Genomic DNA, 58,550 nt, shown 5'->3' on the forward strand with positions numbered 1-58,550 from the left:
TCCTCTGAAAAACAACACTCAAGTTTATAAAAAACATTTCAGAAAACAAACTGATCCAGTCCAAATTCTACCGATTATTAAATTAGATAAACATCTAATTTTCTTCATTTCTAACCATAAAAACACTCTGCTGGTGTCTCTGGTTAGAACTATACAGTTGGAACAAACAGGAAGTTGTGCAGTTTTGACTAGTACTAGGTAAAATTGAAGTCAGATGACAGCACCTCAAACAGAAGATCATGTTGTSCTAGCTCCGGTAAAACGACTGGAGGAAGATTTTATTTGATTATTATAGAAATGTTGCCATTAGTGGTACAATTAGGCATTGGGAGCCAATCAGTTCGGTTCAGTCTGGTTAGATTCAGACATGTGATCAAATTAATACCTCAAGGGACAACTCTGTTTTAATGCCCAGCTGAAATAACGCCCCCTTGCTTTCCCTCTCTCTTCAGCTCTTCTTCTTTCCATTCAGCTGGTGCAAAGCCTCCCCTCCTCCACTCCGCAGCCTCCCAACCAGGGCATCCACCTCAGCTGCTAAGGCCAGCGGATAAAAGTGCAGCTGTCCGGACTATCATGATGGTAAAGCTCGGTACTTACGCTGGCCACAAATACAGCCGCGTGAAAAGGTCAGCCCAGGCAGTCCCCATCATCACCAGAGTACTGTTAATCATTAATGCCACAGCAACCAATTGGACTGGAATTACTCCGGGTCATCCAAGATCCAGTGTCAGCCCTTTGGAAGAACTTCACTGCGCTCCATGTGGAGGTGGTCGAAATGGATCCCGGCAACCAGCTCCGAAGAACGTGCAGCGTCATAATGAGCGTCTCAGAGGGGCAGTTAGAGCCGGTGAAGACGGATACAATCATTTGGGGTTTCCACTGTGGGAGTAGGAAGGCAACTGTCCCCGTCTTGACATTACGTGAGCCGATGGTGTTTCATATCCAYCTTCCATGAACGCGGTTTAAAAGAGACTGCAGTTACCAGGTGGTTTAGATGAGCATGAAAACAGCAGGGGAGAAATCTGTGTCGTTTTACAAACCGAAAGAAGGACAGAAGGAACATGACAAAGGCTCGTTGTAACGGAAAAGTTCAACGTTAATGAATTAGACTGTTGTTGAAAAGTAAATTCCATCCATTACTCTAAGCCTGTTACAGGGTGGCCAATTAAAAAATTGGTTACTTCAACAATCCAACTAAAAAAAAAATCAAAATTTTCATAAATTAATAACACAAAGTCATATATTACAAGTGTATTTCTGTTGTCTTTGTTCGTTTTGGCTCACAGCTAATGAAGTGAAACTTCCCAGAAAATTTGCATGTTATACAAGACYAATGTAAAAATTATTATGAACAGAGAAATACTCTTTTACGGTTCATGTAACCATAGGGAAGACTGCYGATGTGACAGTTGTCCAGCTGTCCAGCAGACAGCTGCCGGACGCCCTGCATGAGGAAGGGAAAACACACGAGGTCCTTGCTAAAGAAGCCGCCTGTTTACAGACAGCTGTGTCTTAGACAGTGTATTAATAGAAAGTTTATTGGAAGGAAGAAGTGTGGAAAAAGAAAAGTAGCAGAGATAACCACAACTTGTAAAAGTGTCACCGCGCGATTGGTCCCTGAAGCACGATTCCTATCTTTAGTTCATTTKCACACTTCCGTATCACTGCTCTAGAAAGTGCAGCATATTTATTTGTGATGTTATTTAAAATAATACTCATAATAATTCCCTTAATGAATAACAATTGTGATAATTTAGTTTCGTCCTCCATTGGACCCGTCACAGACAAGTTAAGACATTTATTTTCATAATAGTCTCACCATTTATAAGATTAACTAAAAGTGTTATCAAAATGTACAAGACTATATCCCATGTGTTCATGGGAAACACCAATTCATCACAGCATCTTTGTGCACAATTTATTATTCTACACAGACRCATAAATTTACTTGACTAACTTTTTTTCAGAAAATAGCAGCCAAAGCAGTCTAGCAAAGTGCATTTAGACCCTTGTKATCTCTATTTTTTTGTCTCTTTTGTCATAGGCTGTTGTTGCAATTATAATAAGATACAAAAAGAACAAACAGAGGGAGCGTTTTAAAAAAACCCTCTGAAGTATTTMTTTTATCACATGCCCAAATAATCTCACAGTACAGATAGTGCTTCCAGGACAGATTATGCAGTGATAATAAAGAGTGGGAAGAAACCCCTTCCATGGACTTTGACTAGGCCATTCTTACACTTGAATGTTTTCGGTTTTCAAGTCTTTTGAGGCCTTCGACAAGTTTTCTCCCTGGATTGTTGCGTATTTTACTCCATGCATCTTTAAAACACATCTTACCTGTCCCACTTGTAGAAAARCTTCACCACAGCACGATGCTGCCACCACCGATGTGTTCAGTGTTACTAAAAATGTTCGTCCTAAATTATGGCGCAGAAACAGTCTTGGAGTGTATCTTTCCTCTTCAAAATAAGTGCAGACACCAATCTCATCAGCTCCTTTCATTTAATTAAAGGGAAAGATTTATGTGCATTGTTATTTGTTGTACCCAAATAAACATCATATTACAACATGTGACTTTTTTATGAATCCGGTCAGTAAACCAAAATAAAAGGAAAGAATGTAATCTTGGGAAATCATTGGGATCTTGGGATTCATTTTCTCAAATGAATCACATTTGAGAAAACAAATCATTTGAGGAACGCTCATGTGGCCAGTGCAAAAATAACTCTCACGTGAAAAAGAATCTTATCCTTGTATGGCAGACTGAAAAGATAAACAAGTAATTACTTTATGAATTATGAACACAGCTCCTGCCGCAGTTTCAGATTCTTTGATCAACACAATGCACACATAACTTCTCAAGCTGGAGCATCCATCCACTYGGCACCTATTTCAGCTCTGGTGGKTTCTTTTCCACCTAATTGTGAATTTATGAGCATGATTAAAAGGCTCCTTAACTCATTGTCGCTCTTTTTGCACTTGGTGCCACTGTGGTGGTGTGGGTCTAAATATGACACAACAAATCCTYCGTCATTTAGCTTGGTGTTGTGTTCCTTGGCGACCAAATCCCCTGCGGAGACTAGGGAGGGGGGTATTTCGACCCCAGCTTTGACCTGACACTTTATTTAGATACTGAAATCTCTCTTTTGTCTGATGTTCTTCCTGGCCCRTGTTAATTTTCACACAAAATACCTCATGCTGTCACACCTGCCTCAAAAGCTCAGCTTCTTTCTTTWATCCCAAAGAAGAAGTTTATTGTGCAACATKAAATAATTTTTTTTTTWAAAGCAAGTGTTTAAAGATTTTGTTTACCAAATTTGAAACAAATTCTGTCCTTCACAATTTGATTTGGATTTTCTTTCCCAAACATCAGAACAGGGTTGCAGTTACCACAAACTTTTGCAACCTCTTTTTCAGCACATCCTTAAAGGGCCATCCGGTGTAGTTTTACAGTGTGAATGAAATTCTTTCCCGTTCTTATTTAATTTAGGGTTGTACTTGCACAGGATTCTAAAATTATTGTACATTTTTGTTTTATATTGTAACATTTTGTTTTCCATGTTACCTTAGATCATCTTAACCATAAAAAATATATTTTTTAACATGACAGTAAAACTTAAATGAGGTTAGATTACTGTCAAGGTGTCTTTGCATGTCTCTGGTCAGTCAGTCATCCATAAAGCCGCCAACACCAGAAAAATGGATCATGTCAAACCAAACTTCAGTCCCAGTTTTCTGACTGAGAAACAGATATTTCTGTGTTTCGACTGCAAATGGAGCGTCTCAATATTTTCCCAGTCTCTAAAACACACTTACAGAAATCTATGATTTGGGACTACTATATTAAAAATAGTGTATTTATGTTTTGGGGTTGTTAAGTTAAGATTTAGGGATGCATCCTTGATATTAACCTAAATCTTGTTTTCACATTTCAAGTATTTGAACAAACTAGTTTGTGTCACACAGTTTGTTTACATGTGAACACAGCAATCGCAGTAGGATGGGGACCAAAACAAGCGTACCGCGACCATTTGGAGGAGGTGGTCTTCATTTCATCTTGAATCAAACGCCTTCCAGTAGCCAGGTATTAAACAAGCTAAAAAACTTTGAAAGTAACATAAAGCCTCGTGCAACTTCAAGACTTCTTCTGACAATGTCTTCGATATTCATTCGCAGATGATTTCACCTCAAATAGTACCTAGAAACTAATAATAGGATGAAATTCTATGTTTTCTTTATTTTATTACCTTGTGCATGAATGATGCCAAACAAAAACATGTGCCTTAGTAATAATTACTCTATAACGTTGAGTACTGAACATRTCTGTWAGAGCCTGCTGGTTTCTCTGGTGTTTCCATTCACAAACAGGTGATTAAAAGCTTCAGTGCTGCTCGTTGAATGACAACTGGCCCCCCTGGACGAATTTATCTCACTAAATATGTCTGCCGCAAAAAAAATAAAAATAAAAATGGACAGCTGATATGGTGACTAATCTGACAGCTAATACAAAGCCTGCGCTTTGCTGGACACAGATCTAAAAGATCTGGTGAGGAGAGGGAAGGCCGAGTCTGWTGGTATGGTGGCAGATAAAGGCCAAATGTACCCAACAATCCAATTTTGTCAAAGTAATAGCATTGGAATGCTTTGTCAGAAAAGWAATTAGAAYKATTTTACTTTAGTTTTTATTTGCAGTCAGTTTGTTAATGTATTTTTAAATGGAGGGTATTATGTATTTCCCAAGCACATAGTGCCATTTTATAGTACAATAAAGTAACTGTTACCTTCAGCTGTATATATATCAAACACAACTTAACAGAAATTTAACTTTGCAATTTGACACTTTGAAATTGGCCTCTGTCTTTCCAATACTCTTCTTCCTTCAGCATGTCATCGTAACAATGCCTTTCCATTGTGTTGTTTACGTCCGTTTTAAGGAACTGTGGACCGAGAATTAGCTCCTGTTATGGGTTCAGCAGACTCACGATCCCATCAGGTGTTTGTTAATTGCTGCTGCCACTAGTCTGGAGGAACTGAACGAGGAAGGTGCGGGGGAGGGGTGCTGTGTGAGGCAAAAGCTCGGCTGGAGACAGCAACTCTGAGGACGAGCTTTGAGGAAGGAAACAGGCGCTTTGTGACAGCAAGCRTTTAGGCAGCCTGGGGAGATTCAAGGATTTCTCAAACATGCAAAAACCAATCAAAGCAACACTCCAAGTTTATTCGTGTATTTTTAAAGAGGAACATTACTCATTAGGCAATCGATAAGAGAATTACATTTTTACACGATGTGAAACAAGAAAAGAGACAATTTTACATTGTAGCCCTTTTGTTCTTTCTTTCTTAATTTCTTTCTTTCTTCAGACGTAGCTCAGCTTCCACTGACATACCACCTATGCTTTAGAGCAGAGGTTTTCAATGCCAGAGCCGATGTCCTGCAACTTTTAGATGTGACTTTGATTCAACACCTCTAAGTCAAATAATAATGTCATTAGCTGGACTTTGGAGAACTTGACTGCACACTGAGGAGGTAATTCAGTCATTTGATGTTGCATGTTGATATTATTTAAAGCACACCCTCACCAGCAGCAACAGAAGTCTAGCCCTCTGTTGCAGCATGTATGACCAGCCTCAATTGCCTCAGTAGAAAACACAGCCTCCTATTTATTTAGCTTTTTACACTTTACCTTCTTTCTGCAGTAGCAACTTCCTCCACACAGAAGAGTGTTTTTTGACAGCTTCAAACCAGCCAGTCACTTCTCAAGGCCCTTCAGACTGAAATCCGACTTATTTCATTCATCTTCCCCTTTCTTTGTGCATTTGTACTTTTCAGACATGTGGCAACAGCAGTTCATTCCAAATAAATATTCATTTTAACTGTTTCAGTTAAATGAATTTGCTAAAATAAGTGTGTGGCATGCAAAATTTAAAATCAATGGTGGTTGCTAGAAAAAGAAACACAGTAGATGGTCTGTTCTTGTAATAAAGTTCAGTTATTTACTACATTCTGAATAATTTTAGGCACGTCCTGGTATTTTTTTTAATTATCTGTTGAAGTTCTAAAACAGAGTGAACCCAGATGAAATCATGTGAATGTACCCAGTGTGCTTGTCATGAGTTTGAAAGAATCTCTTTCACAAGTGGAAGAACAGGACTTTCACAGTGCAGATAGTTTATTTGGTACTTTGACTTTTCTCCAAACTAACTCCAAACAAGGTTCTGCTAAAGAGCCATTTTTTATTGCATTACTTTATTTTTAAAGCAATAATTTGCAAATAAATATTTCAATTAATAAATATGCATAACTGCTTTTCTGACATTTTCTCTCAAAATTCAATTAAATTTTCCAAATTTCATTATAATATTCTCTGTAGTTCTTTACTGATGTTTTCAACAAACTAGGCCTAAATCCAGACTGCAGTCATAGCGTTTGGATTAGTTTTAATTTTCCAAGAATTTGGCTCAGCGATGGGACAAGCTTTAGACTTGCAATAAATCTTTGCAGAAAGTGATTCATCCCAATGTCAGTGAATATTGGCTTTTTAAAGGACTGTTTCAATGTAACTTCTCGGTCGCCTAAAGTTCACACTTTGCAAGCAGATCTAATATTCAGTTTGTTAAATGTGAAACAGTAAATACTCACACCAGAGAGAGAATACAAGCCTCAAGATGTTAGAGCTCACAGTGTTACAATCACACATGAGAGAGGAATAAGGAAAAATGTGAATTTTATTTTTTCATGGAGATTGTTTTTTTTTTTAACTCCGGTTTTCACAAAGGAGATGCCACCTCTAGATATTACTAGGTGAACTATTTTGGTTTTGGTCCTTGAAGATGTTTCTTTATTCAGACAAGAGGGTCTTTCAGACCAAACTGTGACGTTTAACCTCCTGCTAGTGACCTGACAAAATACGCAGAAGTCTCCACTGTACATCTCGAGACTAAAATGAAACTGGAAACCTGAACCAGAAGTCCTAACTCTCTAAAATGTGAAATGTCACCTTTGTTAGTGCTGATTAGTAAATTTTGTCCCCCTGCACGGGCTGCACAGTGGCGCAGTTGGTAGAGCTGTTGCCTTGCAGCAAGAAGGCTCTGGGTTCGATTCCCAGCCCCGGTCTTTCTGCATGGAGTTTGCATGTTCTCCCTGTGCATGTGTGCGTTTTCTCCTGGTACTCCGGTTTCCTCCCACAGTCCAAAAACATGACTGTCAGGTTAATTGGCCTCTCCAAATTGCCACTAGGTATGAGTGTGTGTGTGCATGGTTGTGTGTCTCTGTGTTGCCCTACGACAGACTGGCGATCTGTCCAGGGTGTACCCAGCCTCTCGCCCGAAACGTTAGCTGGAGATGGGCACCAGCAACCCTCCCGACCCCATTAAGGGACAAGGGTGCAAGAAAATGGATGGATAGTTTTTAACACCTAAATAAGACCCTTGACCGACTGAAGGGGAACTTTGAAATTTGCCTTGGAAAATGAACCAACAGCAATTTAGAGATGCGTCTCTGACTTGAGCGGTTAACACCTTCACCCTTTTGACCGCATCTTGACCTTTTGTTTGGACATCACCCCTCATTCAATGTGTTTTGGAAATAACCTGATTGTTTTTGGAATCTGCTGACGCAGCTGTCTGACAATAAGGACATTTCCCCTTTTTCACACCTGTGTATGTGCAAGTACTATAAATTTGGGATGCAACTGTATTATGATCAGAATTCACTTTGATTTGTTATCAAGTGTGTTTCTCTGTCTGCAGACGAAATAAAGACTTGTTTTTGTTTCTCAGTAGCCTGGTGATTTTTAAAAATTTTCTCTGAAAGAAAACTTTTCACATCTCCACACCACTATCAAAGGTTTATTAGTTTACTCTGACAAAGCTGTCCACTGTAAAAGTGAAACTAATGGATTAAACTGTACAAAAATCCTTTTGCATCCCTTTTTTAGTGATTAAGTTATTGTTTTCTTTAGATAGATAACTGATAACTAAAATCCTTTTTTTGGCTGATAAAACAGCCTCAAAGCATTTTGTAAATTAAGTTCCCTCAAAGAGTTTTCTGTACTTTTCCTTCACTGCACTTGTGACTGGAAACTTTTGCTAATTGTGATTCCTCGAAAAGATGTTTCTCGTACTGGCAGTTCCAGAAATGCAGATAGTCGTGTATTAGCTTGTTTATCCTAAAAAGCACCATACATTGGGAAGAATTGCAACCTTGAAGTAAGTACACAAACTTATCCTCCAAGGTTACCGGGGGAGCAACAAGCACATTTTTGTTTGATACGTTTACGTTTAGCTTGAAAGATGGAAACAATAAGCTGATCATAATGATTGTTCAGAGGAAAGCAGATGAATAAAGCCGCTTTGAAAATGATCATTTAGAAATACTCCCAGTGCTCTTGTTGCTTCCTTACACTCCAGTTTTCCTGTTTGGTTCCTTGTTTATCAGTGGAACTTTCGCCCCCCCCCCCCAATTTATGTTTACCAAACGTTAATTTTAATTCTCATTGTTCTTTCTCACTTTTAACTCATTAAATCCTAATATTTCTATTTCAAATTTTATCACGAACTGACTCTAATGCCAAGTTGTGGGTCATGTTAATTCAAATTTATGCGTTTTTAATCTTCTCACTATACACTTATATCTAAATTACTTAAACCAGAGATAAAGCTCTGGCATTTTTTTTTCGGTTCTAAAGGTTATGTGATCAATTTATCTAAAAAATAATAACTAATATTTATTTCTCTTTTATTTTGTTCATACTTTTATAATGTGATCATTCTCAATATATAATACACTGCTCAAACACTTAAACAACACAATATAACTCCAAGTAAATCAAACTTCTGTGAAATCAAACTGTCCACTTAGGAAGCAACACTGATTGACAATCAATTTCACCTGCTGTTGTGCAAATGGAATAGACAACAGATGGAAATTATTGGCAATTATATTTCATTCATTCAGATCTAGGATGTGTTATTTGAGTAATATATACATTTAATATATTTATAATATAGTTTAAACTGATTTTGATAAGTCGCCTACATCTTATCTATGTGAATCGCATACGCACCTTTTCGCCATACACGTAATCTACATTTCATGAGATCCACATTTCACAGTGGGAGGGAGCAGAAGCCAGAGGATAGCAAACATAGCACAGGAGCCGCTGGTTCACCACATACATCATCGCCTCTAGTCAGGTGGACTTAAGGACAGGCGCCTTTCTGCCAAAATAAACATCCAACCTCATCAGTGCTGCAACTATAACTTTGCTACGGGCCTCTGAGCGAACCGTCTCTCAGCGGGACCATGTTGTGCAGCTGGTGAGAGCGTGAGGGGGCTGTGGATCCAAAATGGAAGACATAGCGGCGGACAGAGTGTTGACGTTTTCCTCGGGCTGGTTGAATTAGTCGAGCTTACTTTACGGCTCAAGAGGAGGAGGCTACGAATGGCGAGCCATTCCGCTAACCGCTCATTTTCAGCGCCGCGTTGCAGACGCTACCTATGGCCTTGCGCTGTCCTGCGTAACAAAGTTTCCGTTAAATTCAATTAAACTCAAGTCACGAACCTGAACGATGCGAACTCTTGAGTGGGTTCGCCACGCCACTCAGCTCTTTCCAATCACAGGTCAGCTGCCTGAAAGCAAGTTTCAGGGGGAAACGTGCGTCTCTCTTCAGCTCCACAAGCATGTGCATCTGGTTACTTTGCTGAGCTGATTCTGGTAAAACTTTAAAGTTAAAAGAAGGAGTGTAAAATCACACGCAGCTCGGACATTTATCCCACCTCCTGGCACCATGGTAACAACCTGGTGAAGTCCGGTAGGGTGATGGGCAATGAGACCTGTCTGCTGGGATGCTCTGCCCTCTTGTGATAGAAAATCTCAGGAAGCATGTGACACCATTATGCTGTGTTTTTTTTTGTGTTTGTTTTGTTTTTTTCTCTCACAGTGATGCTAGGCAAGACAAGTGTATTTATATTTCAGTATTCATACACAAGACAAGCTAAAGAGTTTACAGGACATTAAGAAGCTGAAGAACTTGTTTGAAAAAGAGACTTTTTTTAAGGGTTGCATGAGATATTTTAAAATTGACAAAATATAAACTGAAATGGGTTCTTTAAATTTAAATCTCATCTTTAATAGAGTGTTTCAAACAGGAAAACAGTTTATAAGTTCAATTGTTCTATCAACAGCTGCTGTAAATAGTGTTTCAAAGACCTGATTTAAAAGAGCCAGCAGTTTCTCCACAGCTCAGGTTTTCAGGGAGTTTTATCCCAGAGCTGAGGAGCATAGAGACTAAATTCTGCAGCAAGTTCTTTAGAGCATGCCGTCTACATGCTTTACTCAGAAATGCACAGCAGTAAACAAGCAGTTCCCTCCAACCCCTCAAGTGATCAGAGATGCAATGAAAAAAAAAAATCTAAACTTTGATTTCCAACACAAGTGGAAAATGTAAAATTAACAACATAAAAATATGGGGGAACTTCTCAGTAACTGCCATGAACTGGTCAATGATAAAAATAAATAGTGACTAAATAGAGCCGTGGAAAAACAAGCAAGACATACAAGCGCTGTCAATTAAAAATAGAAAGAGTTCCTTTGAATCAAGGATCAAAACCTGCCTCTTTAGAGTTACTTTTGACCGATAATAATTGGAACAATGATCCACACATTTGATGATGTGGTGATGGCGTTTGACAAAATGAAATATTTGTTACTGGTTTCACAGTTGTTGACTGTACAATGTCTTTGTGATGTTCTTATGTTTTTATGATGTAAAGCATGTTGACCTGCCTTGTTGCTGAAATGTGCAATACAAATAAACTTTGATTTGACTTTGATTCGACACAGTAGAAAATATGACAGGCTTTAGAGTGGGCACACTAATTTAATATCTCTAAAAAAAATAATCAGAACTATTATCTATATGAACTGTAAGCTCAATATGTCTTTAAGGCAACAAATACTGTTATTATTAGTAAAAAAAATTATATATATTAGCCCTTGCTTTTCCCATCATGTGTTATACTGTGTGTAGCAGTCATATATGTTTGGAGTAACATGAGTTTTAATAGTTTGCTGGAACATAAAGGTGTGGATTAAACCAATGTCTACAAAATATATATTTTTTATTTCTATTTTCTTTTTTATTTCAGTCACTCTTCAGCTATTTTTAAATATATTTATTATAAGTTGCACAATTCCACCGTTCACTCTACCATGAATGCAACCCTAGGCTTTAAGAAAACACTTTCAACTGGAGAAGTCATTTTGTTCTAGCTTTGTCCTGCTAACTTGCATTATCTAAATGCAAGTGGTGTTGTATTTACAACCCTGTTGCTTTGGTTAGACCAGTGCTGTTACCACATTGTGTGAAGGTTGTCAAAAAGGCCTAAAAATAAAACCACAACCGGAAATAACGGTCCAATTTTAATGCATGAGTAACTACGTAAATGACGCGAGTCATTGTGGTTAAGGTTGTTTATTTTCCTGTGACCAATCGAAATATTTCTAAACTTGGTGGCCTATGATGCTTAATATGGTCTTTCTGTGAATTGTCACCATCAGTGAGCAATAAAGGGTTTGATGGGTGAGCTAAAAAAAAAAGGAGGCAAAGACAGTATCACCCATTTCTCACTGCCATCGCCAAGGGGCGACATATTCATCCACAATCTGTCCCTTCTCCTCCGGCGTTGTCCTGTACTAGTCCCGGCGTCAGCGACGTCACCAAGCGGACCCGCGATAAAGCTGCAGGAAAACTTCAACGCCAAATCGGAAATTAAAAGTTTGTTCTTTCAAAGTAAGCTCGACACCCCAAATTGACTGCAAAGTTAAAAACAACAAAGGAGAAAGTAGAAACAAGAAAGGAAGGTCGGTAGTAAAATGATGAAAAGAAAATTAAATAATTTACATTGCGAATAGTCATAAAGTTTTGTGTAAAGGTTCACGTTGAGCAACTGACCACAAAAGTATTTTAAGTCCGCACCACTTTCAATTAAGTTAAATCTGATTGTAAATTAAGTCAGATCTGGATGATTTTTTTAAGTAGACATGTTTGAATATACAAATGCCCTAAATGTAACTTTTTGATCTGAAACACTCAGACCAGGTACTTAAATTTCCTTTCTCCCCATTATGATTTGAACTTGAAGCAAGTTGCTCTCACCACATGCCTACATGCACTGAGTTTCAATTGTCTGATTCAGTTTAATGTTAAGTAACAGAAGTACCTAAAAAAGTGGCCAATTACTGTTCATTGCTGATTTGGCATAACATTATGACTATCGTCCTGTTAATGTGCTGGTTCCCATTTTGATGAAAAAACAGTGCTATCTTCTCAACACATGGACCTTACCTAACCCTCAAAGGTGTATGATGAGGTTTGTGCCAATGTGTTACCAACAGATAAAGTCCTGTTGCGGATCGGACTTGTCTGCCGAATACATGTAACAGACCCTCAACTTGGACTGAAATAGAGAATAAGCTGAAGACCGACATCACCCACAAGGGATGATCTGACAAAATCATCATGCTTTCATAATTTGCCTTCGTCAAACTAGCTCAAATCTTTGCCCATTTTTCTGCTTTAACAGCACCTACAGACAAATAATATTCTACCTGTTAACATATGTGATAATGAAGACATAATCAGCTTTATTCAATTTACTTATCAGTCAAATGATCTGGACTTGAGCAGAAATTTGGAGAAATTGACTCCATACTGAGGAAGTAATTCAGCCAACTGAGAAAGATGTTTTGAACAAAGGGACACATTTAAAAGTTTACCAGACACCGGCCCTTGGGGACTGGAATTGAAGACCACTGTTACACTTAGGTGTTGAAGCAGAAACACGTCTACAAGTTGCAAGAAATTGGCCATCTTTTTGTAGTTCATTTATTAATTTAAACGGATGGCCAGTAAACACAACTTTCCTGTTTTGTTTTATTGTGAAACGTCTGACCGGAAGTGCGTAGTTCGCCCTAGCTAGCTTGAAAGAAGTGCTCGAGGTGGAGGCAGTGAGCCTGCGAAGGAAAAACAAGCGAGGACAGGTCGGGCGCTACATGCCCAGCCCGTGTTTTAAAAGAAGGAAAATTAGTCAAAGTGGAGGATATGTGGATGTGAGTGAGGTTTTCGTCACTTTCACGCGGGCTCAGTTACTTATTGTTTGGCTCTCGGGCTGTGGCTGTGGCGTGTCGCTGTTTGCCCATTCTCACTGGAGTGAACACTAAGGTAAGAGCCTGCAAACCTTACAAATGAACTGTGTTAAGTTGGTGGGGCTGAACCGGTTACTTTAAACGCTTTTGTATCTTTATGGTGTAGTTTGATCTGTCTTTGAGGAGACTGGAAACTGTAGTAAAAGTTGGGACAAAGACGGCGGCTTACTGGTGTCACTTTCACGCTTTGACGCCTGCTCTTTGTCCACTCAGATGTGGTTTAACCGCACATCGAGCTCAAACCTCAATTCGCCCCTGATTTATCTCTTTTCTGCCTCATGTCTACTTTTCTTTCATGTTTAAAGCAAAATCAGAAGGCTTACGTTCATCCACATCATAATTTTCCCCATCTTTTTGTTCGGGGCCACTTAATAAAGGCCTGCGAGCGAGGGCTACAATCCACAAACAGGTCTTGAGAAATGTCTATGTAGTGAGACATCTGCTTTTTATTTGTAATGTTCATCGCATTTATTGTCCGTAATAAATCCAGACGGACGTTTTCCCATTCATTCAATCATAATGCGCCCTGTTGTGTGGTGGATCTCCTGTTGAAGCCGCAACAGCTTACACAATGACCCGCACTTGCCAAAACACTGGAGATAACGCTGGAGATTGGCGACTGGTGCCACATGCCTCGCTTAGTCAATGGTTCTAGTGGCTTTCATTGGGAACTGCACCATCCATCCCTCTAATTACATGCGTTTCCAATGATTTTAGGAGTTGTACTTCTTTAAACAAACGAGATTATCTGGACTGGCATTGAAGTAACTATCAGTCGATGCCAAGATCAGGTGTGCAGGTTTAAAATAGGCGTCTGAAAGAAAGTGGTAAGAAATGGCAAAAATAAATGCCTAATTTAAAGATAACCTGCGTCTTTTTAAATGTAAGTTAATTGACTTTATTTAGCCAGTTGATCACGTTACTTTTGTTGGGTGTATTATTACCCATCTTGGTAGAAATAGGACAGCAATTAAGAATGTGCTTACACTTTAAATCGGTTGATCTTGAGAATAAAATAATACAATTACACCCTCAGAGGAACATTATATTTGGTATCCCATAATTTCCTGCATCACATCTAAAATGTAAGGTATTATCGGGTCATTGGTTCTCATGATGGAGAGTGCATCGTTAAACCTGTGGGACGCATGCACTTGCTGTAAATGATTGTTGAATTTAGTGCCTTTTTTTAACCTAGGCATGATTTGTGAGGCTTTAATGTGTCAAGTTTTATTCATTAATTACAGAAAACAGAGATCCATTTAAAAACGCCTGTTTGTTTGTATATTTTACAGTTAATTTCTAGCCATGTGATTTCAATGCCAGGCATGTTGCTGTGAGCTAACATTAGCAATGACAGTCTTGGTGCAGAGTCAAAATAAGTAAATCTATATCTGTGACCATTTGAGTTGATCTTTTTTCTTTTTATTTGATGCAGTTGTCAATCTTTATTTCTTAAAATGGAAGAAGCGTGTTGTATATTGCTACTTGATTTGAAAAAAACAAGCTAATCAATATTATTTGTCGATACCATTTTTTTTCATCAAAACAAATCCCTCTATTTTCCGACTTAACAATTTAAATCACTTAACCTAGGTGTGACTTCAGTTCCAGCTCAGATTTCCGAGACACATTGAACACATCTTAAGCCCTATGTTGCTAATAGTAAAAAGAAATGGATAACCATTGATATTCTGGGCCTGTTCACTGTATCAGTGGGGCTTTTAATAAACCCCAAATAGGTCATAAACATTTTTAAGGGGTCGGTCAAGCAAGTGACGCCATCACCAATCAAACAGTTGGAGCCAAAATGGCATCCAAAGGCTTGTTGATGTCTATATGCCTAGTTTCTGTGGATTGTAAGATGCATTGTAGTAATTATCATTGATTCATCAGCATTTTTCCAAAGAGGCCCAAAGTTATACTACAGGTTTGCAGTCTTAATGAAGGGGTTACAGGTGCAAGATGGCATCTATTCCTATATTCAGTTACACACCCATTCTGCTGACACACCCTCTGAGTTCAGTACGTTATTATTTTGAGACTAAGATAAGGTTCACTCAGCTATTTTACGTAGGTGGAACTTGACAACAGCACTCTAGACTCCTAGACCTGAATCAGTAACTGCTATTACAACATGTCAAGCAGAGACACTTTGAGCTTTGAATGCCTAACATTTTTATCTTCTCAGAAAGCTGAGTAAAGGTGAGGTGCAACGGCTGACTGGGTATTTCAGATATAACAGGAAGAGCAAGTTGTATATTTACTGTACTTGGCTCTGATTTCAATTTCTCAGAATAAAATTTCTCTGAATAATCCTTTTTTTTAAAAAAAAAATCTTTTTTAAGACAAGAGCTTCAGATTTTGAATTGGTAAAAAAAAAAAAGATATACTAATTTGTGTAAAAAAAGTATTTTTTCCCATCAGGAACAATCATTTATATCAAGAACAAATGTGAAGCAACACTATGTTTGACAGGAGTGACTGTTTAAAAAAAAAAAAAAGTCAAAATTCTTGTTTACTTTAGCATTACTGATTAGTTTGGTTAGCATTTGTAATTACGTTTTAAACATCTCACTGACTGGATAGTTTTTTAGCGTTAGCTGCGGCGCGGTGTGTTCTCTGAGCGTAAATTGATTTGGTTTTTGAATTTGACTTGCCGATCACCAGTCACATTCATTAACTGACCAACAGCCAGTTCCCGGGTGTATCCCAAGAAGACACTGGCTTGTCATAACCTTGAAAATCTGAACCATCTCTATTGTTTGTTTTATAGACATTTGATCAGCAACAGAGTGCTTTGATGATACTTTCTGTTCACCATTGTTTCCTGTTGGTCTTTTTAGAGTTCACTTCCTTTCTGGTTTTTGTATTTTTAGAATAGAGCTCACATCGCAAACATTTTCTTTATTGTGTGAAACATAAAGAGCTAGATTTCATTGTAATTTGGATTAAAACTTTTTTTTTTTGTACCGTAATTCTGTTTGAGAATTCACTTCCTTTTTTTTCTCTCTTTTATTAGCTGGAAGTTTTGAGCTTCAGCTAATAACACGTTAGGCCATTTTAAAAACGATGCGTATTCAAAAAATTAACCTGAGTGTTATATGTAAAATAATTGTTGGTACAGCATAAATTGAACCTTTATATCATATTCAGTTGCTTTACTAGTTATCACAAATGAACAAAGTCGCATGTTATGAAATGGAAACCATTGGGTACTTGGTGATTTTTGGGCCAGTGCTGGTTATAATATTGGGGATATAAAACATAGTAAACTTAGTTAATGATTAGTAAATTGATAAATTTTGTTTTCCAGAACATGAAGACATAACGGCAACTGGTTAATGACATAATGAGGTTCATTTTGAAAACGTGTTTTTGTTCCTCAGCACTTTGARCTACAGTTTGATGCAAGGTGTGTGAACTGCAAGGACTCTGAGCTTTTAGGTTCGGTCGTAATGCTGGTTAGTGCTTCAGTATTGGACATAAAGTATCTCAATGCGAGCTCCTGGGTTTGTTCTCCTTTGTTGTTCAAAAATGTATCTTCTTTTAAGTCTTTGCATTGGATCTCTGTTCAGATGCAGTGATCCAGTGAGAAATGTTTTGACAGATGAAGTCTTTAGTAAACGCAGTCATGATGACATCAGACTAATTTCCTCCTCTTCCTCTCCTGCTTAATGCGTTTGAAATGTCCTGAGTCACTGCTGGTGGTTTAAAGGCCTGCACACCTTCGTCTGATAGATTAGAGGTTTGAAGCCTTTATCTGTGTTTGTGGTGACTTTTTCAAAATATGTCAAAATAAATAAATAAAATGGAGCAGGAACATTGCTGTGGATCTTGTGTCCTATGTCTTATGTCTTTCCTATTGGGAAGTAACCAGAATATTTTTTGTGTGTTGTTAGGTTTATAGTTTGGGATCAGAAAAATTTTGCTATAATTGATTCTCTGTCCCTTATGGGGTGTTTATTTTCTTCTTTTGTTTGTTTGCTTGGCAAAATACAATAACTTGTAGCCGTAATCTTTAGGATCCAGAGATGGGAAAGCATATTTAGGAAGTGGCCATGTTTTTTCACATATGGTATTTTTGTCCTGAGGAGAGCATCATGTTTGTTTCCCTTTGGGAAAATTTAAGCTCTGTAGTAGAGAGAGGGAGAGAGAGAGAGAGAGGAATTAATAAGCGTAGGAACAGATGGGCAGTCAGGAGACAGAAAATTACTCATGAAGATCATCATGTTGATAGCAAAATAAAGGCCTTTGTCTTATTGGGCATCTGTAACCTGGTGAATGGGATTGTTGTTAGACTGGGAGGACCAGCAGCCATAACAGCTCAACCTGTTCCTGTGACCCAGTGATCTAGAGACATGGTAGCTATAATCGCACTGTGTTTACATCTGTGGTGATGTTAGTGAAACACATTAAGGGCTTGGGATTTAGATTTAGAATTGTATTATAATTGTATAATCTCACACGCCTCAGTGCTTTTAAGAGTCACTTCAGGTCACAGTTCAGAAAATCTTCTGTATTTTAAGCATGCATATAATAGGTTGCTCTAGGACTTGATTGTGTTTGAAACTGGGGAACCTTTTGGCACAAATTTTTACCTTTTAAACATTAATTACATGGCTTAATTGGTTTAAGAGCTAATGATTTTGTAGTCATCCCCTTTTTCTTAACGCTGAATATCATGCTGGCTCATTAATTCAGTTCTGACTGAATATCAACTAGATTATTTAAAGCACAATTTATTAATTGTTTAGTGTTAAACGTTGAATTTTGAGAGTGCTCTGTAGCTCCTGGTGGGCGGCGCGCAAATGGTTCTTTTAAGGATTTTGATAACTTGTCGCTAAAATGTCTAAAACACTTTGGAGATTAAATCTGAATATAGTATCATAACAATTGGGATTCTACTGCTATTTCAGGGACTTTGGACCAACTTATAAGACGGTGCTTAAAAACTGCTACTTGAAAATGTGTTGGGTTTTTTTCTCATACCCTCAGTGCAGGTTATTGTTGCTGTCTCTAACTCCAGTCCTTGAGAGCCCATTGCCCTTCAGCTTGCGTCCAACATGCCTGAATCAGATAAATGGCCTTGAACTTTGATTCAGATGTTTTTGAGCAGGAAACAAAAAAAATTGCTGGTAAGTGGCTCCTGAGTACTGGACTTTGAGACCTACGGTTTATTGTTTCAGTTTGTAAGCTTGATTCATGATTAAACCCGTAGTATCCAGACATAGTAAAGAAATGGAAAATCTTTTTTTATTATTATTATTATTTTTTTTAAACTTTTTTATGAAAAAAAAAGCAGAGTTTTTGAAAATGAAATGCTTTATTGTATGATTGGACATATAGATGTAAAAAAACAAACCTTTTCTGTATATTTGTTTTCAAATAACCATGTGCAGTGCAACATTTGTGTCCTTTTGTATCCCAAATATGTAAAATTTACTTTTGGTTGCTAATGACAAATTCATTAGCAACCATTTGAATGAATCCAGAAAATTCATTCAAATTTTCTGGATTTTGGAGTTTCCCTGCAGTAGGTGCTCCCACATGGTGCCTATATTCATGAAAGAAGCATCATTAAATTGCAGTTTTATTGCAAATCTGTTATTTCAACATTACTATTGCAATAATTTCCAGATGAGCATCCTGAAATTAAGATGTATTAAATGTGAATATCGTGGAAATTAACACAGACTGCAGAATCTGTTGTAGTGGATGAGGTACGAGGTGACGGTATACTTTGTATACTAAAATGTAGATGAATGCCATATTGTTTATTTTGGGACTTTGAACACAGCTAAAACCTTTCCGACGGTAAACAACATATTGACTCAGGTTAACTGTGTGAACTGTTGTTGTGCTTAGTGAACTTGCGCAACACTGAGCACCAGATGATAATTCATATTGAAGCTGCGTGTAGTGAAACAGCTGAATCAATTATGATATTAACAGATAATAGGCTAATTAAACATATTAGTATTCCAAAAATTATTATTAAAGCAAGCCAAAGCTATGCTGGGATCATCTGATGACAGGATGTTTGATCTACATCCATTTGTGAAATTATGTTTTTTGTTTTGACTATCTAAAGTACATTTTATGTATGCTAAAACCATTGATTTGTTTTTTTCTTAAAAAGGCATTTTGTTGAACTCGTTTAAATTTGGATCTCATTCAGACATGCTTCTTTCATCTGTACTTACTACTCTTTTTTTCTCTTGTTTTTAACATTCATCTCAGTCATTATCTGCTTTCGCCAACACTCAGACTTGAATTCCCAATTAATGCCAGACAACTGGTTTCAGTCTGTCGCCCTCACTGTCCCTGTTCACCAGTGGGCAACCTGCCTAATCCTTGGCATTGGTTGGGATGGCAAGAAAGGGCAGGAAACTGGGAGGAGTGGTAAGTTTGTTAGTAAATATGATAGAAGCCCAGTTTTCCACAGAAACCAAAATGCTGTTTAGTGGTGTATGATAAGACCCAAGATGGCATCGAAGGGGATCACTAAAGTAGCAGAAACTGGCGAAAGACTAAAACAACTAATTTTTCCATTGACTGGTTTGAAGGCCAACGTTCCTGTGTGTTTGCTGGAGAATAGGGAAAGTCTGCAGGCTTTGTTGCTCCCGGCGGTAATTCGGTAGAAAAAAAAGAAGTAGATGCCCCTAATGCAAAGCAATCATCAGGGAGAGGAAAAACATCTGCTGTGTAGATCCACTGGATGGAAAAGGAGAACGTTCTCTTCCTGGAATTACTTTCATCTTCGGGGATCCGTGGGATATAATATGTGGGAATATACGCGGCTGTCATGTGAGGGTTTTCTCAGACCAGCAACAACTGTGAGTCACATCACGCTATTCTCCAAGGCTGCTTCGTCTTCCTGTTTTAAATCAATACTTTTTTGACTTGAAGAACCACTTGAAGCAGTCATTTGAGTTGATGAGTTTCACCCTTTCTCTGGCCATAACCACGTCTCACCAAATGCGAATCAGAACGGGAACGATGAAACCAGCCAGCGACGAATTAATGTGCAGCAGTTTTCCAGAGTGCTGTGAAATTAAACTCCTATTTTGAGGAAAATTCTCATTTTTCTTCTTTACTTGTTGGAATGCGTCTCTAGACGAGGGAGGCCGTGAACCGTTCGAGGCTTTCTGGAAGATCGTCTTGCATATCGTAACTTCATCTTCTCTGTACTCGAGAGAAAGTGAGCATAAATTCATAAACATGCGGAGAGCTGCTCGTTAAATTGTAACAGTCCCCCCACTCTTTCCTTTAATGTGTATGGGGATTGTCTTGCATGGAAGAAAATTACCACTTGAGCCATTAGGAGGGACGTGATGAGAGTGAAATCTAGCAGGTCGCAAAAGGGAATTTTAAAATTGGGACAAAAGCTCACTACTTTAACTCGTTACTAAAACTGACCAACAAGGAAAGAGAGCAAAAAAATGTGAACAATGTTGGTGAATGGATGAATTTTTTTAAAGCAGAGTATAATGTTAGTTCTTTATGTGAACCAGACCGTTTTTTCATTTGTTGGTAGATGGATGGTTGTGATCGCATCAGTCTGGGTTTGCATTGTCTAAAAAGGTTCAGAGGAAAATGTTGCAGCTTGTCTGACTCATAAAGGGAGTTCAGCTTTTGTTTCAGAGTTCGTTCGATTCTGTTGTTCTCGGCAGAGGCTTTGACGGGCCCTTCACGCTCTAATTGATTTAATTAAGTGGACGTCCGCCCCCCAACCCCTCTTTGGCTGTACTAATGCACAAGCTGACAGCACGCAGACACGCATCATGTTATCTCAAACTCCACAACATGAGCTTTGCTTATCTGTAGTTCGCAGAACGATCCAAGTTTCCCTCCAGAGCATCCCAGCCCACGTAGCATMAATCCATCTGTGGTTCAGCCTCRTTGATGAACTTGGGTCATTCTTGTGGATGCCGCAGAAGGCATCGACAACACTAATAAATGTGGAAAAATACATTAAGAAAACATGAAAATAATCACAAAAAACTTCATTAAGTTCATTGTTTTGTCTAGTCAGATGATTTATTCTTTACCGATGAGGTAGAGCTGCATAATAGTGATCATAATCATGATTTTATATACTTTCTGTAATATTGTTATAGATATTTTGCTTAACTGAACCTAGATTTCACATTCTTTTTTTGTTCATTAAAAGCTGCAACAAAAGCATTGTTAGATGGTCAGGACTTTAAAGCAATGTTTAAGGTGCAACAGCTTTATTGACCTGCGCAATGCAACCACTTCAGTTTAAAAATGCTTACAATGTATTAGGGAAGTCTGAGTTTGCAAAATATACTAAGGTATTGTTAATATTTTAAGGTGCTGCTCATTTTCTGTCATTGGTTGAGAATGATGGATGAAAAGACTGGGATGCTATCCGCTAATGAAATTACCAATCATAAGAGGAAGTCTTGTTTATGATTGGTAAAAGTTACTTCCTTCCATGTAGTTGTGACTCGTAAAATCTCTGTTCTTTGCAACATTTTATTTTTCCTCTGGTGCTTTTATTCTAGCCCAAGAACAAGAGGTATAAGGACTTTCATCCTTCTTGTGCTTATGTTTGCAAATGGGGGAACAAGTACAAGAGGAAGGCATTAAATTGAGATTCATCAGCCACATTCATTTTGATATCTCCTCTGTTGGTAACCGGTAAAACAATAATCCAGTTTCTCTCTGAGTGGATGTGCCTGCTCCAGCTGCAGGGGAAGCTCCATCTGATTAAGGCCGCATCCGCAACAGGTGGGCCTGTTCGCAGTTGTGTGTTTTTTGTAATTGACAAAAAAATGAGAATTTTAGCTAACGACCAGTTAATTAAAAAATGCAGCTCGCTATATATGATTGGATTTCTAAGCTTTACTTCAGGTATTGCTATGATATGATGATGAAGTAGCCAAGATAATAACTTCTGGCACAGCATCGCCAGGAATTGGGTGAGTTCACAGAAGTCGCAGTGTAGATGTGTTAATCTTCATTTTAGAGAGTTTTCTGGAATAAAAACATCAACATTTTTCCAAAGGGCTTGGCTGATTTTTAAGGTTTTGTCTGACAGTCTAGTTATTTAGTACAGCCGGTTTCAGAGACTCGGGCTACAGATAAAGTTTAACAAACTTCCAACCAGAAATCTGCTTCGGTTGTGATTTTTGTCTTTAATATATCTTGACTCCTTTATACATTGTGCTCCTAGATTACATTTAACTCGGCTCAACAATAAAGTGTTGCCTTAAAAGATTATGGACAAATCCTTGCATTTATGGGAAGTGTCCAGACTATACACAGAAAAAAAAAAAAAATGAAAGCAGGTATATACAAATAGCCAGTGCCTGTGCTGAGGCATGAATTAAGTGAGGGAGTGTGAATGGAATTTGACTCCAGTGTAAACCTGCCACCAACCCCACCGCTTCCACTGCAAGGCCAAACAAAGCTGCAGGAATTGCAAAATAGATGAGACAAGACACAACAGCAACCAGCAAACTGATAGTTGCTCCTTTGTCAGCAAAGAACTCTGACCTACCAGGTTGTTCGTTTCTTGCGATCGTGAATTCTCGTTTTACACCTTATTCATCCCATTATGGAAATTCTGCATGTCGTAAAATCTTGAAGGGCTCTTTGCTGTGCGGTCTGTAAATCTAAAAAGCACACACTGCAGCAAAACTGCTACGTTATTTACCCATAATTTCAGTTCTTTCAGTATTCACTGGATTGGTAATTGCATAATAAGTTTCAAAATGACCATTTCATGCCTATCAAAATTGTCTTGAAGAGGTGTTAAAGGTGTTAAGAAACTGCTAAGAGTAAGGACAGACTGGCAGAATGGTCAACATGATGCACTTCAGAACATAAAAGTAGTTCATAAAAGGTTGGTGCTGTCAACTCCTAAGCTATATTGGGCTGTAAATATTGGTAAATTAGTCTCAAGAATCCTTACATAACAAGGTTTCTGCAGCAAACCCTCAGTAATTATGAGCAGAACATATAGTTTCACAAAACCATTTCATAATTTAGCAGTTTAGCACTCAGTAACATCAACTTCTCCATGTTCTAGATTAAATAAATTGAATTGATTAAAATAAATTAAATAGTCCTCCCTGGTTTTTAAAATGTTCAATTTGTCTGCCAACATTTAAAAAGAAATATTTAGTTCAGTGATGAGGGTTGACTAAATATACCATCAGTGTGTGTGTGTGTGTGTATATATATATATATATATATATATATATATATATATATATATATATGGTAGTTGAACTACTAGCAATGTGTCCAGTCTATGTATTTAATTTGACATTTTAACACATAAATCTCTAACTTTTATTTAAGTGATGGTTTAAATGTCTAGACAAAATCCAATAGAAAAAGAAGGATATTAGTGTTGGCTTTGCTACGGATATTTGATCAGTTTGGCTCCGTCGCTACAATAAGCCATGAAACTCTGTTTGGGAAGTTAACCAAGTCTGAATTGTAAATGTTTTGTGGTGATTAGCTTAGTTTAGCGTTCTGTGTTTAGACGGTGTTCCAGAGAGAATGGAAGTACCTGTAAATGCACATAATTTAACCCATTGTCACATAGAGTTCTGGGAACCATCTAGACCGTTTTCATCATTTTAGACATTTCTCCTCTAGATTTATTCAAGCTATACTACTAGATATTACCGTGTGACATGGTGCTGCTGCTGCGTGCTTGGAAGTTGATTCAATTGCTGGAGAGAGCAACGTGATAGGCCTTGTCTAATCCATTTGTGCATTCTTATATTTCCCTCAACAGGCGTACACTCAGACACGCATCCACATGGCTGCAGGTGAAGTGAGTCCTGCTTTATTTATAAGGTGTACAGCTCAGAATGCCACACGATTCTCCTGAGGATTCACGTTTGCATGCTCTGTGTTTGGCTTGTAAGCGTCCGCTCCTTGCTCTCTCTCACTCTTATATGCACTTGCTACAAAGCATCTGTTTACCCTTTTCATGCAGGTTTAGCTTGGCAGAACTACATCTGTTTGAACGTGACCTTGGCAGTTTACAGCGAGCTGCCGGCAGACATTTGCTGACTCTGGCGCTTCGCGGTTTTATGTTGAAGGAGTGATATCATCTGCATGTCACGGAAGCAGGAATGCCTTTGTGTGTTCAGGCCAGAGCAGCTCACTGTAGCCAGCAGTGGGAAATGTCAAGCAATGGAACCCAGCAGTGCAGAAACCATCTTGGGAGCAGGATGGCTTAAATGGATTGAATCATCAGTCAGAGGGGTGGACAGAGAGGAGACAGCATTAATGGGGATGGCAGGACAATTGATGATATAAATAAAGGCTGTAGGAAAAATCAATATTTATGAAAATCACGGCGGTTTCAAGATCTTGTTTTTACTTGAGGTACAGTCTTAATTTGGAAATAGAAAATGTTCAAAAGGTCTCTGGAATATTAATTTTATATAAGCAATACTGTCTCAGTTATTGTCACATTGGTTACATTTCTTTGTAAGTTTCATGGTGTTAGGAAATAATGATGAGATTATTCATCCTGCATTTGACTTGGTGAGTTTTCTTTTAATTTGACTGTAATTGTGGTTAGAAATGTACGGATGAGGCTTTTCACGGCCAATACAGATTTCCACTTCAACGTCTGACCTGCTGATTTCAGCCTATAACATTTTATAATCTATTTTACTGAATGTAGTTAAAAAAAAAGCTAATCTCTGATCAGTTTGTTGCTTTGATTGCAGATATAATTTGCTACTAAAATGCTATCACTTTTGGCTGATAAACACCCTAAAAAGGAAACTTCCTTTAGGTATAAAAATCATTAGCTGGTAGTCTGATTTTTGTAATTTTTGCAGTGAAGCAAGTTCTCCCTTGTTTTTACTCTTATCTGAAAACTTCCTGATTACGTTAAGCATTTTAAGGCATTGTGGGTAAGTAAATACACACCATCTATGCATTTACTTAAACAGAATGTAGGCTTTACGTGCTGCTATGTTTCCGCCATAGTTTTGAGAGCATCTCATGTGCCTCGCGGATCAAAATTAGGTTGTGCATCAAAGGCAAATAAACACGAGGAGCAAAAACTCCCTGCTCAAATTCCCTCAGAGAAGGTTCCCATGTGTATCAGAAAACTTGGTTAAATATAGATTGTTTTTCTCTCCAGTCAGTCATGGAACATTTCATTCATGAAAAATTAAGTTCAGATGAAAAAATAATTTTCAAAAACTCTTTGAAAATGAGTTGAATTCACTTTTTTTTTTCTATAATTGTCATTACCAAAGATAATTCTGGAGACACAGTGTTTTCATTGACTGCTGCTTTGTCTTCCACCCCTCATATTGCCAGTAATTTGCTCATTTTGAGTTTGTAATTGCTGTGTGTACATGATCTAAATCTTTCAGTCAAATCTCCTTCAGCTGCTCAATAAATCTATTGACAAGTCTTAATGAATTACACTGTCAACTTATTTAAAAACCACTTGGTTATTTATGCGCATGGTGGTGCTTACTGTGAGGTTTAACGTCATTTTAATGAAACGCACAAGGCTAACTCTAACTTTATTGCCCCGCTGAGACCAGGAAATTACCAGATTAAAGTCTAAGGTTTAAATTCTCCAAAGGCTGAAAACTCAAGACCCAGTCACTGTCTTCATGCAAAAAACTGACGAGATTCATCCCAGTCGTTTTGTTTTTATTGTCCCACGGTTCGCTTTCCAGGAGCGCTAATGGGATTAATGCAAATGCTGTTAACGCTGAGACCACTTTGCTTTAAATCTCGGTCCCAGCAGAGGTGCAACACAAGTGTCTAACCTTAAAAGGCGGATAATTATTGCGTATTAGTGTTGTCGGATACAAAAATATTCACACGGCAGTTTGTGTAATCTCTATATTTGTGCCCAACAGGTCTGCATCACATCACACTGCGCCTCATGCATTTTTATTAAAACGTTGGGTTGTTCTCTCCTGGGAGCCTGAAGGTAAAATCTGATCAAAGGGAATAATTCAGGTTTATAGCTGAGGGAGGAGAAGGGAGAGAGTCACTGGAGCAGAGGGTGCAAGAGAAGGTAAATCTCAAGCCACATTTTTAGTCAGTTGTGGTTTGTGTTACCCAAAAAAAGGAGATAAGAAATTTAAAGGAGAATTTCTGGATTGTTTTCTTGCTTCATAGTTGGTTAACTTAAATTTTTGCATCAGTCTGTTGAGAATAGGTAGCACTTAACTAAATCTATTCACCCGTTAGGTTTATAAAATTACGTTATTTTCAGCAGTTGTGATCCTTCTTATTGATCTCTTTAGCTACAAGTAAGGAATTCGTACTGATTATGCATTCTTCCAAAATGGCTGACCTGGTTCATCTCCCATGTTACCTCATTAACAGAAAAAATTGGTTGCTTGTAGGAAATCTGACGGATGTATGTAAATGCGCGTTATTGCCTTGCCTTCATTTCACCATGAGGTTACGTCTTCGTAAGGACGCTTTCTTTGCTTTTCCTTTCTCCAAATTTTCCCCAGATTGTTCCGCTAATGTGGTTAGATTAGGTGCAACTGGGTCACTGCTTCTCATATTGCCTTTGTCATTGAACTTTTTCTGGTTTTATTTTTCACCAGCGATCAGCACAAAGATTCTGTTTTTCTTTTTAATTTTTGCTTCTGACAAAGAAATGGAGAGACGTTTTGTTTGCAAGTAAGCAAGTAAATCAGCAGTTTGTTGAAACTATGCAGTTGCGCTTTTCTACTTTTGTCCTACAAGATGCACCACATTACTGCTTAAAATAAATTTTAAAAAGACACAAAAAACCTTTTGTTCACCATGTCTGCAAGATAGAAAAAGGTTGTGTACAGAGAATTAGGCTATTTCATTTCCTGAGAACATGCTGCTCTGTAGAAGTGTCACATTATGTATTTAGAGTGCAGGGAGTTGTGCAGCTGGAACAAACACTGTGATACTGAGGAAGGAGCCAAACCTAATATTAACGGTAGAGAAAGCATCCCAAGTTTTTAACTTGTATTTAGGCCTATAAACAAGAACAAAAACTGGGAATTATTGAGGTCTCTGAGCTCTAAGGCTTTTTATCAACTTTTAATATAATCAGAGTAGTGGAAAATTGAATCAAATTTGCATGCAGCGTCATTCTATTTGTAAATTAAGATGTTAATCAAAACAGAATCTTGCATAATTTGAATCCAATCATACTGGAGAGTAAAGTGTTGTGCATTGCTGGAAGGAATTATTAAAAATTGGGACACTATACACTTATGTAGTTCTGTACTAATGAGTGAAATAAGAGATTAAAGCTGCAGTATGTAACTTTTTGGAAAATATTTTTTTCATATTTTTTAAAATCTTGGTAAGTTCTGACAGTAGAATATGAGAGATAGTCTGAACAAAATCAAGCTCCCCTGACTTCTCCCTATGGTCCTACTGCCACTTGCAATAATACATTGCTCTTGTTCAGAAAAAAACAATCAGAACCAGGGGGAGGGTTATAGTGCTGTCAATCAAGCTCACGGATGCGCTGCTCACACCCTTCTCCTGAACAGCGCTCAGTAGTCTTTCAGGCTGAAGATACTGGGGTGCTGCAGATGGGCTAATGGCAGAGAAGTGATAAAGTTATTGCATAACTGCTAATTTTTTAACTTGTACCTGCAAAAAAAAAAAAAAAAAAAGACAGGTAAACAAAATAAGATGCAGGATGACGGGCAAACCTAAAAGGCAAGAATTAGGCAGAGCCCAAAATAAAACAAGGATAAACATCACAGCAGCTTTTTAGATGAAGCTACATTTGCTAAAAGGATTAAAAAACGATGCAGTTGGCCACATTTCTTCTTGGTAAGTAAGTATCTCTGCTTGATTTTTTTATTTTTAACATAACTATGCTATAATGACTACAGTATTACTGGTGATGGAGCAAATCTAGTTTTACTCTGTAGGTTTTTCTGTTGTTTTTTTTGCCATCATTGGTAGATGACATTTACTAACCTAGTAAGCATCAGCCTACTATTAGTTTCTAAAACATATTCCAAAATGTTATACAATTGAAATCCATGCTATTTGAAATGTTTTTATCCATATTCTGTGATTATATATTTATAGTCTGTACTAATGCATCATAGTTGTTCTAATTGGTATATTTAAGTGTATTTACAGTAAAACGGAAATACATGGTTTAAATAGAGCTGCACTATATCAGATTGCACTGTTCATCACAATATTAGTGCTGAAAAAGGCCAAGAACTGCCTGATTTAAATATTTGGCTTAATATCTTATTTCAAGTGTTGTGAATTCACCCTCTGCATGCTAAGAATATACTTGTATTTCAAATCAAACTATTAGGGAGGATGTAATTGTGCATTCACACTGTGTCTGCTGATACATTTTTGACCAGATGGATAGACCTTAGCTGCCTTTGGGCGTAGTAGTATATGTATATATTTTGTGTCTTGGATCCTAAAGCTACTGAAGAAATTGGTAATGTTGGGAAAAATAGTCATTTGAAATTTGGGTTATTTTTTAATCAATATCATAATTTGCAATATTAAGTAAAAGTTTTCCAGTTGAGTTTTTTTCAGATATACTGCAGCCCAAGTTTTGGAGGTTCTGAAAAATAATATATAAAAAAAAACTTAAGGCAAACACTAGTGGGGCGCAACCCTGTGGGTACAACTTTGAATCTTATAAAAGGCTTCATAAAAATTTTGAGCATAGACACCCAGAGGGAATGATCTGATTTAAATGTAATTTGGACTGCATGAAGACCGGTGATGGGCATGTAAATGATTTGACTAGCAAGAAGCTGAGCCGCCTCTAAACTGCACCAGAGCACATAAGCGACGGCATCAGGAGTTGAGTGATCCACTACAGGCTGCAGTAATGTCGGTTTCTGTCCGACACGAGGGACACGCTCTTCACACCACAGGTGACACGTTATGCGTCGGTGACATTTGTATCGCCGTTCTTTGACATCTTTATGCCCTGCTCTTGAACTGGTCTCATTCAAACCCACAAAGCGCCTCCTGTCAAACTCTGTTTCTAACGCACGAGTGAAGCATCCTCATTCACTGCCTTGACAGACTGTCAGAAGCTCCAGGAACTACCTGCAACACACATCACAACCGATGATGCACACACTTATTGTTGTCTCAGTTCTAGACGAGAAAGCTCCTTGCAAATCAAACCATTTGCATACTAATCCCTGGTCTGCATGTGCTCAATTATATCCAAATCACACCAATCTTTCTGGGTAGTAAACTGGGTGATTTACTGGTTCCATTAGCAGTGAGTGGTTTAGTGGCTGCCATAGGTGTATAAATTGACCTTTTAGATCCATTTTAAACATTATCTGACTTTTTCTTTTGTTACATACCAAAACATTCATTGGTCACAAAAGCAGCCCCAAGGGGGACCGCATTTCCATTTTGAGAAATCATTGTTTCTTGAATTAGAATGCGTTATTTTGCATCAATAATCTACCATCATTATCCAGAAACCCTTTATGTTTAACTCGCTCCAGAAAGGTCAGCGTTTTCGTTTAATCGGATGATGACGTATCTGGCAGGCGATGCAGGTAATTGAAAAATGGGAAGTGATCGTTCTGTTGGTGATAGATTAATCAGTTGCCGGTACTGTCTGGCTCATTCTTTTCCCCTTTCCTCTGCACCTTGTGCTCTATAGCTCCCATTTGCCTTTGTGTGGCTGAGATTTTGTTCTTCAGAAAGGAGCCATCTAGAATTGAAGGGTGAAGGGATAAATCTGAAATTCATGAGGGAACAACTGTGCAGCTGAAAAATGAACCGTCTATTTTTTCCCCCCATTGAGACCGACTGAAGAATCTGAATTTCTCCTCTTGGGAGACAGACTGAAGTGATGACAGGAAATGAAAGTGGAATTGCTCTCATTGAAAGTATGGAAACATGGAAATGACACTTTTTTCTTTTTTTTTTGTTTTAAGCTTTTTAGGACATTTTTCTTTAAGTCGGTGTGTATTTGAGACAAAATCCAATCAGGGGCCAAGACTCCTGACCTAAAGAGAACTTTATGTAATTATTCTCTCATTTAGAGCTGAGGAACCATCACTATTTGTTGTTGGTAAATCAGCACAACTCTGAGATGAGTTACTAATGATAACTATTACATACATGATATTAACAGAACTTAAGAATCATGATTCCTGGTTACTGAAACTCTTATGTAAATAAAAGTTGCATTGTATGAAGTGAACTTTAGAAGTGTTCAAATTGCTGCTAGTTAATTTGATTTCCTCATCATACTCACTGACAGGCTTTAATGAATCCTGACATGTTGGATTCATTTGAAGTTTTTCCCCCTCTGAGTTTCCACTCTTTGTGGATGTTTTCATCTCAGTCGCTAAAAATATACCAAGTGTGGACATTGAGGGCAGGGGAAGCCCAAATATATTATTGACTTGCAGGATTTGCATCTACGGCATTTGAAATATGACATCCTATCAGATATTACATCCACTCCTTTGCAGTTGCGATGTACCAAATTGTCAGACAATTTTACAAATCTCTAAGCTTCATGTTTTCCCTGCGTAACTGTGAGCATGTAGGGGAATTTAAGCCAAAGGATCACAGTTCTGGGCTGAGTTGTGTTGATAGAGGAATTTTTTGTTTCTGTATTTCACAATTTCTAATCCTACTGAAGGACAGAGCTTCTTTCTGAAATACTCATTTTTTATATATATATATATATATATATATAATATAATTTCATTGGGTTTGGTCTGGATTTGCTGTAAAAACTTTGAAAAATGCCTGACTTTTCCAGGAAGCTAGTTTTTTTTCCCCCTCTTTGAATAGCTGAATCTGAAGAAGCCTCCTCTGTGACCAGGCTCGGCTCAGTTTTTGTGGTCTGACTCTTCCCACTCTTGTCCTATTTCCATCTAACTGCGAGAAATGCTTTTGATGTCGTCCTGTTGTGGTTTGAGCTTTTTATTTATTTTTTATTAATATGATGGCATTCATGTGCACAGCACCTATTTTTGTCCTCTGAGACTGAAGAAACAACCATATCATGGGGAGGCAGATGTACTCTTCTTACACCACACCCTCTGTTTCAGGAGCTTTTGAAGAAAAAAAAAAAGTGCTGCTAATGTGTAAATGTTACAGACAGAAAACCTTTTGAGGTGTACGCTCCGGTTCTATGGTTTTTTTCCTCACAAAGTGCGAGGAAATATAGCAGCAGGCAGCAAACATGAGGATAACATCTTCATCCCTAAGTGCATGTGAAAGATATCCAACTCTGCCTCGGTCTGGTTTTGTTGTCGGAGATGAATCATCTTGTGAGGACGAGCATTAGAGCTTTTTAAATCACAAAAAGCCATGTCCGGGGTGGCTCTTACATCAAATTTGGCTTCCTCCTGTTTCAGCGCGTTCGGTTCGCTCTAAATGTTTCCGACAGCGATTGCCAATGGGGAGTAAAGCAGTCCGCCTCCTTCCTGTGAGAGGCAGCTACTGCAAACACTGTAGCGTGGATAGGGGGGTGGTGGAAATAATCTCTCATTGGTTGAAATTTGGCAGCCTTTGACCTAAATGCCAAACACAGAAAATTCTGCCAACATTTTTTTTTTCCACTTTAAACATTCCCTCTTTTTTATGATCCTCTTTTATTTTCTCTCTTCCTCTTCTTTTGTGAAGTGTTGAAAGAGCCTCTGAACGCTCCCCCGTCAGCGAGGGGAGCTGTGAAGTGTTGTTGAACCCCAGCTCAGCAGTCTGTTGCTCATCTTTCTCTCTTAACATCGCTTTGTAGAGGAACAGGGGGTCATGAGGAGTTTGAGCTGTAAATCCTCCCTTTATTTATTTATTTATTTTAACCCACTTCATCCAAATTTGTTGGTTAGCATCCGGTGAGCAAGACGTTTTTCTTTACCGCCTTTTTTGTCAACCAGTAATTACACGGCCCTTAAAAGGAAGCAAATTAAGTCATATAAAATGGATGTTATTTTTAACATAACCAGATCGGTTTTTCACTGCTCTTGGGTTGCCGTAGATGGATTTCTGACTGCCTTAATGGGAGTGGATCAGGAAGTGAGAAGGAGCTCTCTCATGTGGTTGATTGCTGAGTGTTCATAATTTAGAGTAGCAGATAGCAAGCAAGGTTGTCAAAGATGTAGAAATTGATATCACAGCTAAAGAAAGGTAACTTTCTGACATCATCATGGTGAGAAATCACGCTAAGAAACAAAATATTAAGCCACTAAAAAATGGCAGAATGGTAGAAAGCATTGAAAGTTTTATGTGTATTTTATTCATGTCTCAACAGGCAAAAAAGTAGATTTTCAGTGCTTCATATTGAAAACTGGAGTGAAACAGGATGTGTTAGTAGGATCCAAGAGTTTGCCACATGCAAATAGCATGGTTTACCCCAGAAGATCTGCTCAGCCCAGTGGTAGAGGCGCTAGGGCAGTCCACCGTGTTTGTGTGTTAAAAAATGTAAAACGTTACAAAAATTTGGAGGTGGACACGCAGGCGTCATAATTTCAAAATAATAGCATGAGAGGTTAACAGGCAGGTGCAGGGAAGGCGCAATTGGTGCCTCTATAAACCTAGCTTAATCCGTCTTTACTGTCACTGTTACTAGTATTAAAAACCTTATTTTAAACAAACAAATGACTTAGTCTGGTGGAGAGACAAGTAAAGCCTGGTGTGCCGCCAGGCTTATAATACATTGATATAGTATTCACTGAAAATGATAAACCCCATAGAAAAATAAACCATCAGTACACAATATGTACACTGTAAATATACTAAAATAGTAGGCGCTAAAATGTGAGACTGTGCAATAAAATCAAAAATATATTGTGATAGACACATGAGGTATTATCAATAGATAATGCATCCAACAGAATATTCAATAATTTCACTGAACTCTGATCCAGAAATGCACAGGATTCTGGGGAATGTAGGCAGATGACAGACTTTAGCTGCTCAACCTCTCACAGCCAGCCAGCTAAGCTAGGTTGGTGGCATCAGCTAACTCACTCACTCTTCGGTTACCTAGCAACAATCTGTTGCTACTGTAACTTATGCAGTAGCGGTTTAGTGTTTCATGCCAAATAGCTGCTTAAAAATAAGAACAAGGTGAAGTGAAAGGAAAAAAATTAAAACCGTTTTTTGAGAGAAAATGTCCTGTTAGTCTTGTTTGCTGCCTTCTTCTCACAAGTTTGGTGTTGATTTAGGTTAAATCTTTTGATCAAACCTGATTACACTATCAAAAAGTATTCATTATCAGGACTTCTACATCTGTAAATGCAGCAGAAAGGGGCTAACTACAAATGCAGGAAATGCTTTTGAAATTTCTCATTAAAAAGAATTCCTTGCACTTTGGAGTAGTGCAGTACTTTTGCTAGTATATAACAGAATCAAAGTTTAAAAAAAAATTGTGGTTGCAGGTGTTAAACGACTGTGCGAATACTAGGCACTGTAACAATGAAGTGGTTCTCAGATTTCATGAATGCATCTAAAGGAGGAATAGACACTGTAAAACTGACAGAAAGTTGTAATCCAGTCTAACCCAGCTACTGCTGGCTGAGGCACAGAGACCCAAGTACATTCACACACCTCCTGTCTCCTGGAAGAGCTGACGTCACCATCCCTCATCTTGTGATAAATCCGTCCTTCTGATCCACTTTCCTCCCCGATTCTAAAGATTCCCAGCTGTTGCTTTTGTCCCCTCCTTAAACGTCAACCTAACCAGCTTAACCTCAATTCTTCCGCTGCCTTTGTTGCTGCAGTAAAAAAACAACAACAAAAAAAGTCACACATCTTGAAAACTAGAGCTGTTTAACTTGTATCGAACTTGGCACACACTCCTCAGTGTTACACAACTCTCCTCCTCCTCTCAGCCATCCCTGTCCCGGCCTGCGAGGCGAGAGCCAGTTTGACAGCTTTTAGTGACGGCAAGCAGAGGCACATTTTCTGTGCAAACTGTTGCACATGAGCGGCTGTAGGGCAGCCATTAGGCATTCTCCTGCAGTGACACAACCTACTGGTCGGGACCATAGCAGCAGGAATGTTCCCAGTCATCTCTGACTCTGCGCTTGTGGCCTAAGTGAAACTGAGATAAATGTCTGCGGTTGAGCAAAGAGGGCACCATTTTCCACTGCCGCTATTAGCATGGATTAATAAGTAATCTACGCAGAAGATATAAATCGTTCCTCCACTAATGGAATCTTTCTATAACGTCTAATTTAAGCAACTCTTAGCGTGAGTCATCTTTCTTCAGAGTAGCTTTTACCCGTTTTTTTTTTTTTCACTGAAGAGTAAAATGTAAATAATTAAGCAAACATTCTTCTTGCATCTGTGCTGCAGGCTAATATGCATTTTTCCCCCTGTCTAGACTGTGTAAAACTATCTATTGTTCACATACGCTAAATAAGAATGGGGTAATCTCACCCACATGATTCTCTATGCACTCAAATCAATGTTGTTTTCCATTTTAACCACTGCAGGGGTTTCCGTTTGAATCAGTTAATGACTGATCATTTCAACATGGTGGAAAAAACTCGATGGATATCTATTATTCCCTTTTATGTGGAAGACTATTTTTAACTCTTGTGCAAAGGTTGTTCGCAGCTACGTCCTGACGTCTCAATTGCTAATCATAATCTTGCTCGAGATTAGGTTTTCATTTATTGCTCTGATCACACATTTATTAATTTTACAGTTTATCTTCAGTGGCAGAACATTGACAAAGTGGCTGTTTGTTGTACCGAGTATTCACCAATTTGTTGCAAGTAATTAAATCAATGTGGAGACAGTTAACTTTCATTGTTCTTGCATTTATTCTCACACCTCGAAGGTGAGCTAAATATAAACCGGGTCGATCAGGTTGTTTTCATACCGCGAGGTTGTATTTATTATGTGAGGTTATCCCAGAGCAGACGTTACTCACACACGCACAGATTCAAGACTACAGCTCCTGAACAGGAAGGTGGTCTAGTTGACCCATGTCAAATGACCTTACTCAAAGCCTGGTGAAATAGAGCGTGTAATCGCTCACTGCACTGTCTAAAAAAAAATAAAAAAAACGAAACCCCCAACAGGCAAGGTGTGTTTGTGTATTTGTGCGCAAGCGAAAGCACATAAATTGATTTATTTGGTGTGCTTGTGCTGCTTTCTGCCAAAATAAACCTTTTGTAGAAGCTTCGATGTCTGTAGAGCTGCAGTTTCTGCCGTTAAACTTCATGCTTTCAGCTAACGGTGTTACCTGGTATCTTCTGACATGACTGGGCTTCTCTGTTGGATGTATATGAAATGCTGCCATAATTTCCATTTAAGGAATTAAAGGCTTTAATGCCAGTTCATGCTCAAAATATTACCATGAACATTTATCTTGGTTATGTAGTATACTGGAAACCTTTCCTGGGTTTATCCGGACTAATACCCAGCGTGAGCAGGGATAAGCACTTTAGCAATTCTACTCGGGGATGAGTGTGGATCATTTTTTAATGACTTCTTACTTGTGACAGCAGCGTTGAGCTTCGCAAACACAGCTCACAGCGATAAAGTATTCACACCCTTTAAACCCTTCCTCATTTAGTCACGTTACAGCCACCAGCCTTGGTAGTAGATCAACGTCAGACTGAAAAGATTGTGATGAGTCGATTATTGAAATAATTACCAACTGATTTTGTAATTAACTTGAGTATAGCAGACTGAAAAAAGACATAATTAAGCCTAAACTGTACAAAAAATGTACATTTTGCTTTTAAGATGACAAACCTTTTTTGTTTGTAAATATGTTCTACCAAAAACAACTCAAGTGGCTAACTTTTAGCTTCACCTGGTTCAAAATCTGTTTTTTTTAAAACTCCTACTTAACAGGATAGCACCTTTTGCTATCCAGTTATTTATCAGTTAATCCAAAACATAGAGATTAGCTTGAAACTGTATTAAGTAAGCTGAGAGCGCTGAGCTATTGTCATGTTGATGTGGAAGTATTGTTTTTACTGCAAATAAAGCATGGAAGAAATGCATTTTAGGCAATGTGTTTTTCTTTCTTTATTTTTTTAAAACAATTTATTTGTTTGGATCTTTTAATATATTTGTAGTTTTGTATAATAAAGGCTTAAGTGGTTAAACAAAAAAATCTGCAGATTTTGCCAATTTTTTTATCCAACCAATCGTAAGAATGATCGATTACTAAAATAATCATTAGTTGCCAATCTAAAGAGTGTGGCCACAGGATGATGCTGCCACCACCATGTTTCATGCAGACCAACTCTATATTGAGATTAAATTACATTCAGATGGACTTATAGGGTGAAGTCTGAAGATGGACTTTTTAGGGTTTTTTTTTTTTTCATTTGTAAAATTCTTTTGACAACCATGAATCTACTTCCTCCCATATTGGAAATATGCACTACTTTGTGTTCATTTAGTTAATAAAATCCCAATATATACTAGGAAGAAAACTCCCTTCTGTGTTTGAATGAGGGATGCCTCATTGATAAAGCTGAAAAAAGTTCCCTAAATTCCAAATATTTAATTTGTCCGTTCAGACTACTGTACAATATAAACATGGCAAATCCTTTGGAGGAGCTGCCATTTAAATACAGTCATTTATAGCTGATTAAATATCAACTCGGTCTAAAGCCCGTTATCAGCTTTTGTTTTTCTGTCATGAGAAAAAGTCGGATGGTGTTCAAATGTACAAATCGCTCGGCATCTTACATTTGTCGTTGATTTGTGACTCCTCCTCCTTCTCCCCAGGAGGACTCCATGAAAGATGACAGAGGAGGTGATTGTTGTAGCCAAGTGGGACTACATAGCCCAGCAGGACCAGGAACTTGACATCCGTAAAAACGAGCGCCTCTACCTCCTCGACGACTCGAAGACGTGGTGGCGCGTCCGCAACACCGCCAACCAGACGGGCTACGTGCCGTCGAACTACGTGGAGCGCAAGAACAGCCTGAAGAAAGGCTCTCTGGTGAAGAACATCAAAGACACCCTGGGTAAGAGGCTTCCAGCTCCCGGCTGCGGCGGAGAATAAAGTCCCCCGAGTGCACGAATTATCACTACTAACGTGTTGAGAGGCTTTTCATCAAAAGCAGTAAATCTGTGTCCCACATTGAATAAGATGAGATATTTCCGTGCTCTGTGAGTTAGTTTTTTTGTTTGGTTTTTTTTTAGTCTGGATTTTCTTAGAGTAAAACAATTTTCTCACTGTGTTTCTGTCTTGGCTGGAAGCTGTCACCAGGCTCTCCAGGGAGCCTGTTGAGTCGGCCATTGCTCTCAGCTGTCAGCACTCTGTCGCTCAGTGTCCCCAGCCATGACTTGAATATATTAGTCCCTCTGTGTGGGTATAGCTTTCAGCTAAAGGGGGTGAAAATAGTGTGTGTAGCGTACGTGAAAGGAAATCTCTACTTTTCTCCGATTAAGTAAGAGGAAAATAGAAGCCCTACTTCTACTGACTTGCAATGAAAGCAACGACAGATGACAGATTATTCAAAGAGACTTCTCGTTTATACAATAAATTTTCCTTGACTTTGTCATTCAGGCACAAAGAAGACACCAATTATTTGTATCAAAGGAAGAATTTTCCATCCCATTATTATGTCATGTCTAAAACCTTTGAATCTAAGGAGTATAATGAAACAACGAACAAACCCAATATTGTTGCCCAGAAAAAAGAAACACCTGAGGCTTTGGGAAATGGTGATTTATGGTGCTGTTGAAAGAAAAAACGGAACGCGCTGAACATTTTAGGTCAACATTCAGTAGGTCTGTATTATTTGCTTGAAAGCAGAGCTTACAGGTGTGCAGTGCATTAGTGGCCTGAAAAGCTGTCACTGAGCAGTGTTTTTTTATATATATTTATTCCCAATCCTACTGATTCAAAGTTGTATCCATCGATCATTCATCTGTTCATTCATCAATCTGTCCATCTATTTTTTTGTCCATAATCCATCAATCCCTTTGTCTTTCCACCGATAATCATCTGACAACCCATCCGTTTGTCCATCCGTGGCTCTTTGAATCTTCTACAACGGCCCTTTATATGATAAAGAAACGACTAATGTTTGTGTAAATAGATCTAACAATTGTAAGTTTGACTGGTTTTTCAGTTTTTTAATGGAATAAATTAATTGGATCATCAAGTTGGAAGCTGCTTTTCTTTCTCATCTTTTTCCACAAATGTTAACATCCCATTCTAGTATAAAATAAAAGTTAGGTTTTAATTTAAAAACACCTAAAACAGAAATAAAATTCTCTGTCTTTAAAATTGACAACAAAGTAGATATTTATCCAAAATTATTAGTTCTGTTGTTAAAGCGTCCGGTAACATCTGCAGCTCCAAATGAGTTTCATCAAATGGACTGAGGGCAAAAATGTCTCTCTGGGTTATGATGGTATAACGTCTGACATAAAAATATCCGCAGTAAAATCATGAACTTTTGCATACATGCTTTATGAATAATATGAGAAATTTCAATTTGGCAAGAATCCTGATTGGTGTGTTGTGATATTTTATGGGACAACGGGCCCTCTGGTTGCATGGTTTTGCATCCAACTGTTGACTTCTTTAGTCTCTAAAGTCGAACGAAAAGTTTGGTTTATTTTGACGTCTTGTGGGAGAAAGAATTCTCTGGCCTTTAGGTAGGTTGTGCCCCAATTCATTTTTACAAGTTTTTGAATATGGAAATGTAGGCATGAAATGGTTTGGGACAATGGCGCTCTTTAACACCCACTCAGATGTTTTCTCTCTGAAGTGAACAAATGCCACAGATGTCACCCCCAGCAAACATCCTCCACAAATTAAATGGCAGCACTTGGGTTTTTAAAATTTTTTTTTATCTTTGATGCTCAAGTCAAGGGAGCAAAATATAAAAACTTGCTCTTTTGATCTACTATTGGGTAGCAATTTGTTTTGACAGCTTCGCTATGGGATACCTGCTCTGCTATCAGAACGGTTGGGAACAGGAACCTGGGCAGGAAATGGAAATGTCTGGTGGAAAGCAGTTTAAATGTAAAACAAGCAATAAACTTGTGGTTTCTAAAGGCAGCTGTAGTCGGAGGTGACTGAGAGAGGTGGATCGAGGTCAGCTTTAATGTATTCACCTCTCCCAGCTCTGTGGATCCAGACCCTCGGGGGAAGGGGAGCTGCAGCTGCATGCCCGCCGCCCTGACACAGCCTTCTGCAGTCGGTCACCTTAACCAAAGGTCACAGGGCGCGGAGATGAAGCCCTCCTCCCTCTGTCCTCCGCTCCAGCGCCATTTTCATCAGCTCCTCTCTTGGCCACCTCTGCTTTTCTCTTATCAGTAGTTATCCTGCAGGACAAATCAGGCAACTAATGGTTGTATCGGAATGATGGATCACCCCCCCGTTCTCTGACTGAGTTATATATCGACTACAACATTATGGCCCCGTTCCATCCCAGTCTGGGCAGCATCCTTCCTGCCTGCAGCTCTTTCCTGTTAAAAGCCTCCGAAAATCCAATAGGCGAGAACACTTTCACGATGAGGCGATGAGCAATAGGTGAGGGTCAGGTGATAATGGAAACTACGCACACACTTCAGCGGACAAGTTGATTGGTTGAGAGTTTGATGACTTCCCCCCCCCCCCCCCCTCATTGTTTTAATCCTCTTCAGTGAGCCTTTTGATACCCTCTCTTTTCTGTTCTCTGCAGCTTCATGTATGCTGGTTTTTAGAGCAGTTGTATCATCAGCATCCATCTGAACTGACTCTTAACTATAAATGGCTGCCTGCTGCTCGGTGCCCCACTTTCTTCCCCTTGGAAATAAAAAAACATCGTTGTGTAAAGGAAATAAGCAAAGACCTTACTAGTTGCTGGAACTGGGTCAATACTCACCTGTAAAACTAAAGAGAACATTAAATTTCTGCCTATCTGAGTTTTTAAAGAGTACAGTTTTAGTTAAAGGTCAAACCACTATATGGGGTTTCCCCCAGGAAGCTCTAAGCCTGGTGGTTGGGGCGCTAGGTCAGTCATTCATTCAGCGGTCTGTCATGTTTTTGAGTTAATAAATGTTTAGAGTTGACAGGAAATTCGAAAATATCACTTGATAATTATGTGTTATTGGAAGATTAATGCTTGAATACTGACTATAAAATCTTGAAAATTGCAAACATTTACAAACACTAAAATAAATAAGTAATGCTTAGCCTGGTGGGGGCCCAAGTAAAGCCTGGTGGCCCGCCAGGCTTGTAATACACAGAAGGTAAGCCTGACTATGTGATTATGTATGTGTTGTTGTGTTTGTACAACAAACACAACAAAGTAAGACCTTTTCAAAGCTTTTTTCACCCGTATTGTGGAAATAACCCAATATGATTCAACCAACAAAAAAAAAAACAAGCAAACTGTAAAAAGATGCCATTAACGGGTTACGTTTAAGTGTGCACACCCTTAGTGATGACATCTAATCAAAACTTGGTGAGACATGATGGGTTGAGTCATTTTTGGTCATTAGCATCCAACATTTTAACTTGATAGATTTGACATTTTTTGTCCAAAGTTCAAGTTTGAGAGAATATATTAAACCAAAACATGGCCTCGCTTGGGTTTTCCAACACTCCTTGTAGTTTTTCCCTCTTTTATTTTCTGTTTTACTCGGCAAGCCTTTTGACGGCCTCACCGACTTTACACACAATGGGGCATTAAGACCTCATGGCCCTTCAATTAAAAGCAGAGCCGCACTGTTGGAGGGGCTATTTAAAAGACCACATATCTCACCTGTGATTCACTCTCACAAAGCTCTTAAACCTTATCACCCGCTGTTTTAGAACTAACACTTTATTACAGGGTCCTGTTGGCTTTTTTGATTGTGGACACATGTGTTTGGTGGGTGGTGCAATTTTGCAAGGACCCGCTTAATACAGTTACTTCCCCGCTGCCTTTCAGTGGAAGCAGAAGAGTGAAGCAATATGCTGCAACTTTGAGCCTTTCATCAGCTCACTTCCCCCAAGAGTTGAAGCCCTCTGGGTTTAAAAAATCGCATCTCCTTTCACAAGATGAAGAGGTAGATGAAGGCTCGGAGAGGATGTCACGCCGCCGCTCTAACAGGCAGGCCGGTGCCTTGAAGTGGAAATGAGTGTAGGGGAGAGGTGTGTGTGTGGAGATACAGGTGTTTTTTTGCTAGGCTCAGAGGGAGACGTGAAGCATCCCTCAATCGCATTACCCTGGTCGTTTCATTTAGTTTTTCTTTCCTTGACCTTCTCAAGTTGTCCCAGATGTCAGGCTTTCTCCTCACTCATAAATATCAGATTTGTGGGCTACACAGCGCCGTACGCAAACACGCACTGCTTTCTATTCCTACCTCATCCTCCTCCTTTGCATTTTTGTCAGCTGTGGCCTCTGATGTGTTTGGTCTCCAGCGTGTGTGAGGAACAGCTGCCAAGAGACCCCCTGTCTTTCTCCACTACACTCCTCTCTCTCCCTTTCTCTCTCTGCCAACAAGTTTCATGCTACTCTACGTGAACCCTGCAATTTTCAAACAAAGTAAATGCTCTGTTCGGCAGTGACATTTCTGCGGCAGAGTCTGGGAGAGGAGCTGTCAAAATTTCTCTCTCTTCAGTCATTAGCAGCAAACACCAGCTTCCACTGACACCAGCTTCAGCCGTCAAGTAAATGGTTTAAATGCCGACAGCCGCGCTGTGTGTAATTACTGTTTTAACATCCATGTGAGGAAGAAGAGGAGACCTCCTCAGTTTATGTTCAGTCAAGTTTTTAAAAAAAAGGGATGTTTGAGTCCCACTGAAGTGTTCAAACATGTTTAAAGACTCGTCTTTGAAAGAACATGAATGGCGGAGTCGGAGGCAGGTAAGACAGGGTCTGACTTTGATCCTGGATGTGCCTGTCATTATTAAGCCCATGGTGCCTGCTCCACTTTTCATTCCCTCTGTGCTCCATCTATTTTCAACCTTTGGGTTTATATGGAGGTGTATGTGGTGTGTAGATGATGTCAGCTGAATGCTAAGCAGAGAAAAGCCCTAGTTTTGTTCTGTAGGAGTTGGGGGTGGGGAGGCGCCGTGTGTTGCCCAGAGCAGGACATCTTGCCGCAAAAGCCTCAGCAGTTTCTCTGTTTTCTTCTAATTGATCATCAAACAAAAGTTCTTACAAGAACAAAGTCTTCCTCATATTGAATGTGAAGGATCTCCTGATCAGGAGTTTCTTTTGACCCAGAAATCTTTGCAGATATTTTAATATTGGGCAATACTGATTTCCAGTCAATTTGCTTGTCCTTGCTGGATCACAAGGGAGCTGGTGCCAATCTCCAGATTATTAGGGTAAAGTTGGGGTACACCCTGGACAGGTTGCCAGTACATCGCAGGGCATCACAGGACAAACAACCAATTAACCAGCATTCATGTTTCTGAACTGTGGGAGGAAGCTGGAGTACCCAGAGAGAACCCACACATGAACGGGGACAACATGCAAACTACAGCATTAAAAGTAACTGAAATGGCATTAACACATACACTCAGCTTTATTGTGCTTTACAATAAAAACTACATTTGATCAGTTTTTGAAGATATAGTTGACTTGACGCATACAAGTACAGTCTTCAATTCACCTGCATCTTCATTTCATAATATTCTTTCCTGCGGATTAGTTTGCTAATCAAGCCCCAAGGTTCAATACAACTCCACTCAGTTAAATCTTTTTCTCCCATTCGTTTGGATTCCCTCCGGTAGAACTAGGCCAATCAGGGAACAGAAGGAGAAGTTCTGAACGATGATGTTGATTTTCTGCCTGCGTTTTTAGCAGCAGCTCATCGAAACATTTTCACAACAAAAATGTCCACAAATGTCCTGCTTGTCGTCTTGAATGCAGGGCAGTCAGTTCTCAACTCATTGCTTCTTTCCAGAAAAAGGAAAGCTTAAACAAACAAAATCCATCAAATTCTAAGATATTTCTAAAGGAGCAAAGATGACCGATACAATCATGTCCAGTGTTTCCAAACTATTCAGCTGAAGGTGTTGTCTTTTCCCGTGCACAGGTTTGGGGAAGGGTAAGAGGAAGACAAGTGCGCGCGATGCCTCCCCTACGCCGAGCTCAGACACAGAGTACCCTTCCAATGGCAGCGGGGGTGGAGGTGTGGTCAGCGCCGCGGAGAGGATCTATGACCTCAACATCCCTGCTGTGGTCAAGTTTGCGTACACAGCAGAGAGAGAAGATGAGCTAACTCTGCTCAAAGGCTCCAGGGTGGTCGTCATGGAGAAGTGCAGCGACGGCTGGTGGCGTGGCAGTCAGGCCGGCCGCGTCGGCTGGTTCCCCTCCAATTACGTCCAGGAGGAGCTCATGGGAGTGGATGACGGAGACGGGGATTCCCCGCGGGCTTACCTCAGCGGGACTCTGCTGGCCAACGGCCGCGCCGGCGGCCGAGGCGTCGTCCTCCACCTGGTCCAAACGCTCTACCCCTTCAGCTCGACGACCGAGGAGGAGCTGAACTTTGAAAAGGGAGAAATCATGGAGGTGATAGAGAAGCCGGAGAACGACCCAGAGTGGTGGAGGTGTAAGAACTCTCGTGGCATCGTGGGCCTGGTGCCTAAGAACTATGTGGTGGTAATGGACGAGCGACCCGGCCCGCCCTCCACCACGTCGGGCTCCCCTCAGAGCCGCTATGTGGGACCGGCGCGCTCGGGGAGGTTCGCCGGCAGGGACTGGTACTACGGCAACATCACCAGACACGAGGCCGAGTGCATACTCAACGAGCGGGGAGAGGAGGGCGACTTCCTCATACGAGACAGCGAGTCATCGGTGAGTCATCTTGGTGAAGTCATGGCACCACGTAGGAGACGCTGACGAGGTTTTTATCCAAAGTTAATAAAATTAGAAATCTTAATTAAATCCTCGTGGCAAATTTGCACACGTTATAAAATGAAAGAAGCATATTAATCACTTTAAAGAGTAGATGGTCAAGGATCGCATGAAAATGCGACCGAGGTGCAGGAATTTAATCTACATCTGCTTCCAGCAGTGTTTTCACACACCTGTTTGAGGTTGTTGACATGTTGCTATGGCTGCAGATGAATCGGTAAGGTTTGTACCGTTTGCGTACAATTTTCCAGTTAAACAAGCTAAGTGGAATTAAATAATCCATTGTTGCACATGGCTACATCCGACTAATTTGGACTATTTCTGCATTTTTTGCAGAATTATATGGTGCAGAATTTTATATTTTATGTTGAAATATACTTAGTACTCAGTAATTTCATAATTCTACATAGCAGTTTAATGTATGCATACATAAGGATTATTTTCTCCTTAACTTTTCTCTTTTATTTTTTTCTAATTCAGTCATTAGATTTGCAGGGTGACTGACTAGTAAACATCCTGAATTCAGAGGAAACTATTTTAATCTCAGTAGATGAACATAAGAGATCTAAAATGAGATCAGGGGGGTTTGTGGTGCAGAGTTAGAGCAAGCGTCTCGTACAGAGGCTGTAATCCTCATTGCTGCCATCCTGGGTTCAATTCCTGAACCTGACACCTTTGCTGCATCTCTTCTTCCTCTTTTTGCTCTTTTTTCCCTTTTGCTGTCTGATTAGTGTCAATTAATCCCTTTAATGTTGAAAAAAAAATTTTAAAAAATAAAATCCGCTCAATATTTATGGCTGCAATAGAATGAAACGTTGTAAAAGTTGTAAAACTGCTATTTTAAACCTTTAAATTATAGCAGAAATTTCTTTCTTTTTTGTTATTATGAACACAATGCTGCCCCCTGCTGGCCGATCTTAATTTGCTCAATGTAATCTGTTCCTCTTTGTCTCCCCGTTTGGTTTTTTGTTTTTTAGCCCAGTGATTTCTCCGTGTCCCTGAAGGCGGTGGAGAAAAACAAGCACTTTAAAGTGCAGCTGTCAGACGGGGTGTACTGCATCGGCCAGCGCCGGTTCCACTCCATGGACGAACTAGTGGAGCATTACAAGAAGGCCCCCATCTACACAAGCGATCACGGAGAGAAGCTGTACCTGGTGAAGGCGCTGCTGTGATCTACACATCTACACTGGATCTCTCTCATACAAACACACACACACACACACACACACACGATCCCCGACTGTCTTAACCCAAGCCTTAGCTCTGGACCCCTCCCGCTGTGGCGTCTGTACCACATCTAGATCCTCAGATCTCCTGGATTTTTTTTCCAAGCAAAAACCAGACGAACTTTTTTTTTTTTTTTTTCCTAGCTCGTTTTTTTGCAGACGACCCTCAGACAGCCATCACTGAGCCACACGGCGAACACAGCGTGTACCGAGCCTCTATTACCTTGGATGTGCTAACATGCAGTGACCACATTTTGCTGCTAACAGAACGCCCGAGGCCTTGTCGGGGGGTTGAGCGCTCCCTCTGATGTCATACGTAACGTCTACTTACTAGCACGCACATTGTAAGTTCCACCGTTGCTCTTAACTCACCCAGGACAGAACCGACGTTCTTACCGGTTCAGAGATGGACTCGGACCTCAGTGGGACCTAACTCTGTCACGTCTAATCGCAGCCCACGTTTCATTTTAGTCCATCGCGACCCACTTGTTAGTGAACTCACGTTGTTGTTGTTATTTTTTTTTAAAGCCTATTTAAATTTGTTCAAGTTTTGTAGTTACTTTTTCACAAAGTGACCAGAATCACTTTTGCCTTTTTTTTTTTTCTTCAAATTTTCACCATTCCTCCACCCACTTGTTTTTGTTTTTTTTTTTTTAACGCCACTTTTTTCTGTTTCTGCCGAACAGTCAATTGCTAGTGATACTTTAAATGTGGACAACAACACTCACTGTAGTATTTCTACCAGGCGGTGCAATAGAGGAGACCTCAGAGTTCCTGTAGAGTTTGAATGTTGATCCATGTAACCAAACGTGCCACCCTGTACCCGTTTACTACTGGCTCCAGGTCTGCACTGCACTCTCAGATTAACCCACGGCTCAGTGCTCATGCTTTATATTGTGTCGAGTTGAACGTGTTATTACCGTTCTGTTCTCCAGTACGTGTCTGTAGCTACATGAGGAAGAACAACAATAAAATCTTTTTTTGTTTGTTTGTTTGTTTTGGGAAGGCTTCCTGAGTAACTACACTGTTTCTGTAATGGCGATGCTGTTTGGGGGGGAAAAAAGAAGGAAAGAAAGAAAGTACCTCTTCTGATGGTATCTTTGTGATTACAAATAACTTTGCAGGAAATGTATATTGATGACTAATCAGTAATTAAATGAAACCCCTATTTGAACAGAAGTCTATTTAGGGATGGGTATTTTAGAGCTCTATCTTTATAAATCAAAGGAATTTCATATATTAGCACCTCCAAAAACAGTTTTTTTTTTTTTTAATTCCTTCCCAAAAGGTTAACCCCTGGTTAGCGGCTACTTCAGCTCTGTTAGGCCTGAATATTTAAAACTAGTTAAGACATATTAAAGTCGCAGACACCTGATTGTAAAATTAGTGTCGATTTGCTGTATTTAGACATTCTGGATGCTTCTCATTTATTGGCACCGCTGCTTAAGATGTGTAAAAAGGAAAATAAATCATCTTTCAAAGGTGAGGGTTTATTTTTACCTCACTTACTATCCCACTAGGTGTGACTGATGGAGATGAACTCTTGCCCCTCATGTCTTTGTGTTTGTCATGGTTCGTTTTTTTTTTATCACTTCTCTCAGTCTCTCTATGGTCACATTTTGGTGAGTGGCTTTTTGGTTATTTGTTGCATCCTTTTTATGACTTATCTGATCAACACACATCTACTTTAATGAAGTGACATGTTTTCTTGTCTTTCCTATTTTGAAGTAAGAGAAATAGTCATTATCCCCACTGGAAACATGAAATCTTCACTTGGTTATTAAAAGCTTATCGACACTGAGATCAAGACAGGAAAACCTTGACTACACTTTAAAATTTCTATTTATTTCATAAGAAATGTTGAAGCTGTTTTTTTTTTTTTTTGGCACAGGTGATGTTCAGCAAAAAATGTGTTTTACTGAGGGATTTTTTTTATTATTATTACTATTATTTATCCGCAGAATAAGAAGTTCAAATGCTTTCTTGTCTTTCTCATTTGGAAGAGTGGCTAAAAAAAAAATTAGGCCTCTGTATCATAATTTGACCAATGGAAAATGTTTCTGGATGCACAGATAAGGGGAAAAAAAAAAAAAACATTAAAAAGTTCTAATCGTTTTTTAGTAGATTTTGCTGTGATAAGATTAATATTCTGTTCTACACATCTTTAACAGAGGGCCCAATAACTGTATTTTACAGGCATAGCAGATTAAAACCCTGGTTTAGCTTGTATTCAGTTGAAATAAATCCTCCTTCGTTGTAAAGACACCAAATACGCCACCATCTGACTTGCATCCAGAAATCTACCGACGCCAAACGTCCCCTCCCCCCGATTCTGTGCATTTGTTTACCAATGGAAGTGTTGATCACGGGGTCCTCAGCTTTTATATGATGTATCTGAATGTTATTGAGCACTGTTATTTAATTCCTGTCTCCACTGTATGTAAATATATTCAAATAAGAAGAGGTGCATATATGAATCATTAAGATCCAACCTACGGTACTGTATCACCGACGACGTGATGAGAATTCAGATACTTTTGTTCAATAAAAAATTTTTGACAGACACTCATGACTGTTCCATGCAGCGTCGGCGGTTCTGGGTTTAAATCCAGTGAAGTTTGAGTTTAAGGGTTTTTCTTTTTTTTTTTTTTTTTTTCTAATAAATTGAATCTTTGTAGAGCTTGAAACTTCCCATATGGACCGTCAATAAAGGAGTTTTTAGCAGCTATTTTCTGATTGGTCTCTTGGTTACATTTTTTATCCTTTCCCTCTTGTCTGGTTATTGATGACCCACTATCCTCCTTTGGTACCAAAGAACATCTTAATTTAACTTTAATGGGTTTATTGTGTCTTCCTGCTCTTACTGAGGTCATAAGGCACTTGGGTTTCACAGCTGGATTAAACTCATCATGCAAAGTCTGATACTACTTATGCTTTATTTTGTGCAAATCAAAAGAAAATACATATGCATACGTGCATACATTTAAACATGCAAAAACAATGTTTTGCGGCAATCATTCATTTTAGCTTCTGTACTTGTTTGAAAAAGAGTGAGAAGTTTGCACTCTTCTGAGATTTACCTTTTTTTTTTTATCTTTTATGAATCAAAAAATTACAACACATTTACTTTAGTTCTGAGGTTCAAGGGAAGCAAAAGAAAATGTATAAATAAGAGATGTGTTTCTTCCAACAAAATAAACTATAACCGAAAATCTGTCAAATAAAAACTAACACTACCATCATTTTTTGATGCAAGTTTAAATTGATAAATGCTTAAAAATCCACTGAGAACATCAGTTTTTAGCCGTTGTGTTATTTTTGCCTTTTTAAAAATATATGTTAAATGTCTTTATTAAGAGCAAACTTGGCGAATAAAGTTGATTCTGACTGACTTTAAAAACACGCCATGCTTTCTGTGTGTTGGCTTTTATTAGCTTTTGAGTAAAAACACCTGACATAAAATGAAACGCAGAAAGAGAAGCGTCATGGAGTCCAAGCATTACAACACTGCAGTTTATGTGTTATATTGCCTGAAAGATCAAGCTGAGTTCTTTCATGTTTTGGTGTGAACACTGAAAGCTCATTTGCTGTAGCTGTTTATAGAGAGCGCCGATCTGAGGTGTTGCCCGTCTCTGAGGACGGAGGATTCTTGTCAGACGGGTTCTGATCAGGTGGAACCAGAGAGCTGCTGGTGAAGGAAAGTAAAGTTTCATCCCGACATTTCATATTTTTGTGAATGGCTTCATTTGGGATGAGGTGTTCCTGTGATCCTAGTCTGATTATAGACATGCTCTAGAGTGAAGTTACAGCGAAGAACTGATTATGATTAAATTATGCAAAAATCATTCAGATCTTTGAATAATTTGTTGCACTACTTGTAATTCTCCACATGGGGGCAGTATTGACCTTCATCTGCCAACTATTTAGATTTAACGGGGGAAACTAGTTAAAAATAACTCATATTGAATTATTCATTATTCTCACTTATTTCTTTGTTTTATTTTCAGCTGATTGTATCCAGAGCTCATTTTTTTTGTGGTTTCTAAAAATAATAGTAAAATAAAACGGTTGTTGATGAGAGGAAAAGCTGTAACCTATTAGCAGAGCAAACATTTTGAAATCAATTTTAAAGTAAAACTTGAGTACAAAACACACTTTTAGAGACGCATGAGCTGAGATCTGAACTGGGTTTCCCAAAAAAACAAAAGCAGGGCAAAGTTAAAACATGCCTTCTCAGCATGCTGTGATATAAAAATAAACACGTTTATAGTAACAAGTATTCACTATAAATATTCTATGGTCCCAATTTAGAGCCATCAGAGCACAGTTTTCTTCTGAATAGTTAAAAAGGATCTAGCATGTACTCCAGTCCTTAAATGCAGCATTTCCTCTTCCACGATAATAATAGTAAAAAGTTAGTCAATAAACATCCTGTAATTTCAGTAATAAAAACTCATAATTAGCACTGCTACACAGCTTACTTCCACAGGAAGTGAGCACAGCGGTGGTTTAAAACTCCCAGGAGCCATTGTGGCATTGTTTATGAAGTGTTTATTGATTTTTAAAGGAAAGGCTAACAGAGTGAATGTGATGTCTTTTGTAGATGTGTTCTGTTTTGTTTTTTTCTTTTTGTATTTATGATGTCTGCTGCAAAACAATTTCTCTTTGGAATATCAATAAAAACTGACCTGACTTGAACTAAACCAACCTTGAGGGGCTGCAACAAAAACTACAATTTTCAAAAGATTTTTTTTCAAGCTGTCGTCATATTTGCAGGGCGAGCTTGTAAACATTAGATGAAAAATTAATGACTTGAAATTTTGTTTTCTCATCTCAGAAATACATGTCCATAATTAATTAATTAGGCACGTTTTTACTCCCATACTCAATGTTCAGTCAGGTTAAAACACTGCAAAAACAAAATCTTACTCAAGTATTTTTTGTGTAGGTTTTAGTTAAAATATATTTGTATATTTGAATTAAAACAAAACTAACCTAGAAATAACTTTTCAGTCAGATATGTGAGCTTGTTTTAAATATGTAATTCCTTAATAATGATTAAAAAAAATAGTACTAGTTCCACTGGTAGATTAAGTCATAAATGTTTCTGAAACTAGTACTTTTTGATGTACTAGTTTCTTATATGTTTTTTAAACATATAAGAGTTTTAAAAAAACTCTTATATGTTGCTGAAAGGTTTCTTGTAAGTTAGTGTCTAATTTCAAGGGAACGAAAATATTTGCTCTAGAAACTAAACCAAAAATACTTGGTCAAATTTTGTGGACATTTTTTCAGTGTAAAGCTATCAGTCTAGTTTCTCAAGCAGTTCAATCCAACATTATTACCTGGTAGATTTAGGTTTAAACTTTTAATTTGACCAACATTTTTCTCTTGATTGGACAAAGTGTTGACATTTTTGGTGTGGCCTCGCCAGAGTCCTGACTTGAATCTATATGAGGAAGGAGCTAAAGTTTAGGGTGATGGTGAGGAGGCCTTCCAACCTCAAAGACTTTGAGCTCATCACCAAAGGTAAACTGTCAAGTAAAAACGAACAGTGGAAACCAGTGGGAAGCAAGTAAAAGAAGGATTTAATTCATAATTCCAATAAATAAAGATAATCACTGAAAATTGGTTTAAATGAGCTGTTGCGGTTTGTTTCTTCACTCTCATTGCTGTTTTGTCCAGCATTGATATAAATGACTCCAGTTCCCGATGTCTTCAGCACACTAGAAGGAGTTTTCTCTTACCTGTGGAGCCACCTGGTGGACATACGCTAAACCAATTTGGGCCAAATTACAGGCGATCCATTTTCCTTTATTACAGAGACAAGTTTGAAAATGTTTGATTCCAGTCACAGCACCATCCATCAACCCCCTGCCCCCCCCCCACCTCACCTGGCTCCAGCGCGGCTCCAGCGTGGCGGTTGTTAGGTAGGTAATGTTTAAACTTGCATGAGACACAGTCTGGTGCGCTGAGTGTAGCTTCGAACAAGAGCAGCAGGGCTGGAGGCCACTGCCGGGCAGCAGCTGGGAAAGCTGCTTCACGTACTTTCAAAAAGGAGCTTAGTAAAAGAAAGAAAACAATCGACCCAACACTGGCTGCTGCCAGGAGTCAAGTTTAATAAAAAGCTGCGTAAGATGATGCCTGTCAGAGAGAATTGGGCTTTTGAAGCGTGGCAAGTAATAGTTATGTGTTGCTGGGTTTTTGTTCCATTTTTAATTTTCCTTTACAGTCAAGAAAACCACCAACCACTTTCAGCGCAAGTTTAGCTTTGAGTCCAGATGACATTTTGTTTGGAAGATCTAAAGGGAGAAACAACAAATAAAAAGTCATCTATTCCTGCCGCTCCTGGCATTTTGAAAAGGCAGGCGGATGCTATTCTTTCTATGTAAATTGTGTTTTAATCAGTATGATACTTATGTCTAGCTGTGCAGAAAATTGCCTGTTGGGGAGAGAAAAAAATTAAACTGACTGAGGAAAAGGCGGGACTATTTGTCTCTAGTTCACATGAAAACCTACAAATAAAGGCAAACGCAGCAGCTTGATAGACCAACACAGGACGCGGTGGAAGAGTCGATACGTTGTAGGAGGATTCTCAGGTGTTTGTCTCCACCGGCTTCATGCATCTGTTGCAGGATTTCCCCGCTTATTCTGGTTTTGGAAAACACTTCAAGCTTGGTTGGATTAGACAGAAAGTGTTTGTTAATGTCAAATTTTTAGTTAGGCTTAGGTCTGGCCTTGATTGGGCGAGTCGACTCTAGATGCTCCACTGTTGCCCTGGCTTCAGGGTCATTGCCCACATTATGTGGCGCAACTACACATTATTCAGGTGGATGCGAAAACATAGATCGGCGCGCACCCCCCACCCCCCACCCCCCTCCGAGGTAAGGAACGTCAGGGTGAAGGAGCGACGCAGCCCCCTCTCCCCCCGAGGCTAGGGTACGTGAAGGGTAAAACTCGCTACTAATTAACTAATTACCTCGTTATGTGCGCGAGGTGAAGGAGCGTAAGGCGCGCTGAAGTGTACGGGAATACATCATCGGCGCGCCGCCCCCTCCAGACGGGGTTTTGGCGCCCCCTCTGGTGCTGCGCCCCTATGCGTTGCATACACTGCATACCCACTTTTTGCGCCACTGCCCACAGGCTCAAGTGTTTTTCAGACTTTTACAATTCATGTGCAATTTTAATTGCGTTTCCCCACAGGGGACATGGAGAATTTAGTTTTTTCTTTTGCGTTACCTTGCAATAATGTACTGATCAGATAATGCAGCGTAGCTGAATACTGTAAGACTTTCTTACTGTGGCCATCATACTTTCTGATATTCTGTAAGGTTTTTGTAAAGTTTTTCCATGTATCTTAATATCTCGTTGTGAGATATCTGAGGTTTCATATATCTTTTTCTTTTGGATAGAAAGGCACCACAAACCTATGATACAAACAGAAACTTTCCGTAAGAAGGAAAGAAATAAAAAATACATCCAAACTATTTGGACTATTTCTGAGTTATTATCATTGGGTAATGAGTCGTCTGACAGTTTTGATTGTGTGTCTTTTGTGTTTTCTGAATTATTTAAAGGGTCGTTTTTATGTTCAGTTCCATCTCAATCTTACACAAACGGATGCAGTGAATAAATAGATTTTCAATCCATTTTTTGATTGAAAATCAAAATCATGTGTATATTTTAGACATTTTAAATTGACATTTGTGACTGTGTACAAAATAGACCAGCAAATACTGCAGTGAACATATTGTGAGGTAAAGCAAAGGAAAAAAAAAATCCTCATGTCCCCCCAAAAGGCTCTGTATAATGGAAACACTATAATTGCAAAGTTGTGGAGGTTTTTTCTGACAATAGCAGAATATCGAACAAAGTTTTGCAATCGTTTGTAATGCAAGTACACCTGCTGATATACCTCTGAGCAGAAAGGTGAAGTGGCAACAGAACAGTACTGAAGAGGGTAAAAAGACCTCTCCACTCAAAATTCAGGTCCTCACTGTAAAACTGATTTTTCAGAAACTTTGTTATCTGGACGCAAATCCTCCAGTCAGCGTGAACTGATAAACGTTGTGCTGAAACAGTGCAAAGAGCTGCAGATGGCTCGCTCCTGCCCTTCTGTCACTAAATACACAGCACTGAGTTTCCAGTTCATGCTGTGTAACAAACTAACTGGTCTTTTTAGGCCTTTGACTAACAGGAACGCTGCTGGACGATGTCACCCAAGAGGCGCTCAAGAGGTTAAGACTGATGCCATCCTGTAATCGCCTCTTGATTGCAGTGACCTCCTCTGTCAGGACACTGCACCGCAACACGCTGCAGAAACTGCTTGGAAGAGACATGACAAATGGCCCGAGGCATTTATCTGGCTTTCAATCTTGCCATATCACACTCTGATTAAGTATCTGCAGTACGGGTGAAAACCACGCATACATGATGCAGAATACTGAGCTGACAGGATCTGCTGCCAGCATCCCTATGTCGATCCCCTCAGGTCCAAGATCTGATTTTAATTTGATTACAGGATAAAATTAAAACATCAATATGGAAATAGATGTTTGACTTCAGAAGTTAAAAAGTTGAGAATGAACTTTCTCTTATTTTTTTTTTCCTTCTTATGACCTTGATTCTCCATCACACAGCTAGCTTAAAACACAAGGAGAGATTTTCTCTACTGTTTTTACTACCTGATTTTACATTGTCTCCATGGATTCATTCCCATTTTTTTGTGGGAATTTTTTTTTTTTACTAACTCTTTTCTTGAACTGTTTTCCTGTTTCCTTCATTCTTGTTTTTTTTTTGTGCTGCTCTCAAAGCAACATCTTCAAATGCCAGCCATAAATATTCTCTTCTGTAAGTTTGAACATTAGGGGATCTCTTGTTCTTGCCTGTTTGTTGTAGCTCATTTTCTCAAGTCGATCTGCTGCAAAGCTTCACATTTTGAACAGTTGTTGCTCATTCTTACAATGCTTTGCAAAAGTATATTACAACCTCACATTTCAATGTATTAACAGAACAATGCAGTGCAAATTCGTTAAGTGGAAAGAATGTGTGAAACTGAAACCCCAAAATAAAATAGAAATTCCATTCAGAGGTTAGCTAATTAACCTCATTGACTTACATGCAAGTGTGTATCTCTAGAGACATTTTTTCCCCCCAACAGAACAAATATTAGTATTGTACTCTGCAAATGTTGGCCTTTTTTTGGAAGAGTGGAAACTTGAAAGCATTTGTTGGAAAAAAAAAAAGTAGTCATGTTTGCAGCTTCTGCAAATCATGCTGGGAACATAGCAAACTTCTGGAAGAAAATGATTTGCTCAGATGTGACTAAAATCAAACTTTTTTTTTAGCCTACATGTAAAATACTGTGTTTCGGACACGGACTGTTCCTCTGTGTCCTACAAACACACTGGTGGTGAGACTATCATGCTGTGGGGAAAAAACCCCCCCAAAAAAACAATGAGGTGGAGATTCCAGCAGGTTCAACCTAAAACTACAACCTTGAACACAAACGAACATGTCAAGATCAAGACGCATGAAAAACTGCGTCAAGACGTAAACACTAACTGTCCAAGACATTTTATATTCACTCTGACTGAATTTCAGGGTTTTTTTTCAAAGACAACAGGTCAAAGTGTCGGCCTCTAGTTTAAATGTGGTTCTACATCAACTCTGTTATGATGTGAAGCACTTTGAGCTGTAATGTGATACACAAATAAACTTGATTTGATTAAAGCAACTGCAAGAAGAAAAATATGAAAATCAAGTCAAAGTTTATAGCACATTTACAGCATGACCAAAGTGATTTACAACAAACAACGTCACAGGTAGATAATCCATCCATTCATCCATTTTCTTTACACCCTTGTCCCTTGGTGGGGTCAGGAGGTGCTGGTGCCCATCTCCRGCTGACGTTCCGGGCGAGAGGTGGGGTCACCCTGGACAGGTCGCCGGTCTGTCGCAGGGCAACACAGAGACACACAGGACAAACAACCATGCACACACACACACACCTAGGGACAATTTGGAGAGGCCAATTAACCTGACAGTCATGTTTTTGGAGGAAACCGGAGTACCCGGAGAAAACCCACGCATGCACAGGGAAAACATGCAAACTCCATGCAGAAAGACCCCAGACTGGGAATTGAACCCAGAACCTTCTTGCTGCAAGGCAACAGCTCTACCAACTGCGCCACTGTGCAGCCCCACAGGTAGATAAATGAAAAAAAAAAGAAATAAAAGTAAGTTTAGCACAACTAATAACACAGATATGAAATTGGCAGAGACACCAAAGGCTAGTAGCACAAATGAAGAAGTTATACTACGTATGACCTTCATTCCACTTCACTTTATTTCGACCTTCTCTTTCATATAAAATACAAATAAAATGCATTTAAAGTTTGTGGTTTCGGTGACAGCGTTAAATACTTTTGCTAAGTGCTTCATCTGTGACTCCTTCATCTCCTGCCTCATCCTCAGAGGAGGTCTCCTTCCTCTCCATCCACTCCTGAAGAAATCACAGCTTAACAGTCGTACCTGATTTCATCAACACTGCAGACTTTAGGAGGGCCGAGAGTCTAATCCTCTCTACAGCTGAATATATCTGTCACACCTTTTGCACACCACCTCAACCCACCTGCCCCTACACGTTCCTCGTGCCACTCTCATTCGCTTCTCCGCCCGCCCTAATTTGCTTGTTTTCTACCATATTACCTCTTAGGAGACACCGAAACCCCCTCCGCAGTCCTTTCCAGCGCACTCAGAGCAAATATCACATCTACAGCACTCCTTCAGAGGCCAGGCTATTAAAGAGCGCTCGACAAAAGGCTGTGATTGTGCCGTCTTGCAAACATTTGTGTTCAAGAGAGCGAAGAGCTCTAGACAAACAGCAGGTCTCCTCCGCTCGAGGAAAGGGTGAAACTTTCATGTTTTTATTGATCCGGCTTTTCAGAAGGAGCCACGGCGGTTGAAAATCCAAGACTTGTTTATCCTTCACAGCCATCAACTGGTGGCAAGAAGCCCGTAAAAAGAAGCGCGGAGCAAAAGCGGCGGTAATTTGCGCTTTTGTGGCAGCTTCACTATGAGGGTTTTTGAAAATAAGTCCAAATGACAATATGTACTGACATCGCCGAGTAACGTCCAGAAAAAAATAAAATAACAAATTCTGTTCCGTCTGTGCCATTTAAGAGCGCGGCGAAAATTACATTGACAGCTTCGTTTTTTCTTCTTCTTTTATTACAAACACACCTTGCCTGCTTTTCTTTTCGTGCCGGTTCATCTGTGCGCGCGCCACCTCCCTTCATTTCCAACCAAAGGAACACAGGTCTCTGTAAATGTGTGAACTGACTTGAAAGTACATGTTGCAGCAGAGCTTGATTAAATAATGTCATTCCAACCTAACACAGCCACCAGAGAACCAAAATGACTGACAGAGTACGTTATTTATGGACGAAGAGTTATAACAGAGGGAACAGGTCCTCAGTATTTACAGCTGCTGACCACTGACAGCATAATGGCGGCTCTATTTTTCCTCTCTAGGTTTTATTCCACTCTGACGCATCTCTTTTATGCAAAGTGAAAAGTTCTTCCATACCAAGAACTCGTCTCCTGACTGCATCTACTGATGGAAATGCTCTTAACTTATATTCTTCCTTATGATTTTGCACTCAAATCATTGTGGCTTTGCTTTTTTAAAGATGAGTTAAACCTTATGCTCTGATTAGATGAGGCATTGGAACGTAAACTATCAGGGTTTTTAATCACACCGACATCTGATCATCATCTAATTAAAATGCATTTTTTTCCCCTGCCAACAGAGTTGATAATTAAGCTTTAATACAGCTAGAATACAGAAATGTTATGTTTCTGGAGTGGAACTTGATTCAAGTGGGATTGGTTCAAACTTATTTACCTTTAAATGGATTCTGTAAAATTAAACGTGACGAGATAAACGTACTGAAGACAGAGCACAACAGACAACGACACGATTCTCTTACAGGAATCAAACGACGCACACGTGTTCATGTGAACACAGGAATCACATGAACCCGTGTTGATTCCTTTTGGATGTTAATTCAAAATGCCAGGGTTGAATTAACACCCAAAAGTGTCTATATGTGTCCAAGTCATCTGGTGTTAAATTCAACAATACCGAGTGTCACATTAACATTTACAGCGTTGCTGGTGTTAAAATATATTAAAAGTAACACCAGTGTAGTGTTGATCACAAAACATAATGTGATGTTAAAAAAGTAAATAATTGACCCACAAGGAGTCAATATCAATCAAATCCAGTGGAAAATATTCAAAACAATAAACAGAAATGGAAAGTTTAACTTTTCTTGAACCCATTTCAGCATTATTAACCAATGTTAACTTAACAAAAAAATGGGTGTCAATCTTTTAACACTTTAAAAAGTGTTACTTTAACACCTGCTGACTTGGACACATATAAACACAGTGTTAATTCAACACTGACATTTTTACTGTGCAGGAGATGAAGCAACTTCTGATGCAGAAACACAAAAACTAAAATAAAAATAAAAAACTTGAGTTATTTCTCATGAAGCAGAAACTATTTTGGAAGTAAGGAAAAAACAAACAGCGATGTTTTCACGAATCTGAATTTTGTTTTGTCAGTGAGCCACCCCATGTGGTTTTCTTATAGGGGAATAAGGCTCTTGGATCACTTTACCAAGCAGAAGATGCTGGAGCATTCAGAGTTTATTCACCAACCAGGCAGAACCGCTGCAGGTTTCCAGCTTGTCTTATCTCTCTCAACTCGTTCAGTCACATTTTAATGTGATCAAACTGAACTCTGTGACCGTCTGTGCCAGCAATGGATAAACTGAAAGGGATTTAACATTGATCTATTTGCGTGAAGTGATGTAAGATGGCTTTTAGCAGTCATTTAGTGCTGAATGAGTAAACTAGTGAACTGGGTTAGTTGTAGTTGCATTATTGAAACCCTGGGCAAGAATGAAATTCAGATTGGGCTGCATTCTTGTAAATCCATCAAGCATACTGAATGGACTTTTTCACTCTAATGAAAAAGTCCATTCAGCAAAGAGTGCAATATTTTTAAGATGTTACTGAACAGAAACATTAATAACGGGGAAGAGAGAGTGATCATGTTTTCAAGAAAACAAGCGAATAAAGATACAAAGAAAAGAGCAATGAAAACAAGTGTCTAAGCTTACCAGTTGTAACATTCAACTGGCTATCGTTAAGAGGATTAGCCAAAGCAAATTAGTCCACAAATTAAGTTATGGGCAGGGGTGAAAGTAGTTTTAAATTCTTGGGGGTACTATGACAAACAAAAAAAA

General features: G+C 39.0%; 1 protein-coding gene across 1 annotated transcript; it reads left to right on the top strand.

Annotated features, from left to right (window-relative positions):
- The first annotated feature begins 12,956 nt into the window (after positions 1-12,956).
- On the top strand, positions 12,957-47,793 carry nck2a (NCK adaptor protein 2a). The gene is made up of 4 exons (XM_008434751.1): positions 12,957-13,224; positions 36,933-37,174; positions 43,182-43,942; positions 44,980-47,793. Exons 2-4 carry the CDS (start codon positions 36,949-36,951, stop codon positions 45,172-45,174), a joined length of 1,182 nt encoding a protein of 393 aa, XP_008432973.1. The 5' UTR covers positions 12,957-13,224; positions 36,933-36,948; the 3' UTR covers positions 45,175-47,793.
- The last annotated feature ends 10,757 nt before the right edge of the window (positions 47,794-58,550 follow it).

Source organism: Poecilia reticulata, linkage group LG2 (assembly GCF_000633615.1).
Source record: "Poecilia reticulata strain Guanapo linkage group LG2, Guppy_female_1.0+MT, whole genome shotgun sequence".
In the NCBI taxonomy this organism is placed as follows: domain Eukaryota; kingdom Metazoa; phylum Chordata; class Actinopteri; order Cyprinodontiformes; family Poeciliidae; genus Poecilia; species Poecilia reticulata.

Bases quoted from the DNA above. Each gene is read 5' to 3' on its own strand.
- nck2a (XM_008434751.1), top strand. From the start codon at position 36,949: ATGACAGAGGAGGTGATTGTTGTAGCCAAGTGGGACTACATAGCCCAG. The intron at 37,175-43,181 runs GTAAGAGGCTTC...TCCCGTGCACAG, and splicing joins GAACATCAAAGACACCCTGG to GTTTGGGGAAGGGTAAGAGG. The intron at 43,943-44,979 runs GTGAGTCATCTT...TTTGTTTTTTAG, and splicing joins TACGAGACAGCGAGTCATCG to CCCAGTGATTTCTCCGTGTC.